The 64800-nt window shown below is 42.5% G+C and overlaps 1 protein-coding gene across 1 annotated transcript; it reads left to right on the forward strand.

Annotated features, from left to right (window-relative positions):
- Nucleotides 1-1466: 1466 nt before the first annotated feature.
- LOC121002579 (ATP-dependent translocase ABCB1-like) lies at nt 1467-43183 on the forward strand. The gene is made up of 9 exons (XM_040434023.1): nt 1467-1520; nt 5900-5959; nt 10059-10169; nt 10251-10385; nt 29543-29746; nt 39308-39478; nt 39568-39729; nt 40802-41050; nt 43022-43183. The coding sequence occupies exons 1-9, from the start codon at nt 1467-1469 to the stop codon at nt 43181-43183; spliced, it is 1308 nt and encodes a 435-aa protein (XP_040289957.1).
- The last annotated feature ends 21617 nt before the right edge of the window (nt 43184-64800 follow it).

Below are 64800 nucleotides of genomic sequence, written 5' to 3' on the forward strand. Positions count from 1 at the left end.
TTGTACTTAGGAAGAGGTTCTTTAGTAAGCGCAGTCCTCCGACTCCCCTTTTCCCAGCTTGCATTTGCCCTTGTTCGGCGTTCCACTTGGCGTCCCACATGGTCGCTGTGTGCTGATCTCCGATGCGCTGTGTTGTAGGCTTCGGGTACTTACAAGGATCGCGCTGATATAACTAGTAGCACATAACAATCGTGCAGGGGGTCACTTTGAATTATTACCATTAGTACCAATCACTTTTCTAAGTGTCGAGATCCTTCTTCAGTGGCCCCATCAATGGAAAACGGGAGTCGGAGGACTGCCCTTACTAAAGAACCTCTTCCTAAGTACAAGTCGCATTACAGAGAGATCTACAATATGGTGACAAGTTACTTTCTTTAACAAAGAATGTTACATAATATATAAGACATAGTGACAAACGGAGCATACTGTCACTGCCTATATTGAACTCTGCACATATAATTTAAATTAATGTGGATCAATTACATCAAGATCAAATTATTCTAATACTACATTAACTCATATATTTTTTTTATTTTTTAAAATAATTTTTTTAATATTTTTGAGGATCAAGGACATATATTTTCTATAGACTCTATTTGGCATCCAATAATCATGTGCATGGATATATGAATTATAGACACTATATTTCACAATTAAGACTATGGACTTGAAGGGAACATGAATTACTAACAATTACTGATCATTTACTAACTAAATTTCTTTTATGTGAATCCAGCAAGAAAGATAGTTCAGCTCAGCTCATGTGAAAAGTTTTACTACTTTATTCCAGCGGTAAAAAAAATTCCATATAACAAGATGTGTACAGTGACGCGTTTCAGACCTCTAAGACATATGGGTCCTTCTTCATAACAAACACAAAAATGTAATGGGAGCTCCCTCCGATAAATATCTGCCAGGCCACAGATTGATAAGCATCACCTGGGGATGGGAGGTGTCGGGGAGAGGTCCTGCAATATCCTCAATTAAAAATACCAACAAGCCAAAAGAGAGAAAAAAGAGAAAAAGGAAAGAAAAATGGATGGTACGGCTCTATTATTAAAATAACATATGGAGCAATGTGTTCACAGAATACAGAGCAGATTAATATAAAGACAGAGAGCAAACATGTAGACATATTCAGTACTGCAAAATGAGGTCATGTCGTTTATTTAAACCCTTGTAAGATGGAGAAACAGCCACTGATTCTTGAATGCTGTTTCTGAGACTGTCATTCCGTTTTTCTGCCACAAGAGGCTGCTGCTTCCCCACACAGCGAAGTTACTGCCGGATCTAGATATGCAAAACAGATGATGACTCATGCTGATGTCTCATGCTGCTGTGAGCGAGACTGAGCAGGAAATGGTGACATGAGGAGACATGCTTGTGCAAAGGTTGAATACAGGATCCAGTGCCATCCTCTGGTCTGTGGGATTTGGAGCGGTCAAAGTCACTGTCAGAAGTGACTGATGCCTGTCAGCAATGCAGATGTTGCCAAAGGAGAAAGGATCGGTTCCCGGAAGGTCAGTTGGACCGTGGAATGTGGTTACAGACCCTGTGAGGCCTCATGGTGGATGGAAGGACCTGCAAGTTGGTGTAAGTCTCCATCGCATAAGGACCAGGCCAGGGTCAGCGATCCAGAAAGCTTCCCAGAGAGAGAGAGAGGTCTGGGTCCTGGAAGAGCCGTGGAACTGTTGGAGCTACCAGAAGAGGTGGAGTTGCTCAGCTTGGAGAAGAATTAGTCCGACATTTTGTGAGCTGCATGAGAGAACCGTGTGGATCCGGATTCTGTTCGCAGGAATGAGTATCGGCGTCAGGAAGCTGATCGGAACAGAGGGTCAGAGTACAGGTTCTGCAGGGTCACATGTTGTGGCAGGGACTTGCTGTCTGTCTGGAGCAACCAGTAAACATAGGACATACCCAGGTAGAGTGACTTAGCGGCACGGTTATTGACTTGTAGGCTCTGCTGTGTACGCCGGTCAGGTCCGTTACCCTGCGGCACAGTATCGACTTGCGGGCTCTGCTGTGTACGCCGCTTTGGGTACGGTTTTTCCTTTGGGCTAGTACCGTGACTCTGAGCCTGGGGTATAGGGTATTCTGGACACTCCACTGTTGCTACACTACAAGGCCACTCCAGCGTCTAGGCTGAGAGTATTCAGGGCACGAGAACAGTGTCATTTGGGGGCAAGAGAAAGGAATGTGACATGTTGTTTTCATTGTATTTGATATATATGTGATATATATATATACAGTACAGACCAAAAGTTTGGACACACCTTCTCATTCAAAGAGTTTTCTTTATTTTCATGACTATGAAAATTGTAGATTCACACTGAAGGCATCAAAACTATGAATTAACACATGTGGAATTATATACATAACAAACAAGTGTGAAACAACTGAAAATATGTCATATTCTAGGGTCTTCAAAGTAGCCACCTTTTGCTTGGATTACTGCTTTGCACACTCTTGGCATTCTCTTGATGAGCTTCAAATGTAGTCCCCTGAAATGGTTTTCACTTCATAGGTGTGCCCTGTCAGGTTTAATAAGTGGGATTTCTTGCCTTATAAATGGGGTTGGGACCATCAGTGGCGTTGAGGAGAAGTCAGGTGGATACACAGCTGATAGTCCTACTGAATAGACTGTTAGAATTTGTATTATGGCAAGAAAAAAAGCAGCTAAGTAAAGAAAAACGAGTGGCCATCATTACTTTAAGAAATGAAGGTCAGTCAGTCAGCTGAAAAATTGGGAAAACTTTGAAAGTAAGGGCTATTTGACCATGAAGGAGAGTGATGGGGTGCTGAGCCAGATGACCTGGCCTCCACAGTCACCGGACCTGAACCCAATCGAGATGGTTTGGGGTGAGCTGGACCGCAGAGTGAAGGCAAAAGGGCCAACAAGTGCTAAGCATCTCTGGGAACTCCTTCAAGACTGTTGGAAGACCATTTCAGGGGACTACCTCTTGAAGCTCTTCAAGAGAATGCCAAGAGTGTGCAAAGCAGTAATCCAAGCAAAAGGTGGCTACTTTGAAGAACCTAGAATATGACATATTTTCAGTTGTTTCACACTTGTTTGTTATGTATATAATTCCACATGTGTTAATTCATAGTTTTGATGCCTTCATAGTCATGAAAATAAAGAAAACTCTTTGAATGAGAAGGTGTGTCCAAACTTTTGGTCTGTACTGTATATATACTCTCTGTAACTAGTGTTATTGTTATCTCTGTTAATACTACGTTTCATTAAAGTTACTGTTTTTGCATCAGGAGCTGGTGCCTGTGTCGCTTTCCTTATTCCATGACTTCGCTGTATCCTGGGGGTCCCTCCCCGGTTCACGCTCTTACACCCTCTGGCTGACGAGATCCAAGTTGAAAGATCCAGAAGGCTTCTCTATTTAGAAGCTTTCTTCTATGGTCTCCCCCTCTTGGTGGTAGAAAGACTCTCTCTATACCCTGTACTCCTAGCCTAGATAAACCCCCCGCATGTAGAACCGCAAAATGTAGGCTGGCTGCTGAGACATTGCGGTTCTTGTAATGCGGTATGTCTGATATGTGCTTTTGTATCCTATTTTTTAGCGGATTTATTGTGCAGCCTACATATTGAAAAGAACATATCTCACAGGTAATCAGGTACACCACATATTTAGTATTACAATTAATGTACGAATGCATGTTATATACTCTGTTATTTGTGGTGGACCTGAAGGTCCTGTCAATGATCATATGTTCACAGCAAATACACTTTTTATGTCCGCACTTGAAGTTACCATTAAGGTGAAGCCATGACGGTTGTACGGTTTTTTTCTTCTGAGAAAAAACTTGGATTAAATAAATTGCCCAGAGTAGGAGCTCTCTTAGCAACACATCTCATGCCATAAGATATGATTTTTGACCACTGCGCATCAAAATTCAAAACATGAAAATATTTCTTCATGATTTTGCAAATTGCAGGAAATTCCTGACTGTACTGCGTAACATAATAGGTGGCTCTTCTTTCCGAAATAGAAGGAATAGCACACACTAAAAGGTGTCTGTCCATCAAAAACAGTTTTCTTTGCCCGCTCTGTTATTGAATGTATATGCCCTGCATAGTAATCTGTTTTTTATATTGGAAGCTTCCCTATCATAGGTATCATTGTCAGAGCAGTTTCAGCGGGCCCGAATCAGTTCTCCCTTCGGAATATTCCGAATGGTATGAGGTGGATGGCATGAGTGTGCAAATAGTGTGGTATTGCCAGCCAGTTCTTTGCGATAGGTGGATGTATTAACCCTGTGGGTGGAAGTGTTCCCCTCCAGACACAAATCCTAAAATTGTATCTCTGTAGTATCAAAATGAAAAATAAATTTTATGGACTCTAAGCAAGAATTGAAAAAAGCAACCAGCTCTGGTATGGACGCCACACCACCAGACCAAACCATCAGCAAGTCATCGATGTAACGTCCATACCAGAACAAGCGATCGGAAAAAGGAGAGGTGTCGATGAGGAGAAAATATTCCTCCCAACATGCCATAAAAATATTAGCAATGGAGGGAGAGACTCTTGCCCCCATCGACACCCCTGATAACTGCAGAAAAAAAATAATCATCGAATAAAAAATAATTGTGTCTGAGGAGGAAATCCACCACCAGGGCAATATATTCCCTGAGTTCAAAGGTATAATTACTGTACTGGTTTAAAAACCAACGTAGGGATGTAAGAGCTAGATTGTGTGGAATATTAGTATATAAGGATTTAATATCTGCTGTGATCACTACAATATCCTCCTTCCATTCAAATCCCGAAAAAGCCTGGAGTTCAGATCGTGAGTCCTTTATGTATCCAGGGATCAGCGGAACCAGGGGTTGGAGGAGGGAATCCACCCATTCTGAAAAGCGTTCAGAATAGGAGCCAATTCCAGCCACAATGGGTCTGAGAGGGGGCGGGGAATATTCTTGTGGACCTTCGGCAGCGCATGAAAAATAGGGGCTACCGGATGTTCCACGAAAATATAATCTTTTTCCCTGTTGCTAAGACACCCAGATGACACCCCTAATTCCAAAATTGTTTTCATCTCAGACTGGAAAGACAGTAGGGGATCACCAGACAAACAAGTATAAACCTGGGTGTCATGCAACATGGTTGTAATTAGTTGTTTGTAAAGACCCCTATCCAAAATTACTACCGCCCCACCCTTGTCTGCCTCCCTTATTATAATATCCTTTCTATCCTTTAAATCCCGAAGTGCAGTTTTCTCAGCTAAAGTCATGTTGGAATGACTTTGTGATTTGGTAGCATCGAATAAGAGACATAAGTCTCTCTCCACTAATTCCTGGTATTTATCTAATGCTGCAGATCGGGATTGTATAGGATAGAAATCTCTATTTGAAGTTCTGAAATCTCTAGAGGAGTTTATATAACCAGATTCATTCTGCAAAATGGTTTGAAGGGAATTGCAGTGGACCATCTCAACAAAATTCATCCCACTTCTGTTGCTAACATGAGATGGTGCACCGCTACTCCCACATTCCAAACCATTATAGGCGTCACACACAGACATAGTTGAAAAAGACGTATTCATTAACCCTGCACATACATTATTTCCAGATATTGACAAGGGGGACAGAGTGGTGACAGGATCGGAGACATCCTCTGAGAGTTCATCTAGAAAATGTTTTTTCAAAGTAAGGTTGCGGGCAAATCAATTTACGTCCAGGATGGTGCGATTTAGATCAAAATGATGGGTGGGTGAAAACGATAAGCCTTTCTTTAAAACACCAACCTGATCCGATGTAAGAATGGACGCCGACATATTGAGAACCTGGATATCCAAACTCATCTCTTCTGTCGGGATGGATAGCGGCAACTTTTTCCTATGCCGCTTGCCTGCCCTTCGTTTTTTGACTGTCTCTTGTGTTGGGCAGTGGATTGTGGAGGGTGTTCCAAAACTCCCTCCATGTCAGCAGGGAGATTATCGGCTTCAGGTGAGGATTCCATTGAATCTCGTTCCGTTGAACTGAATGATACCTTGGATGCTCGTCTGTGTCTTGAGCGCGATCTCCGTAAAATAGAGCGTGGTGTATTTGCACGGGTCTCCGCCCATGTATAAACTGTGTTGTTACTATAGTCCAATAGATCCCTGTTGAACTTGCTCTGTTTGAACAGCATTAGACCCTCTTCCACTTTATTCAGATTGTCCTTCAGTTGGTTGTCCAATTCGACAAAAACCGGCATGTTAGAATGTGCTGAATCTTAAGCTTTTTTAATTTCTTCCCTGAGATTAGAAAGGGTATCTTGCTCGTGTTGTACTATCAGTTCCATGAGTCTCAAGGAACAATCTGACAGAATAGCTTGCCATTGCATAATAAAGGAATCTGAGTAGTTGGTGGTAGGTTTTTTCTTTATCCTAAGGCCACGAGGAATCATTTTCTTATACATATATTTTTGCAATGATGTGGCATCCCACCATCCCGCCTTTTTTCTCTGGTATGGACGTTACATCGATGACTTGCTGATGGTTTGGTCTGGTGGTGTGGCGTCCATACCAGAGCTGTCTGCTTTTTTCAATTCTTGCTTAGATTCCATACAATTTGTTTTTCATTTTGATACTACAGAGATACAATTTTTGGATTTGTGTCTGGAGGGGAGCACTTCCACCCACAGGGTTAATACATCCACCTATCGCAAAGAACTGGCTGGCAATACCACGCTATTTGCACACTCATGCCATCCACTTCATACCATTCGGAATGATCCGAAGGGAGAACGGATTCTGGCCCGCCGAAACTGCTCTGACAATTATACCTATGATAGGGAAGCTTCCAATATAAAAAACAGATTACTATGCAGGGCATATACATCCAATAACATAGAGTGGGCAAAGAAAACGGTTTTTGATATGGACAGACACCTTTTAGTGTTTCCAAAGTCCCCCTATGATAATGGATGTGCTATTCCTTTTATTTCGGAAAGACGAGCCACCTATTTTGTTACGCAGTACAGTCAGGAATTTCCTTCAACTTGCAAAATCATGAAGAAATATGTTTTGAATTTTGATGCGCAGTGGTCAAAAATCATATTTGATGGCATAAGATGTGTTGCTAAGAGAGCTCCTACTCTGGGCAATTTAATTAATCCAAGTTTTTTCTCAGAAGAAAAAACCGTACCACCGTCATGGCTTCACTTTAAGGGTAACGTCAAGTGCAGACATAAAAAGTATATTTGCTGTGAACATATGATCATTGACAGGACCTTCAGGTCCACCACAAATAACAGAGTATATAACATGCATTCGTACATTAATTGTAATACTAAATATGTGGTGTACCTGATTACCTGTGAGATATGTTCTTTGCAATATGTAGGCTGTACAATTAATCCGCTAAAAAATAGGATACGAAAGCACATATCAGACATACCGCATTACAAGGACCGCAATGTCTCAGCAGCCAGCCTAGATTTTGCGGTTCTACAGTCGTGGCCAAAAGTTTTGAGAATTACATAAATATTGGAAATTGGAAAAGTTGCTGCTTAAGTTTTTATAATAGCAATTTACATATACTACAGAATGTTATGAAGAGTGATCAGATGAATTGCATAGAAAAAATGTGGGGGATTGAGTCAGCACAACCTGTATGTAGGTGCACATCACTATGGCGAAATACATATACAAACGGAAAATACAAATGTGATAGCACACTGCATCCAGCATTCTGCCCTGCCTCCATGCTGGATGAGGCATTGGTGTACATTTTGGCCAAAGCGTAATAAGCCACTCACCACATCAAGGTCGCCTCTATTTGAGTGGTCCCTAACACTAGTTCCTACCTGTTTATGGGCCATGACAGCCACACAAAGTCCAGGGAATGCAGGTCAGCGTGCACGCCAAGCACACTCTGCTTTTAACCCCGTCCGGTGCCATTACAGCTTTCATCGGATCCAGGGATGCAAGTACCAACATGCACGCTGAGCCCACCATATACTTCTCCTGGAGCCAAATGGCTACTGGTAGGTTCTATATAAGCAGACTCAGTTTTATACTGACTTTAAAACCAGCCTCCAGGACAGATTGACCGGTCAGGTGTGCATGACTCCAAGGAGATCGCCACGCCTCCAATATATACTACAAAGAAAAAATGTGGGGGATTGAGTCAGCACAACCTGTATGTAGGTGCACATCACTATGGCGAAATACATATACAAACGGAAAATACAAATGTGATAGCACACTGCATCCAGCATTCTGCCCTGCCTCCATGCTGGATGAGGCATTGGTGTACATTTTGGCCAAAGCGTAATAAGCCACTCACCACGTCAAGGTCGCCTCTATTTGAGTGGTCCCTAACACTAGTTCCTACCTGTTTATGGGCCATGACAGCCACACAAAGTCCAGGGAATGCAGGTCAGTGTGCACGCCAAGCACACTCTGCTTTTAACCCCGTCTGGTGCCATTACAGCTTTCATCGGATCCAGGGATGCAAGTACCATCATGCACGCTGAGCCCACCATATACTTCTCCATGTATTTCGCCATAGTGATGTATCTAGCCTAAGAGAACAGGGTATAGAGAGAGTCTTTCTACCACCAAGAGGGGGAGACCATAGAAGAAAGCTTCTAAATAGAGAAGCCTTCTGGATCTTTCAACTTGGATCTCGTCAGCCAGAGGGTTTAAATAAACATGACCTCATTTTGCAGTACTGAATATGTCAACATGTTTGCTCTCTGTCTTTATATTAATCTGCTCTGTTATCTGTGAACACATTGCTCCATATGTTATTTTAATAATAGAGCCGTGCCATCCATTTTTCTTTCCTTTTTCTCTTTTTTATTCCTTTTGGCTTGTTGGTATTTTTAATTGAGGATATTGCAGGACCTCCCCCCGACACCTCCCATCCCCAGGTGATGCTCATCAATCTGTGGCCTGGCAGGTATTTATCGGAGGGAGCTCCCATTACATTTTTGTGTTTGTCATGAAGAAGGACCCATATGTCTTAGAGGTCTGAAACGCGTCACTGTACACATCTTGTTATATGGACATTTTATAACCGCTGGAATAAAGAAGTAAAACTTTTCACCTGAGCTGAGCTGGACTATCTTTCTTGCTGGATTCACATATCTCCACATCCAGGTGCGGCGTCCGTGCCCAGAGGGTGTTTTCCAACAGGTGAGAGCTGCCTTACACTCGCTTTATAAATTTCTTTTATATTTCTGTTGATTATGGTTACCATCGATACATGAATTGCGGATATCCTACAATCATGATTATTGATTAGAGATTCTGAGAGGAATATTATTGATTATCCATTATTTGGCAATATATTGTTTTTTTGTTTTTGTGTATGAAGTCCGATTACAACAAGTGATTACCACAGTCATTTGATGTTGTGGGTTCCTGCCCTCCCCAGCTAATATAACTATTGAGTTTACATCCTATACTCTGGGGTGTACAGGAAATCCAGCATCAATGCGCGTCTACAGTTTTATTTTTTATTTTGTGTGAAGAGGACCTTGTTTCACATTAGTTATAATAGGGATTGTGCGGCATCCAATTTATATGGAGGACTTTTTTCTTAATTTTGACCGTCACACTGATATTAACTGGGATTATTTATTATAATTTTTGTTTTTAATAAATGTTTATTTTTAATAAACATTTGTTCTTGATACAATCTTTGGTGATTGAGTGCCTGTTATATCAATTTATTTATCTAATTTATTAAATTATTGTGCGAAGCCTCGCGAGACTTCGCGATGCAATAGCTATTGCTCATCAGGGCCAATACATTCTAATACTGTACGGAGCTCCTTCTCCGTGCAGTCTTGGAACAAAGTTTTATGCAAATCAACTTCGTATCTGAAGTCGATTCGCTCATCCTTAGTGGCAACATTAAGACAAGAAATGGAAGTGGAAAAAATGACAAGTCATACAGCAGAGTTTACAATAGATTAGATACCTGTTTTCTAGCTAGACCACCAATGAGGGTACTGCTGTACTCTAGACAGGAGGTTATTATAGTCAGGAAGAATGTGTAGTAGCATTTTGTCTGCTGTTTAAGGATGATATATTCATATATATTTTTTTAGCCTCGCCACATTGATAGTGGATCTACCGAGGGATACAAGCCAGACAAGTTGGTGGGAAATATTGAATTTAAAAATATACATTTTGCTTATCCTAGCCGCCCAGATGTACAGGTATGTTTTCTATGGTTTTACATAAGTTATTATAAAGTCATTCAGATGTTATTACATATTGATGTACATTGATATTTTTAGGTTCTAAAGGGTCTAAACCTGAAAGTACCGGCTGGTAAGACGATAGCCCTGGTTGGGATGAGTGGCTGCGGGAAGAGCACAACCATACAGTTGCTACAGAGGTTTTATGATACCTATGATACCACAAAAGGGGAGGTAGGAATTTATTTTCTAATGTAACATAATTTTTTTTCTATCTCATAATGTCAAATATAAATGAATGCTAAACACATTCTCTCCAACAGAACCTTAAAGAGGTTTTTCCATCTTAACAGTTGTAGCATATCTCTAGAATATGCGACAAATGTCCAATAGGTGTGGGTTTCACCTCTGCGACCCTCTTCTATTTCCAGCCATGCATGTGCAGCCACCCTTCATTCAGAGTTATGAGAGTTCCCAAAATATCCCAACGTTGGTTCTGCTATTTCCAACAATCACATAACAGTGAATGGGGTGGTGGCTGCACTTAATCGGCTTGCTCTCCATTGACTGCTATGGGACTTGCCAAAATAGGTCAGCCCGCTCACTCAGCAATTTTTGGGAACTCTCAAAAAGTGAAACAAGTAGATTTTGTGTATGGACTGTGTGCTCTCCTCCACTTTGACGCACCATTCTGAAGAAATAAACGGTCCCAGAGGTAGGACACGTACCTATTTTGAGATGAGAGAACCTCTTTAAGTTTCAGAAGAGAACACAGTGACCCAGTGCCCAGCCAGCACAAGTTGCACTGTACATGTCCTTCCGGTGCATGCACACCGCAGGTGGTTTTTCCGCCAGAAAATTCAATTCAGTTTTATTTGTATTATACCAATAGAGAGATGTACAGTTTAACAAAACACTATCAGGCTACCTCTCCAGTACAGTAATAGAGAATAAAGAAATGCTAAACAAAAAGCACTAGCAGTTTATTTTCAATCCAAGTATAAGTGTACAGCATTATATAGATCTGTGCCAGTCTGTGTTGTGTATTGATGCTCCAGTTAGCATTGCTGTGTGACCAATTTAACACCTCAAAGAAAGAGAAAATATTTCTGACTTTGGTGGCTCTACTATTCCAGTACCGCTTTTCAGATGGAGGAGGATGAAACAAAAATTTACTGGGGTGTGTGCAGACACCAGAAATATTATGAGCTTTCCTCAAACATCTCTTATTATAAATGTCCGGTATTGATGGTAGGGTAACCTATAAAAGTTGCACAGGATCTGTCGTGTTAGATGCATCATCATTACATTCATTACACATTGCACACATACAAAAAGATTCAGTTGATTCCAACACCTTCTTGCTGTGTTACTTTTTTGTCAATGAGTATATGTACTTATATATGTGTATATATATATAAGTCTCAAAAATCCACGGCACTCCTTAAACGTAAAAAAATGTGCTATTTATTTACACATGTTATACTGCAATGTTTTGGTTCTCTCTCAGAACCTTTCTCAAGCCAAGTGAATTACAAAGTGCTACAGTGTTTGCATTTATACATCATAAAATCAATTAGTGCTAATTGATCATCCTATAAAAAACTGTGAACACCCCTTTAACAATGTTGCAATTCATTCAATCTAAAACACTCTTCAGTGTGAACCAAAGCATAAGTGCAATGTACAGTCGTGGCCAAAAGTTTTGAGAATTACATAAATATTGGAAATTGGAAAGTTTTTATAATAGCAATTTGCATATACTCCAGAATGTTATGAAGAGTGATCAGATGAATTGTATAGTCCTTCTTTGCCATGAAAATTAACTTAATCCCAAAAAAACCTTTCCACTGCATTTCATTGCTGTCATTAATAGGGATGAGCGAACCCGAACTGTATAGTTCGGGTTCGTACCGAATTTTGGGGTGTTCATGACACGGACCCGAACCCGAACATTTTCGTAAAAGTCCGGGTTCGGTGTTCGGCGCTTTCTTGGCGCTTTTTGAAAGGCTGCAAAGCAGCCAATCAACAAGTGTCATACTACTTGCCCCAAGAGGCCATCACAGCCATGCCTACTATTGTCATGGCTGTGATTGGCCAGTGCAGCATGTGACCCAGCCTCTATTTAAGCTGGAGTCACGTAGTGCCGCATGTCACTCTGCTCTGATCAGTGTAGGGATAGGATGCAGCTGCTGCTGTTAGGGCGAGATTAGGCAGTGATTTAGTCTTCAAAAACAATTACTGAAGTGATCGATGTACAACTGTGTATCATTCAACCTCTGCTATTTAATTGATCACTGTTTTAAGGCTGCCCAGAGCGTTTTTCTGTCACTTTTTTCTGGGGTGATCGGCGGCCATTTTGTGTCTTGTGGTGCTCCAGCACAAGCTGCCACCAAGTACATTTAACCATCAATAGTGTGTTGTTTTTTTTTGCTATATCCTACATCAGGGGCTTGGCTGTGCTTGCTATTTTATTGAGGGGTGAAATACAATTGCCAAAATAGCAGTACCCTAAATCTGGTGTTTCATCTGTGGCTAGGCAATTGTAATACTGTCTGCTGTCTGGCAAAGGATATATTTTTTTCTGGGTTGAAATACAATTCCCAATATAGCAATTCCCTAAATCAGTGGTTTCTGCTGTATCAGGCAAAGTTTAAATCTATCCATAAAAGGGTATATTAGATTGAAGGTGCGGATAGGGTCATTCTCAATAACTTCAAACGCTACCGTGCATCTCCAAGTCTAATTCTGTCCGTAAACGTATACCTGTCATCCACCGCCTAAATACTAGGCCTAGAATTTATTTTCAGCTAAATCTGTGGTAACTGCTGTGCCTGTATTAGTGTAATACGGTACCTAAGTAGATAGCCAGATAGTGTTAGGTGCCTGTAAAAAAAAAAAGGCCTGAATTTGAATTCAATACATTGGGCCAAATAATTTTTTTCTTATTGTGGTGAACAGTAACAATGAGGAAAACATCTAGTAAGGGACGCGGACGCGGACATGGTCGTGGTGGTGTTAGTGGACCCTCTGGTGCTGGGAGACGATGTGGCCGTTCTGCCACAGCCACACAGCCTAGTGTACCAACTACCTCAGGTCCCAGTAGCCGCCAGAATTTACAGCGATATTTGGTGGGGCCCAATGCCATTCTAAGGATGGTAAGGCCTGAGCAGGTACAGGCATTAGTCAATTGGGTGGCTGACAGTGGATCCAGCACGTTCACATTATCTCCCACCCAGTCTTCTGCAGAAAGCGCACAGATGGCGCCTGAAAACCAAGCCCATCAGTCTGTCACATCACCCCCATGCATATCAGGGAAACTGTCTGAGCCTCAAGTTATGCAGCAGTCTCTTATGCTGTTTGAAGACTCTGCTGGCAGGGTTTCCCAAGGGCATTCACCTAGCCCTTCCCCAGCGTTGGAAGACATAGAATGCACTGACGCACAACCACTTATGTTTCCTGATGATGAGGACATGGGAATACCACCTCAGCACGTCTCTGATGATGAAACAGAGGTGCCAACTGCTGCGTCTTTCTGCAGTGTGCAGACTGAACAGGAGGTCAGGGAGGAAGACTGGGTGGAAGATGATGCAGGGGACGATGAGGTCCTAGACCCCACATGGAATGAAGGTCGTGCCACTGACTTTCAGAGTTCGGAGAAAGAGGCAGTGGTGAGACCGAGCCAACAGCGTAGCAAAAGAGGGAGCACTGGGCAAAATCAGAACACCCGCCGCCAAGAGACTCCGCCTGCTACTGGCCACCGCCATCTGGGACCGAGCACCCCAAAGGCAGCTTCAAGGAGTTCCCTGGCGTGGCAGTTCTTCAAACAATGTGCTGACGACAAGACCCGAGTGGTTTGCATGCTGTGCCATCAGACCCTGAAGCGAGGCATTAACGTTCTGAACCTTAGCACAACCTGCATGACCAGGCACCTGCATGCAAAGCATGAACTGCAGTGGAGTAAACACCTTAAAAACAAGGAACTCACTCAGGCTCCCCCTGCTACCTCTTCTGCTGCTGCCTCGGCCTCTTCCTCCGCCTCTGGAGGAACGTTGGCACCTGCCGCCCAGCAAACAGAGGATGTACCACCAACACCACCACCTCCGTCACCAAGCATCTCAACCATGCCACACGGCAGCGTTCAGCTCTCCATCTCACAAACATTTGAGAGAAAGTGTAAATTCCCACCTAGCCATCCTCGATCCCTGGCCCTGGATGCCAACATTTCTAAACTACTGGCCTATGAAATGCTGTCATTCAGGCTGGTGGACACAGACAGCTTCAAACAGCTCATGTCGCTTGCTGTCCCACAGTATGTTGTTCCCAGCCGCCACTACTTCTCCAAGAGAGCCGTGCCTTCCCTGCACAACCAAGTATCCGATAAAATCAAGTGTGCACTGCGCAACGCCATCTGTGGCAAGGTCCACCTAACCAGATACGTGGACCAGTAAGCACGGCCAGGGACGCTATATCTCCCTAACTGCACACTGGGTAAATGTAGTGGCGGCTGGGCCCCAGGCGGAGAGCTCGTTGGCGCACATCCTTCCGCCACCAAGGATCGCAGGGCAACATTCTTTGCCTCCTGTAGCCTCCTCCTCCTACTCGGCTTCCTCCTCCTCTTCTTCCACCTGCTCATCCAGTCAGCCACACACCTTCACCACCAACTTCAGCACAGCCCGGGGTAAACGTCAGCAGGCCATTCTGAAACTCATATGTTTGGGGGACAGGCCCCACACCGCGCAGGAGTTGTGGCGGGGTATAGAACAACAGACCGACGAGTGGTTGCTGCCGGTAAGCCTCAAGCCCGGCCTGGTGGTGTGCGATATCTGACAGTGGCCTGTTCCAGTGGTGGGTGACATGAAGCCTGATTCTCTGCAATGGGACCATTCTCCTCTGTCTGGGTGCCGGGGCCTCAATATCTGACAGTGGCCTGTTCCAGTGGTGGGTGACATGAAGCCTGATTCTCTGCAATGGGACCTCTCTCCTCTGTCTGGGTGCCGGGGCCTAAATATCTGACAGTGGCCTGTTACAGTGGTGGGTGACATGAAGCCTGATTCTCTGCAATGGGACCTCTCTCCACTGTCTGGGTGCCGGGGCCTAAACATATCTTACAGTGGCCTGTTCCAGTGTTGGGTGACATGAAGCCTGATTCTCTGCTATGACATAAAGCCTGATTCTCTGCTATGGGACCTCTCTCCTCTGTCTGGGTGTCGGGGCCTAAAAATATCTGACAGTGGCCTGTTCCAGTGTTGGGTGACATGAAGCATAATTCTCTGCTATGACATGAAGCCTGATTCTCTGCTATGGGACCTCTCTCCTCTGTCTGGGTGCCGGGGCCTAAACATATCTGACAGTGGCCTGTTCCAGTGTTGGGTGACGTGAAGCCTGATTCTCTGCTATGACATGAAGTCTGAATCTTTGCTATGGGACCTCTCTCCTCTGTCTGGGTGCCGGGGCCTAAAAATATCTGACAATGGCCTGTTCCAGTTGTGGGTGACATGAAGCCTGATTCTCTGCTATGGGAACTCTCTCTAATTGATATTGGTTAATTTTTATTTATTTTATTTTTATTTTTATTCATTTCCCTATCCACATTTGTTTGCAGGGGATTTACCTACATTTTGCTGCCTTTTGCAGCCCTCTAGCCCTTTCCTGGGCTGTTTTACAGCCTTTTTAGTGCTGAAAAGTTCGGGTCCCCATTGACTTCAATGGGGTTCGGGTTCGGGGCGAAGTTCGGGTCGAGTTCGGATAACGAACCCGAACATTTCCAGGAAGTTCGGCCGAACTTCTCGAACCCCAACATCCAGGAGTTCGCTCAACTCTAGTCATCAAAGGACCTGCTGAGATCATTTCAGTAATCGTCTTGTTAACTCAGGTGAGAATGTTGACGAGCACAAGGCTGGCACAAGGCTGGAGATCATTATGTCAGGCTGATTGGGTTAAAATGGCAGACTTGACATGTTAAAAGGAGGGTGATGCTTGAAATCATTGTTCTTCCATTGTTAACCATGGTGACCTGCAAAGAAACGCGTGCAGCCATCATTGCATTGCATAAAAATGGCTTTACAGGCAAGGATATTGTGGCTACTAAGATTGCACCTCAATCAACAATTTATAGGATCATCAAGAACTTCAAGGAAAGAGGTTCAATTCTTGTTAAGAAGGCTTCAGGGCGTCCAAGAAAGTCCAGCAAGCGCCAGGATCGTCTCCTAAAGAGGATTCAGTGGCGTAGGGATCGCCATAGCAACCATAGCAGTGGCTATGGGGCCCTACGCCACTGGGGGCCCGTCCGGATCGCATTCATTTTTTTTAATTATTATTTTTTTTTATTAACACACACACAGGCACTGGCAGCCAGGCCCGACCGCCCGCCCAGTGTAGTGGGTGGGGCGTGGGCGGTCCGCGGCTCAGGCCTGGCTGGGGGGAAGCCGCGTCAAGTCAGGACTCAGGACTGGAGCAGGCGGGCCCGGGGCAGAAGATGAGGTAGGTGGTGGAGGGGGCCGGAACAGGGGCGTACCCATAGGCGTGCGCACGAGGTGTGCCTGGGCACAGCCTAATCACACCCCTGTGCTCCGCCTCCTGTACCGTCAGCCATGCACGTGCGGCGTGACGGAGTGAAGTGACGTCAGGTTACGCTGCCGCCGGCTGCCTATTTTGATTGTGAAGAGCGGGAGCCTGCCTGCCCGCCCCCCCGCGCCCAGTGTGCCTAATTGATCTTCAGGATGTGTCATCAATACAGAAGTGAATGGATTCTGATCTTTTGTGCACTGCCAGCAGTCTGCCACAGTAAAAATAAAAAGTCTGGCGTGGAGAGGAGTCCTGACTGTCCCCAGTAAGTTAGTGAAGTGTCAAGTGATAGATAAGGATTATTAGATAGTAGTATACATACTAGTACATACTTTGCACAAGTTTATTATTTACAACTTAAAGGGAACCTGTCACCAAAAAATACTATTAACAGCTTAATAAGCGATTTTTTTTGGTGACAGGTTCCCTTTAAGTTGTAAATAATAAACTTGTGCAAAGTATGTACTAGTATGTAGTACCTTATAGTGCTGCATAGTAGTTTCCTAATGCACTTTTTCTTCATTTAGCCGCATCTAGCCTCCTTGAGAAATCAATGTTTTATTCAGTCGCTGCCCCCTGCTTCAAGTCAGGTTTGAAGTCAAGGGGGCAGCGGCCTAGGCGTCTCCAATCCTGCTCTCCCCGCCGCCTTTATTGACACGCCGGATCTCAGTGCCGGGACCGCGCTCCCAGCCCGCATGCGCAGTAAAGGGCTGCTGTAGCCTGTAGCGCGATCCCGGCTCCGGCTCGTACACTCAGCCGGCTTCAGTTTCGCTACTGCGCATGCGCCCAGCATCTTCTGTAACTGCGCTAGCATGTAAGGTTGGCGGGCGCATGCGCAGTAGCGAAACTGAAGCCGGCTGAGTGTACGAGCCGGAGCCGGGATCGCGCTACAGGATACAGCAGCCCTTTACTGCGCATGCGGGCTGGGAGCGCGGTCCTGGCACTGAGATCCGGCGTGTCAATAAAGGCGGCGGGAGGCGGGGAGAGCAGGATTGGAGACGCCTAGGCCGCTGCCCCCTTGACTTCAAACCTGACTTGAAGCAGGGGGCAGCGACTGAATAAAACATTGATTTCTCAAAGAGGCTAAATGAAGAAAAAGTGCATTAGGAAACTACTATGCAGCACTATAAGGTACTATTAACAGCTTAATAAGTGATTTTTTGGTGACAGGTTCCCTTTAAGCTCACTTACATAAGGAACGCGGGGTCCGTCTTACAATAGTTGTCGGCCTCCACCCCCTGTTGGGGGTCAGTCACTGTCAGGGACACTGTTATTGGGGGGGGGGCATAAATTTTTTTTGCTATGGGGCCCATGCATTTCTAGCTACGCCCCTGAGAGGATTCATTTTTTTTTTTTAAACATTCTCTTTTTATTAAAGTTTACAACAATAAAGCATAATATCACATATACTTTTTGAATATTTAGGAAAAAGGCATGACCAGTGCAACTGGTCTAAATGGCAAATTAGTGCAAGTCACAAGTATAACCTCTATCCAAAGATAACAAGTGGTTCGCAGACCTAACTTATCATGCATTGTGAGATTGCAGGTTCCATACAATGTATTTCCCACTTTAATGGACATAAAATAATTAACATAACAAAAAATTGGACATTAAAACAAGATCTTAAGATAAAACCTAAGAGTCGAGATGGTTCACTCTCTAAACCTGATCAGCCACATTCTGAAGTCATTATACCAGAAAAAGTGTGTTATACACCTGTTATTCCTCCGCAAAGACTGTAACCATATCTTAAGACACATATTAAAATAGATCCTGTTCTTATATTCAGATTGGTTCCCCTCTGGGTTGACAGGAATTCTGCTCCCTCAACACTTTCCGGATGACGGTAACTTAGGATCTCTGTTCTTGTTGAGTAACCATGTGCGACAACCAAGGTTGCCAAGTTTTCAAAAACCCCTGTCTGTTGTGAGACTCCCAACTGGCCAATTCCTCCATTCTGCATAGGTGATTCATTTTCTCATACCACATGGTTATACTAGGCGGATCTCTATTTCTCCATAAAGCTGGAATCAATAACTTGGCGGCTGTTATCATATGTGTCTGTAGATTATTTTTATTAGGAGTAAAATTGCCCTCTGGCCTCCACAACAGGACTAGGGGGGCAGTAAGGGACAAGTTTCCTGAGCAGATCCTATTCATAATTTCCTCCACTGAATCCCAAAACTGTCTAATTTTATGACAATGCCACCATATATGGGAAATGCTACCCACATCCTCCATACATCTCCAGCATTCACTAGAACTGATTAAGTGGATTTTTCTGAGAAATTCAGGTGTACGGTACCATCTGGTTAAGGTTTTGAGTGAATTCTCCTGCACTCTGACACATCTGGAGAAACCATGTGAATGTGACAAAATAAAGGCTCTGTTAGGTTCATCAAGACTTATCCCCAGTTCCTTCTCCCATTCTTTAAGGTAAGTGGGCAGATTGTCTCCTCTTTTCTCTAGAATCTGTCTGTATATTAAGGATAAAGTTTTAGTTGGCAATTTTGGCAAGAGAACCATAGTCTCTAACCAAGATGGATCTATCTTCGAGTGGTTTTTAGATAGCTTAAACTTTTTACATGTTACTTCAAAATCCCATTTTTGAATATCTGATCCTACTCTAGGTGGCTCCCCTCTGAGAGATTCAAAGATATCAGTGGTGAGTGGCAGTTTCAAAAGGTCCCCTACTTTGAGCTCTGATACAGATTCCCACACCGGATTGGCCTCTATAATTCTATCTGAAAGGACATAGGGCAATATATTGAGAGGAGTAATAGGGGATAGGTCTCCTTTACTTAAGTTTAACGCTGATGACCTCTGACACTCATTAATAGTACTTTTAGTTATAACACTTATAAGTTCCTGAGGGTTTAAAGTTGGGGGTTTGTGCCATAGCAAGTGTGTATTATTTTTCCCCATTACCTCTCTTTCAAAGCATACATGTAGAGGGTTATCCCCAGTTCTCGTTAAAGTCAACCATCTCTCTAGATGGATAGCCTGAACATAGGTGGAGATATCTGGCAAAGAGATTCCCCCATGTCTCTTCTTCCTTATAAGTAGAGAGTGAGGTAGTCTAGCTTTTTTGTTACCCCATAGAAATTTCCCCATAATAGATCTTAATTTATTCAGGAATGATCTGGGTATTGTTATTGGGAGGGAGCGAAACATATAAAGTATTTCAGGGAGGATGTATGAGGTTAATACATTTTTCCGTCCTAACCATGAAATTCTGGGTAATAGGGATTTATTCAGGAACGTTTGCACTTTTGCTAATAACGGAGTATAATTAAGCTGGAACAGCTGAGAAGGATTGGCTGGGATCATGACTCCCAAGTATTTAATCGCAGTAGAGGGCCACTTAAAGGGGGTCATTCCTCTTATCTTTTTCATTTGGGAAGGGGGTAGTGAGACTCCAATGGCTTCTGACTTTTCCATGTTAATTTTAAAATTGGAAATCTCTCCAAAGGCTTTAAAGGTGTCTAATATTTGCTTCATTGCTTCGATAGGGTTGGTGACTAATAGCAGCAAATCGTCAGCAAATGCCGCCATTTTCTGCATATCACTCCTGACCTTGATTCCCCTGATACTGGGATCCTGCCTGAACTTCAGCAGAAGCGTTTCTAGGACTAATATAAATAGAGATGGGGAAAGGGGGCATCCCTGCCTAGTACCGTTCTTAATAATAAAAGGGTCAGACAATGTACCATTGACTAAAATACGGGCTGTGGGAGCTGAGTACAGGGAGAAAATTGCTCTGACAAATGTATCAGGGAAGCCAAACGCCAATAAGGTACTACGCATGAAAGGCCAACCAACCCTATCGAAAGCCTTTTCAGCATCTGTCCCTAGCAATATTAAAGGCATGTTTTTCTTTTTAGCATAACAAACTGCATTAACCACTCGGCTAACATTGTGCCTGCCTTCTCTGCCGGGTACAAACCCAACTTGCTCCTCCCCCACCAACCCAGGCAACAAACCTGCTATACGATGACTTAGCAATTTAGCCCACCATTTTAAATCTGTGTTAAGGAGTGAGATTGGGCGATAGCTACCACACGCTTCCGGATCTTTCCCTTCCTTGTGAATGATAGTGATAGTCGCCTCCTGGGCCTGCGAGGGGAGGGTCGAGCCACCAAGAAGGGAATTACACATCTTGGTGAAATGTGGGATCAGTATTTCCGCAAATTTCTTATAGTACACTATAGGAAAACCGTCTGGTCCTGGGCTTTTCCCAGATGGGATGCTATTGAGAACCTTGGCAACCTCCTCCTCAGTGAATGGCTTTAGTAGATCTGTTCTATCACCGGCAGACAAGGCAGGCACATCAATAGATTTCAGGAAAGCATCTATGTTATTTTGCAGCAACGTACTATCTCTAGTTTCGGGCCCTCTTTCCCCTTCCAGATTATATAGTGAAGTATAGAACCTGCAGAATTCTTTCGCTATGGCTGGTGTAGCCGTTAATCTATGGCCTTCTTTTGATTTAATTATTTGAATAAAGGACTTATTCCTCTGTGCTTTTAGTAGGTTCGACATCAATTTAGAGCTCTTATCCCCGTGTGAGTAGTATTTGAAACGCAAAGCCTGTAATATTTTAGCAGACTTAATGTTCAACTTATCTTTTAGCTGAGATCTTAGGGATTTTAGCTGATTTAAAACTTCAATTGTCTGCGCCTTTTTATGTAGCTTTTCCAGTGTGGAAATCTGCAAAAGCAGAGAGTTTATCAATTGTGTTCTTTGTCTTTTAACTTTGGAGCCTATACTGATAAACTCTCCCCTTACTACAGCTTTGTGGGCCTCCCACAGTATCGGGCATGACATCTGAGGGGTTTCATTTAAGCTAACATAATCTAGGATTACTTTCTTAACCCTATCTTTATGTTCATTCTCCTCCAAAAGGGTTGAATTGAGCCTCCATGACCAGGACCTTGCAGGCATGCCATTCAATGCTAACTTCAGGCTCACCGGGGCATGATCCGATATTGTGATCGACCCTATGGTGGCTTCTCTAACCATGGGGATAACCGTATTGGATAAAAATATATAATCAATGCGCTGGTAGGAACCGTGCACTTTAGAGAAAAAGGTGAAGTCCTTCTCCTCTGGGTGAGTCAATCTCCACACATCAGATAGGCCCATATCTGCCAGAGCTATCTGCAATCTACGCTTCTGTCTTCCCGATAACTGGGTCGTGGCAGATGTGGAGTCCATCCCATGATCTAGTGCAAGATTGAAATCCCCTCCTAGTACTAAAATCCCTTCAGAGAACATTTTCAGAGAGTCTAGAGCTTGTATCAGCCACTTAATTTGACCCTTGTTTGGTGCATATATAGCTGCAAGGGTAACCATTGAGTTTGAAACCTTTCCCTTAATAAATAGAAACCTGCCGTTGGGATCAATTAATTTCGCTGTTAACTGAAAAGGGATATTCTTACTAAAACCAATAGAGACACCTCTAGATGCCGAAGAGTGTGTGGCATGATGCCAATCTGGAAAATGTTTACTGGACATATTGGGAACATGGTCATGTCTGTAATGTGTTTCTTGTAGAAACACAATATCAGGGTTTTCTTTTCTAAGTGTGTGGTAAACTTGGCTACGTTTCTGCGGAATGTTCATTCCATTCACATTAAGTGAATAAAGTGTAATGTGCGTCATATCCGGAATACTTAGTATCTAGACCAGACTTCTCATCAGCATCAGTGAACCTATAGACTCGACTCAAGAAAGTAAAATAAAAGGACATAAAGACATAAAAAACACATATAAACAGAATGAAAGGACTTCCCAGTCCTATAGGCGCTATATAGCGCAATGGTGTAATTACATTTTGAGAATAAGAGATTGGGGGAGGGGACATAGGTAAAAACTTCTAGAAAAATCTAGATGAACCACTCACCCGACCTCTTATAAAATTTCAGTAAATACTGACCGATTAACTACAACACTTCAAGAGTACAGAACTCTTATTAAATGTATGGGCCAAGTGTATGCTGTTCCACATGCACTAAGGCCTATGGTAATATTACAAAGGCTAAGCTACTTTCTCAGTACCAAGGCATATCAAACTGAGCATCTGACTAGTTTGCTAGCAGTAGTTGAACCTGAACATTTTAACATTTTTAAACGGTGGCAACTTTAAATATCTCTTACTAAAGAGCACATACATAGTAAGTAGATAAACAAAGGCTCTCTCTGGAACAAGTGACTGCCATGAGAGAGGCAAAACTTCAACCTCCAACATTAGGAGACTTCAATTCAGTCCCCTGTCAGCGGTTTCTTCTTTGAATTCTTGTGCTTAGGCGTATCTTTCCATGGTAAAGGGCCTGAAAGCTTGGGCAGCTTCTCCATATTAGCTGAAGGAAGCCAGGAAGGGATATCCAGGGGAGAAATCTCCAGGGCCTCCCATACCTTGGTAAGCTCATCTGGATGGCGCACCACAATTTGCCGGCCATTAACAGTGGTACTCAAACCGAACGGAAAAAGCCACCTCATGGGCAGCCTACTCTCTCTCAATACTGCCGTGAGGGGTTTCAATGCCTTCCTTTTAGCTAGCGTGCTTGCTGCTAGGTCCTGAAAGAACAGGATTTTGTTCCCCTCAAAAGCAACCTCTTCTCTTTCCCTTGCCGCTTTGAGCACTGCAGATGTATCGAGGTAATTCAATAAGGCACAAATGATATCTCTAGGCGGCTCACTTGCAGCAGGCTTAGGCCTAAGCGCCCTGTGCGCCCTTTCAATGATGATATTTTCGGCCCGCTCTGCTCTCACAAGTATGCTGAATATCTGTTTTACACTGTCCAGCAATGCTTCTGCCGCCACCGATTCAGGGACACCTCTTATCCTTACATTTTTCCTTCTCCCCCTATTCTCTTGATCTTCTAGGTGAAGGTATATACTGTCCACCTGGGAGCCTAATGATTTCACATGGCTTTGTAAGCCCTTGCTGTGTTGTACCACAGCCGCTTGGAATTCCTCCAGTGCTTCCACTCTCTGCCCCACATGAGTTACCTCCGTTCTGATGACCGCCAGCTCCGTTAACACAGGGGATAGGGCTTGAGCTAAGGACTGCTGTAAAGACCTCTGCAGGAAAGCTCTGGTGATCGGAGCGGGATCCGGTTCGTCAGGCAGATCTGAGGGAGCGCAGGAGCTTGCGTCATCTGAATCTATGTCCAGAGCTGCATCGTTGTCCTCCGCCGCCGCCATCTTCCCTCTGGCTGCAGGAGACGCCGTCCTCTTGTAGCGGTATTTGTCAAGATCTCCATGCGATTTCCTCGACTTTGTCGCCTGCACGACCTCTCCACCTCTCTCCTTGTTAGATTTGCCCATTTTTATGTCGGTCAGGGCTATATAAAAGCTTTAGATCGGGTGGTATGGAGAGGAGCTCAGAGCTCACACGTCTTCCACCATGCTCAGTTGGCTCCGCCCCCCCTCCTAAAGAGGATTCAGCTGCGGCATCGGAGTACCACTAGTGCAGAGCTTGCTCAGGAATGGCAGCAGGCAGGTGTGAGCGCATCTGCACGCACAGTGAGGCGAAAAGTTTTGGAAGATGGCCTGGTGTCAAGAAGGGCAGCAAAGAAGCCACTTCTCTCCAAAAAAAAAACATCAGGGACAGATTGATTTTCTGCAGAAAGTATGTTGAATGGACTGCTGAGGACTGGGGCAAAGTCATATTCTCCGATGAAGCCTCTTTCCGATTGTTTGGGGCATCTGGAAGAAGACTTGTCCGGAGAAGAAAAGGTGAGCGCTACCATCAGTCCTGTGTCATGCCAACAGTAAAGCATCCTGAGACCATTCATGTGTGGGGTTGCTTCTCATCCAAGGGAGTGGGCTCACTTACAATTTTGCCCAAAAACACAGCCATTAATAAACAGTTTGGTGAAGAACAATGCATTTTCCAGCACGATGGAGCACCGTGCCATAACGCAAAAATGATAACTAAGTGGCTCGGGTACCAAAATGTTGACATTTTGGATCCATGGCCTGGAAACTCCCCAGATCTTAATCCCATTGAGAACTTGTGGTCAATACTCAAGAGGCGGGCGGACAAACAAAAACCCACTAATTCTGACAAACTCCAAGAAGTGATTATGAAAGAATGGGTTGCTATCAGTCAGGAATTGGCCCAGAAGTTGATTGAGAGCATGCCCAGTCGAATTGCAGAGGTCCTGAAAAAGAAGGGCCAACACTGCAAATACTGACTCTTTGCATAAATGTCATGTAATTGTCGATAAAAGCCTTTGAAACGTATGAAGTGCGTGTAATTATATTTCACTACATCACAGAAACAACTGAAACAAAGATCTAAAAGCAGTTTAGAAGCAAACTTTGTGAAAACGAATATTTGTGTCATTCTCAAAACTTTTGGCCACGACTGTACATAATCAATAGCCACCACATTGGTAACCATATCTGCAGAGTTAATTATATTGTCAATATATTATAATGGTGACATAGTTATATAAAGTGCATCGCGCTTAAAAACAACTCAGACATATACATTAAAAACTACCTTGCTGGGGCATTGTGGCTGAACTTCGCATGATCCATAAGAGTAATCAGATTTCAATGGTGAATAGTAGGACTCCATGCTGTAATCTGCGCGTCTCTTGATTCGCAACGCGCATGCGTCAATCTATCACCCTCCTCTCCTATCTAGTGTAATGAGTGGGCGCCGCTCAGGGAGGAGACGGAACAGGCGCGATGTTAAGCGCATGCGTGATGTCTATCTACACACTGCGCAGGCGCATGTACATAGACACAAAGACGCATAATGCACATGCGCATATTCAAGCCTCATCATCCCGAGCAGCGCACACCCCACTCACACCATCTTGTTTAACGGCAAATTTGTGGGCAAGTGCCTAACCGTCAATAACTTTTACTACATTAGAGATCTTCCCTATTCAATCATCATGTATTCAGCCAATATATGTCCCCGCATAACAGCTTCCATATTTCCAACCGCAGAACAATTCCATGTTTCCAACTGTAAAGTAATCATAGTATAGCGTCACTTTCATAGCAATAACCATATACAACATCTAATAAATTTACTTGGTACAATAGTTAGAATGCACAAGAATATAGACAATGGGATGTAAAGCATTAGCCTACCATGCTCCCAGTTACCCTGAACTTGTTTTTGGATGTGTAAATGCCGACCCCTTGTGCATGAGTCTGCAATTCACACATCCCAAGCACGGGAAACTCCAAGATTCGACATTGCCAGAACAATTATTATTAAACATAGCGGAGGAAAATGGAATCATTGATAGACAACTTAAGGAATTCTTGATAATAAAGTCTCCAACTACCCCAATGATGTATGTATTGCCCAAGATACATAAAAGGCTGGTGGACCCTCCTGGACGGCCCATAATATCCGTCCGAAAATCCATTTTTTCCAATATTAATATTTTTCTAGACAATGTATTGAGAGAATACGCTATGGGTGCAAAATCATACATCAGGGATACTGGAGACTTTATTAATAAATTGAGAGGGGTGCAAATCCCGAAAGGGGTAATATTAGCATTGTTTGATATTATATCATTATATACCTCAATTAACCACACCAAGGGTGTACTAGCAATGGAGGGCATGTTACAGAACTCTGAGTATTCTATCCCATCTCGGAGATTTATAGTGGAACTATTAGAGATGTCACTCAGGAACAATTACTTTACATTTCAAGGGAAGTTCTATTTGCAGTTGATGGGCGCAGCGATGGGTTCAAATGCCGTGCCCACCTATGCAAATATATTTGTACGTTCATTTGAGGAGCGCCAGGTGTTGACGTGGTGGAGATACATAGACGACATTTTCCTCATCTGGACTGGATCTATTGATGCATTGATGGAGTTCCATCTATTTTTGAACTCCATTGATGAAGAGATCCAATTTACATTAACGGCTTCTAAAGAGAGGGTACAGTTCTTGGATACTCAGGTATATATGGAGGAAGAGCAAATACATACGGATTTGAACATTAAACAAACTGATAAGAATACATTGCTACATTTTACCAGTGGACACCCTAGAAGGATGGTAAATTCTCTACCATACAGTCAAATGTTGAGAATAAGAAGGATAGTTGATAAGGAAGATCATGTGGATCAGGCTTTACAGAATATGGAAGAGTCCTTTAGAAATAGAGGTTACCCTAAGAATTTGGTACATAGACATGCGATTAGAGCTAAAAAAAATACAGAGGGAGGAGTTGTTAATAACAAAAAAAAAAAGTGACAGGTTACCTTTTGTATCATCCTATAATGAACTAAGTCCCAACATTGAACGGATAGTGAGAAAACATTGGAGGGTACTGAGGTGAGGCTATCCGACAATAGCGGCCTTCAGAGATCCTCCAATGATGGTATACAAAAGAGCACGGAACATTAGGGACAGGGTAGTGAGCCCAAGGGTACCAGAAAAAGGCCAATTAAGACAAACATTTTTGAAAACTAAACGTACAGGTAGTTTCCCGTGCTTGGGATGTGTGAATTGCAGACTCATGCACAAGGGGTCGGCATTTACACATCCAAAAACAAATGAGGTTTTTGACATTAAACACTATCTCACATGTGACTCATCTTGGGTCATATATGTATTGTGGTGTCCGTGTAAAATGTTGTACGTGGGGGAAACCACGTGCGACATGAAAACCAGGTTAAATAACCATAGGCAATCTATTAGAAGCAAAAGAAAAGACTTACCGGTATCAAAACATTTTGCTGAAAAAAAATCACAAGGAGAATGACTTAAGATTTATGATCTTGGATCATGTAAAACCGCTGGAAAGGGGCGGAGACAGGCTAGTGTTGTTGAAGAAAAATGAACTCGGGTGGATTTTTCGTCTGGATACGTTGAAGCCCAAAGGCTTAAATGTTGAGTTCAAGGTAACTGGGGGCATGGTAGGCTAATGCTTTACATCCCATTGTCTATATTCTTGTGCATTCTAACTATTGTACCAAGTGAATTTATTAGATGTTGTATATGGTTATTGCTCTGAAAGTGACGCTATACTATGATTACTTCACAGTTGGAATCATGGAATTGTTCTGCGGTTGGAAATATGGAAGCTGTTATGCGGGGACATATATTGGCTGAATACATGATGATTGAATAGGGAAGATCTCTAATGTAGTAAAAGTTATGACGGTTATGCACTTGCCAACAAATTTGCCCTTAAACAAGATGGTGTGAGTGTGGTGTGCGCTGCTCGGGATGATGAGGCTTGAATATGCGCATGCGCATTATGCGTCTTTGTGTCTACGTACATGCGCCTGCGCAGTGTGTAGATTGACATAGCGCATGCGCTTAACATTGTGCCTGTTCCGTCTCCGCCCTGAGTGGCGCCCACTCATTACACTAGATAGGGGAGGAGGGTGATAGATTGACGCATGCGCGTTGCGAATCAAGAGACGCGCAGATTACAGCGTGGAGTCCTACTATTCACCATTGAGATCTGATTACCCTTATGGATTATGCGAAGTACAGCCACAATGCCCCAGCAAGGTAGTTTTTAATGTATATGTCTGAGTTGTTTTTAAGCACGATGCACTTTATATAACTATGTCACCATTATAATATATTGACAATAAAATTAACACTGCAGATATGGTTACCAATGTGGTGGCTATTGATTATGTACATTGCACTTATGCTTTGGTTCACACAGAAGAGTTTTTTAGATTGAATGAATTGCAACATTGTTAAAGGGGTGTTCAGTTTTTTATAGAATGATCAATTAGCATTGATTGATTTTATGATGTATACAGTCAGGTCCATAAATATTGGGACATCGACACAATTCTAACATTTTTGGCTCTATACACCACCGCAATGGATTTGCAATGAAACAAAAAAGATGTGCTTTAACTGCAAACTGTCAGCTTTAATTTGAGGGTATTTACATCCAAATCAGGTGAACGGTGTAGGAATTACAACAGTTTGCATATGTGCCTCCCACTTGTTAAGGAACCAAAAGTAATGGGACAATTGAGTTCTCAGCTGTTCCATGGCCAGGTATGTGTTATTCCCTCATCATCTCAATTACAATGAGCAGATAAAAGGTCCAGAGTTCATTCAAGTGTGCTATTTGGATTTGGAATCTGTTGCTGTCAACTCTCAAGATGAGATCCAAAGAGCTGTCACTATCAGTGAAGCAAGCCATCATTAGGCTGAAAAAAACAAAACAAACCCATCAGAGAAATAGCAAAAACATTAGGCGTGGCCAAAACAACAGTTTGGAAAATTCTTAAAAAGAAGGAACACAGCAACACCAAAAGACCCGGAAGACCACGGAAAACAACAAGATGATTGTCTACGGTTATTCTAAGCTGAATGTAACTGCTCTCGTCAGATCACAGAAGATAAGCAGAATCAGGCAGGGGAAGTACCAGCTTGGGAGACTGTTTGGTAATCCCTGGTTCCGTTGACTCTATAGCTACTAGAGAGGGGTCATTGATCCAGGGAGTTATTCTGATTGGAGTCGGGAAGGAATTTTTTTCCCCTTAAGTGGGGAAAATTGGCTTGTACCTCACAGGTTTTTTTTGCCTTCCTCTGGATCAACTTGCAGGATAACAGGCTGAACTGGATGGACAAATGTCTTTTTTAGGCCTTATATACTATGTTACTATGTTACTATGTTACTATAAAATGATGGTAGTCTCATGTTAGAAGTTGTATTGGATGGTGAGATATGGAGCCTGAAAGTCAAAAGTTCTAAACATTGTTACCTGTTTGCTTGTCAGTTTATATATGTATATATTATATATGCTATTGGAGAAATATTAATTCTGATTCTCAATTTTTAGATTACGCTGGATGGACATGATATACGCTCCCTCAATGTCAAGTGGCTAAGAGATAATATTGGTCTGGTAGGTCAGGAACCTGTCCTGTTCGCAACAACCATAAAAGAAAACATTTGCTTCGGTAGAGATGGAGTAACTGATACAGAGATTGAGCAAGCAGCCAGAGAAGCCAATGCCTACGACTTCATATCTAAACTCCCAGAAGTAATTATGAGTGTTATTAATACCTTGTTTGTGCAGTTTTTGTTCACTATAGGTTCTGAATGTTGTTTTGTTTCCAGATTATTAAAAAGTCACTAAAATATTTTATAAATGAAATCTGCAGAGAATGCTTCACTGCTCTTCACTTTGATGAGAGCAGATCATAAGAACAACTGTTGAGACTGTCAGAATTTGAGTAATTTCTACGCCATTTAATTCCTATGCAGTGTGGCTTGGGCCTGCTCATTTTCCAGGTCAAAAATGGTGTCTTAGCCATTCTCTTTTTCTTACCAGTAGAGTTATCTAAGACCAGACCATCCGTTCATACTTTTATGACTTGCCTAATAGTAATATTATATGATGAATTAAGTAATTAAAAAGTAAAAAAAACCTAATGAAGTATTAAACACACCTTCATGAAATGTAAAGCTTCAGAAATAGATGAGTATTTTAAAAAAGCACTCCCTGATTTTTTTACTATGGCTATATAGGCTTATTACAGACTAAGGCTACTTTCACACTGGCGTTTCTGGGTCCGCATGTGAGGTCCGTTTCAGGGCTCTCACAAGTGGCCCAAAACAGATCAGTTTAGCCCCAATGCATTCTGAATGGATAAGGATCCGTTCAGAATGCATCAGTTTGCCTCCGCTCTGGAGGCGGACACCAATATGCTGCTTGCAGCGTTTTGATGTCCGCCTGATGATGCGGAGCCAAACAGATCCATCCAGACTTACAATGTAAGTCAATGGGGACGGATCCGTTTTCACTGACACAATACGGTGCAATTGAAAACGGATCCGCCTCCCATTGACTTTCAGTGTAAGTCAAAACAGATCCGTTTGCATTATCATGAAAAAAAAAAAAATTATATAATTGCAGCTACTCACTGTATACACTCACCTGCTGTATATCTACACTCACAGTCCTTTAGATAGAGGAGACATTATATATTTAGGAGAATACAAGGATATACAGAGGAATATGGAATATGGAGGATGGAGAGGGGAAGGGTCTGAGAGGCGACCGGAGTGATTTGATTGATGATGATGTCATCCTGTAGTTCATAGGAAGTCAGCCACAGGGGTGAGGCCAAGTTCCTGTTTACACATTAGAGCAAGCTCTGGGCTGGTGGTCAGACTTGAGGACACATGAACAGATTCCCATAATCAAAAGCTTCAAAATGTATGGATGTAACTGGGTTAGGGAATAACAAATGGCAGTGCAGTGTAAAATAAAAACTTCTTTAAGAGTTTTTTGTACTGATGCATTGAAGACATTAATAGGATCTATCATTAGAGTTAGCCTCCTCATATCCTGCAGAAATAATTGGATTGTTGGATCTTAGGTTAATTAATCTAGTAGTGGATGCAGTCAAATAAAAAATAAAAATGTCAGTGCAGAGAGATAGCAAAAACATTAGGCATGGCCAAAACAACAGTTTGGAACAGTCTTAAAAAGAAGGAACGCACCGGTGAGCTCAGTAACACCAAAAGACCCGGAAGACGACGGAAAACAACTGTGGTGGATGACCGAAGAATTCTTTCCCTGTTGAAGAAAACACCCTTCACAACAGTTGGCCAGATCAAGAATTCTCTCCAGGAGGTAGGTGTATCTGTGTCAAAGTCAACAATCAAGAGAAGACTTCACCAAAGTGAATACAGAGGGTTCACCACAAGATGTAAACCATTGGTGAGCCTCAAAAACAGAAAGGCCAGATTAGAGTTTGCCAAATGACATCTGATAAAGCCTTCATAGTTCTGGAACAACATTCTATGGACTGATGAGACTAAGATCAACTTGTACCAGAGTGATGGGAAGAGAAGAGTATGGAGAAGGAAAGGAACTGCTCATGATCCTAAGCATACCACCTCATCAGTGAAGCATGGTGGTGGTAGTGTCATGGCGTGGGCATGTATGGCTGCCAATGGAACTGGTTCTCTTGTAATAATTGATGATGTGACTGCTGATAAAAGCAGCAGGATGAATTCTGAAGTGTTTCGGGAAATATTATCTGCTCATATTCAGCCAAATGCTTCAGAACTCATTGGACGGTGCTTCACAGTGCAGATGGACAATGATCCAAAGCATACTGCAAAAGCAACCAACGAGTTTTTTAAGGGAAAGAAGTGGAATGTTATGCAATGGCCAAGTCAATTACCTGACCTGAATCCGAGTGAGCATGCATTTCACTTGCTGAAGACAAAACTGAACGGAAAATACCCCAAGAACAAGCAGGAACTGAAGACAGTTGCAGTAGAGGCCTGGCAGAGCATCACCAGGGATGAAACCCAGCGTCTGGTGATGTCTATGTGTTCCAGATTTCAGGCTGTAATTGACTCCAAAGGATTTGCAACCAAGTATTAAAAAGTGAAAGTTTAATTTATGATTATTATTATAAATCAACAAAGAGTACTGGTACTGCAAAAATACCCAAATATCAAAGTTTATTAAATGAAGCATAAAAGACATCTAAGACGTACAAACATGTGGAAACAAATAAAGTGCCTGTGCCGGCAGCTCATAAAATCCCATAGAATCACATATGGCATACAGATGGATAACCTATAACTCCACAACATGTATATGAGGGATACGAGTATCTATCATGAGATCCCCAAAACGTGAGGTGAGTCAGGCAGGCAATAATGACTTGCACTAAGCCCAACTAACATTCAAAGTGAAGATATCTTATCAGGAACATGCTAAACAAGTCTGGATCTTTCTTACCCGATATGCTGTGTGGATGAGCTGTCGCTACCTGGCGTGCCCCTCTACGCGCATTTCGCGTTTGCTTCTTCAGCACTCCTCCTGATCCAAGTGCCCAAAGCAAACCAGACATAGAAAGAGGGTAGAGCTGCTTTACTTGGCATTTATGGCAGCTAGAAATATGGGTCCAAGCATTCCAAGCTTTCAGACAACACCAGAATCACAGCATTACATCCATTACATCAAAAGATATAGCTGTTAGAAATCCAAATGGCAGAGAATGCAGTTTAATGTGAAAGTAAAAACATATTTCACTGATGTCACTCCTGACTCAGCCATATCTTCCAATGTAATGGATATAATGCTGGGTATTTTGTTATTGTCTGAATGGTTTCAAACCAGACCAGGCCCATATCTCTAGTTGCTACCAATGCTAAGATATGAGTATCTAAAGCAACCCATCCCCCTCTTCTTAAGACTGTTTGGCTTTGGGCACTTGGAACAGCAAACTCCGCACTGCTGGGCACTTGGGAGCTGTTTTCCATGAGAATAAAAAACCTTTTTCTGGACGTGGAATAAAGACACAAAGTACACCCAGGTATGTTTGAAATGTGTTTGTAATCTTCTGTTGTGCAATCTTGTTAGTTGCATGAAAATGATGCAACAGATTCCCTTTAACATTTTAAAACAGCTATTGAAGGAGTGAGTAAAAGTCTGAAATTCTTATTCATTTCTGATTATTTTAATTATATTACATTTGTGTTAAATTAACTAAAATTGGCTTCATATTTAATTTCTCTATCTACGATACTTGTATTTGGCTCATTACCTTCTGAAATATGAGAAGTGTGGTTGCCCACTTTGGACAATCCTTTTTTGTTTGGAGGGCATTATTACTATAAGCTTATTAAAGAGTCTCCTGCTTTTTTGTCCTCAAGTAATTACTTGTAATAATCTGCGGAAACATGGCCCCAAATATTCAGTTCCACTGCAGAGGAAATTAAAGACCTTTGGGGGCATTTTTCTATTATTGCATTGTACTTATATTAAGCTAAAAATCTGTTTTTCAACTGGTCTTTATTAACCATTTTGAGCCCTTTTCTCTGTACACCCTTGAGATTCTCTGTTTGGTCAGGCAGCCCAGCTGACGGCTACTTATCTCTGACCTCCTAAACACTTATTATACTGTAGTTCAATTCTTATCTTACTGATAAGAATGTGGCTTAAATGTTTATGACCTTTTAGCAATTTAGAGACAAGGGTTAATAGATGAAAGTGAAAGTAGGATTCACACAGCTAGACAGTTAATCCTTTGTGACAGAGTGGTTGATTATTTTTATTAAAGACCAATTTAAAGATTTTTATCTCAAAATGAGTCAAATGTAATCCTAAAAAAATTGCCTCTACATAGCCTTTAATAGGAACCTGTCATCAACGTAAGGGTCCATTCACACGTCCGTTTTTTCTTTCCTGATCTGTTCCGTTTTTTCTGGAACAGATCTGGACCAGATCTGGACCCATTCATTTTCAATGGGTCCTGGAAAAAAACGGACAGCACAATTTGTGCTGTCCGTTTCCGTTGTTCCGTTCCGCATGTCCGTTTAAATATAAAACATGTCCTATTCTTTTCCTGAAAAATCGGATCCTGGTACAATACAAAGTCAATGGATCCGCAAAAAACGGATGACATACGGATGTCATTCCGTATGTCATCCGTTTTATACGGAATCCGTTCCTGGAAATTACATTTTAATTTTTTTTATTTTTTTAAAGAAATCCAAACAACTTTATTTGCTTATTGAAATTTATACATGTTTCCGTTTTTTGCGGATCCGCAAAAACGGATGACATACGGATGACATACGGAAACATTTTCAGGCGACAACGGATCCGCAAAAAAGGACAGAAAATCGGATTATAGAAAAATACTGACGTGTGAATGTAGCCTTATGCTGACCTCACTGAGGGCAGCATAAAATAGTGACAAAAATGCTGATATCAGTGGTGTGTCACTAATGAGCTAAAAGTAAGTGGTTGCTGAGAACCAGCATCATGATCATTGCAGCACAGGCCTTGAAAAGAGTCAAATATACCTGAGAAGCGTCATGGTTATTCATAATCTCTTGCACTCCCCGCTCATTGGTAGTTCTCACCTAGAGAGAAAAGGGAGAAAACTAGGTAGAAGCCTTCCAATCATCAGCAGATGGGCAGGGAGAGCAGGAATTCATTAATAACTATGACTCTTCTCAGATGGCTGTGACTTTTTTTCAGGTCCAGTCTGCAACTTTTAAATGACAGACCGCTGAAATCAACTCACCTGTCTCTACTTTATGCTGCCCTTAGTATGGGCAGCATAAAGTTGATGACAGGTTCCATTTAGGCATTACACTATTGCCATTGAAATGGGTTTTCTGGGCAATACACTGACTTGCAGAGCAAACACTGTGTTAAAGCTGCACTTCTTTAACCGCCTCCGGACCGCCTAACGCAGGATCGCGTTCCGAAAGGGGCAGCCCTGCGCAGAGTCACGCATATATGCGTCATCTCGCGAGACGCGAGATTTCCTGTGAACGCGCGCACACAGGCGCGCGCGTTCACAGGATCGGAAGGTAAGCGAGTGGATCTCCAGCCTGCCAGCGGCGATCGTTCGCTGGCAGGCTGGAGATGCGATTTTTTTGACCCCTAACAGGTATATTAGACGCTGTTTTGATAACAGCGTCTAATATACCTGCTACCTGGTCCTCTGGTGCTCCCTTTCGTTTGGATCGACCACCAGAGGACACAGGCAGCTCAGTAATATGTAGCACCAAACACCACTACACTACACCCCCCCGTCACTTATTAACCCCTTATTAACCCCCTGATCATCCCTGATCACCCCATATAGACTCCCTGATCACCCCACTGTCATTGATCACCCACTTGTAAGGCTCCATTCAGACGTCCGTATGATTTTTACGGATCCACTGATACATGAATCGGATCCGCAAAACACATACGGACGTCTGAATGGAGCCTTACAGGGGGGTGATCACCCCATATAGACTCCCTGATCACCCCCCTGTCATTGATCACCCCCCTGTCATTGATCACTGCCCTGTAAGGCTCCATTCAGACGTCCGTATGTTTTTTACGGATCCACGGATACATGGATCGGATCCGCAAAACACATACAGACGTCTGAATGGAGCCTTACAGGGGGGTGATCACCCCATATAGACTCCCTGATCACCCCCTTGTCATTGATCACCCCCCTGTCATTGATCACTTCCCTGTCATTGATCACTGCCCTGTAAGGCTCCATTCAGATGTCTGTATGTTTTTTACGGATCCACGGAAACATGGATCGGATCCGCAAAACACATACGGACATTTGAATGGAGCCTTATAGGGGGGTGATCACCCCATATAGACTCCCTGATCACCCCCCTGTCATTGATCACCCCCCTGCCATTGATCACCCCCCTGTAAGGCTCCATTCAGACATTTTTTTGGCCCAAGTTAGCGGAAATTTTTATTTTTTTTCTTACAAAGTCTCATATTCCACTAACTTGTGTCAAAAAATAAAATCTCACATGAACTCACCATACCCCTCACGGAATCCAAATGCGTAAAATTTTTTGGACATTTATATTCCAGACTTCGTCTCACGCTTTAGGGCCCCTAGAATGCCAGGGCAGTATAAATACCCCACATGTGACCCCATTTCGGAAAGAAGACACCCCAAGGTATTCCGTGAGGGGAATATCGAGTCCATGAAAGATTGAAATTTTTGTCCCAAGTTAGCGGAAAGGGAGACTTTGTGAGAAAAAAATAAAATAAATCAATTTCCGCTAACTTGTGCCAAAAAAAAAAAAAATTCTATGAACTTGCCATGCCCCTCATTGAATACCTTGGGGTGTCTTCTTTCCAAAATGGGGTCACATGTGGGGTATTTATACTGCCCTGGCATTTTAGGGGCCCTAAAGCGTGAGAAGAAGTCTGGGATCCAAATGTCTAAAAATGCCCTCATAAAAGGAATGTGGGCCCCTTTGCGCATCTAGGCTGCAAAAAAGTGTCACACATCTGGTATTGCCGTACTCAGGAGAAGTTGGGCAATGTGTTTTGGGGTGTCATTTTACATATACCCATGCTGGGTGAGATAAATATTTTGGTCAAATGCCAACTTTGTATAAAAAATGGGAAAAGTTGTCTTTTGCCGAGATATTTCTCTCACCCAGCATGAGTATATGTAAAAAGACACCCTAAAACACATTGCCCAACTTCTCCTGAATACGGCGATACCACATGTGTGACACTTTTTTGCAGCCTAGGTGGGCAAAGGGGCCCACATTCCAAAGAGCACCTTTAGGATTTCACAGGTCATTTACCTACTTACCACACATTAGGGCCCCTAGAATGCCAGGGCAGTATAACTACCCCACAAGTGACTTTGGAAAGAAGACACCCCAAGGTATTCCGTGAGGGGCATGGCGAGTTCCTAGAATTTTTATTTTTTCTCACAAGTTAGTCGAAAATGATGATTTTTTTTCTTTTTTTTCTTACAAAGTCTTATATTCCAATAACTTGTGACAAAAAATAAAAACTTCCATGAACTCACTATGCCCATCACGAAATACCTTGGGGTGTCTTCTTTCCAAAATGGGGTCACTTGTGGGGTAGTTATACTGCCCTGGCATTTTAGGGGCCCGAATGCGTGAGAAGTGGTTTGAAATCAAAATCTGTAAAAAATGGCCGGTGAAATCCGAAAGGTGCTCTTTGGAATGTGTCGGCCCCTTTGCCCACCTAGGCTGCAATAAAGTGTCACACATCTGGTATCACCGTACTCAGGAGAAGTTGGGCAATGTGTTTTGGGGTGTCTTTTTACATATACCCATGCTGGGTGAGAGAAATATCTTGGCAAAAGACAACTTTTCAAATTTTTTTATACAAAGTTGGCATTTGACCGAGATATTTCTCACCCAGCATGGATATATGTAAAATGACACCCCAAAACACATTGCCCAACTTCTCCTGAGTACGACAATACCACATGTGTGACAATTTTTTGCAGCCTAGGTGGGCAAAGGGGCCGACACATTCCAAAGAGCACCTTTCGGATTTCATCGGCCATTTTTTACAGATTTTGATTTCAAACTACTTCTCACGCATTCGGCCCCTAAAATGCCAGGGCAGTATAACTACCCCACAAGTGACCCCATTTTGGAAAGAAGACACCCCCAGGTATTTCGTGATGGGCATAGTGAGTTTATGGAAGTTTTGATTTTTTGTCACAAGTTAGTGGAATATGAGACTTTGAAAGAAAAATTAATAAATAAAATAAATTATAATTTTCCACTAACTTGTGACAAAAAATAAAAAATTGTAGGAACTCGCCATGCCCCTCACGGAATACCTTGGGGTGTCTTCTTTCCAAAATGGGGTCACTTGTGGGGTAGTTATACTGCCTTGGCATTCTAGGGGCCCTAAAGTGTGGTAAGTAGTTTGAAATCAAAATGTGTAAAAAATGACCTGTGAAATCCCAAAGGTGTTCTTTGGAATGTGGGCCCCTTTGCCCACCTAGGCTGCAAAAAAGTGTCACACATGTGGTATTGCCGTATTCAGGAGAAGTTGGGCAATGTGTTTTGGGGTGTCATTTTACATATACCCATGCTGGGTGAGATAAATATCTTGGTCAAATGCCAACTTTGTATAAAAAAATGGGAAAAGTTGTCTTTTGCAAAGATATTTCTCTCACACAGCATGGGTATATGTAAAATGACACCCCAAAAAACATTGCCCAACTTCTCCTGAGTACGGCAATACCACATGTGTGACACTTTTTTGCAGCCTAGGTGGGCAAAGGGGCCCACATTCCAAAGAGCACCTTTCGGGATTTCACCAGCTATTTTTTACAGATTTTGATTTCAAACTACTTTGCACGCATTTGGGCCCCTAAAATGCCAGGGCAGTATAACTACCCCACAAGTGACCCCATTTTGGAAAGAAGACACCCCAAGGTATTTCGTGATGGGCATAGTGAGTTCATGGAAGTTTTTATTTTTTGTCACAAGTTAGTGGAATATGAGACTTTGTAAGAAAAAAAATAAAATAAAAAAAATCATAATTTTCCGCTAACTTGTGACAAAAAATAAAAAGTTCTATGAACTCACTATGCCCATCAGCGAATACCTTAGGGTGTCTACTTTCCTAAATGGGGTCATTTGTGGGGTTTTTCTACTGTCTGGGCATTGTAGAACCTCAGGAAACATGACAGGTGCTCAGAAAGTCAGAGCTGCTTCAAAAAGCGGAAATTCACGTTTGTAAACGCTATAACTTTTACCCAAACCATTTTATCAAAGACATGTAGAACAATAAATTTAGAGCAAAATTTATATATGGATGTAGTTTTTTTTGCAAAATTTTACAACTGAAAGTGAAAAATGTCATTTTTTTGCAAAAAAAATAGTTCAATTTTGATTAATAACAAAAAAAGTTAAAATGTCAGCAGCAATGAAATACCACCAAATGAAAGCTCTATTAGTGAGAAGAAAAGGAAGTAAAATTCATTTGGGTGGTAAGTTGCATGACCGAGCAATAAACGGTGAAAGTAGTGTAGTGCAGAAGTGTAAAAAGTGGCCTGGTCATTAAGGGTGTTTAAGCTAGGGGGGCTGAAGTGGTTAAAAGGGTATATGAAAATGGACTCTGTAGCCAGACGACCACTTTAGGATAAGCTTCAACTAATGCATGTTGGTGACACATACACATGCAGTTCTATTCTGATTTCATCTGCATCTGTTGCATCATTTCTGCCTTTTAGAAATGTTAACAAAATGGCAAACACAATGTAAACTTTTATGGTATTCCTGCTTTTTGCAGCAATTCAACACAATTGTAGGTGAGAGAGGAACTCAGCTGAGTGGAGGTCAGAAACAGAGAGTAGCAATTGCACGAGCTCTTGTACAAGATCCAAAAATATTGCTCCTAGATGAGGCCACATCAGCACTGGACACCCAGAGTGAATCTATAGTGCAAGCTGCCCTGGATAAGGTGACATATTTAACTCACTTTGAAATGTGTAATATTGTACATTATACAGTGTTTTTACTTAGATTTTGTAAATATTTTGTTACTTTAAGGCTAGAGCTGGTCGGACCACCATTGTGATAGCGCATCGATTGTCTACTATCAGGACAGCTGATACCATTGCTGTTTTTCATGGTGGGGTTGTAGTGGAACAAGGAACACACAGTGAGCTAATGGAAAAAGAAGGGGTCTACCATTCCCTTGTCATGCTTCAGGTAACATATTTTTCATTGTATTGCATCTACAAAAAATGTCACAAAAACAGGGCAACAAAAAAGTAAAAAATAGTTTTCAAAATAATAAAAATATAAAAATTCAAATCCCTCACTTATTATTTCTGGCTAGCCAAGTAGCACTCCTATAATATTTTTGTACCTTTAAACACAAAAGTATTTAACTTCAAAAAGTTTTTTCTGGCAGTGCCACACTACTTTTGCTATACTTCCCCCACTGCACAATGCTTAATAGCTGAATATGGATAGGATGGCAATGTCATTAACAGTTCTAGTCTAAATATCAAAGTATGAATTAGCATTTTAGGGTACTTTCACACTAGCGGCAGGGGACTCCGGCTGTGCTGTCACTGCAACTCAACCCCCATTATAGTCAATGGGGACGGAGCTGAAGTCCGGGGTCACACGTGAACTAGTGGCAGGACGGATCCGACAGCCTGCCGGAGTCCCCTGCCTCTAGTGTGAAACTAGCCTTAAAGGGACATTACCATCCCAAAATATAGGGCATATGCTACAGATATTAGCTAGGTGCGGGTCCCACCTCCATGACCCACTCCTATCTCCAGAGCAGGGCCCTTGAAGTGAAGGAAAGCACACTGCGCAAGCTGACGTTCTTTCCATTTACTGCTAGGGGAGTTCTGCAAATAGCCAAGTGAGAGCGCAAGTCCCATAGCAGTAAATGGAGAGCAATTTTTGTCACCTTTCCATTCCACCACTATGGGACCGCTGAAAATAGCTGACCCAGGGCTCGACTATTTTTTAAACTCCAATAGCAGTGAATAAAGAGTTACTTTCCCTGCACAACTGCTTTCCCTTCCCTTTGGGGCACTGTACTGGAGATAGGAGCAGGTCCCAGAGGTGGGGGTCGCACCTATCCTAAGGACATGTCATGAGATGGGGCAATCCTTCAAATAATTAATTACCAGAGGCCTTTCTATAGTAATAGTCACTGGCAGTGTGAATCACAGTTTTTTTTTATGTTGTAATTGCTTTCTATAAAATTGTATTACTAGCTTCCTAAAACCAATAACAAATGCATTGACACATTTTCTAGAACCAAGGCAAAGACAGTGATACAGAAAATCAAAGTACAGACAATTCATATAAATATGAAAATTCTGGACTGTATGACATGGGTGAAAATCAAGACAAAGAAGACAAATGGCCGACTTTACAAGATGTTGAGAACATGCTGGCGCCCATTAATAATGGACGATTACGAAAAGGTTCAACTAGAAAGGAAAATAAAGAGGAGCTTATTGAAATGAAACCCAGGAAGACAAATACTGGAATTCTAGATGAGGTAGGATTGAAGAAGACAATACTTAAAAGAAAGCTCTGAATATTATTAAAAGAGTGTATTACTTGGAAACAAATACATCACTAGTAAATAATGCCAAATATATCAAAATTACAGACTCTACATGATACATTTGACAAGACTCATGACATACTGTGTCATGTACACTACCATTTATTGGCGCCCACAATATGGTGCAATTAATAATAATAACTTTGGTGCAACCATCATGAGCTGTTTAGACGTGCCACATGGTTGCGTCTTTTTCTTTATCAGATCTGCTACTGTATAGGAAATATGTCCTCCTGTACAATTTTGTTTCTAAAGGGCTGTATACATGGCCCGATGTAGCAAGCAAAGCATTCCTTCCTGACAATTGCCTGCTCACCAGTGAAGGAGAAAGCTGAATTTACCTGCAGCAATCTCCTCCACATTATGGGGAGGGCGAATAGCTAATGTCAGCACTCATCCCCATACACAATCATTGTTTGCTGGCAGTGCTGTTTAGACTGCATGATCTGCTGCCAGCAAATGATGACTTAGGTGTCAGCACGAATGATCCTATTACCTGATGAACGAGTGTTTCGCTTGTTCATCTGGTAATAGGCGCCACCTATACACAGGTGCAATCTACAGGGTGCGTACCCCCTGGGGGCTTATCAAAGTAGAAAGTTTGTGTTGTGAAACCAGTTGCAGTGAAGCAAAAAGGGCACTGGGCCCCTTTTAGTGATATGGATGGTACCCAGGGTAGGAATGCCAGAGTTGTGTAGAGTGGCCTAATGTCCCTTAATGGTGTTGCACTTGTCACGGTGCTCCTACATGGATACGCCGGAACCCCAGGTGTGGCCCTCCGAAACTGTAGAAAAGGGATGGTTGGTGAAGAGGATGATTAAATAAATTGAGTCCAGACCTTGTGATGAAGTTGATAACAGCTGTTCTTTGCATAAACTCTTCTCCAAACAGTTTACAGGCTTTGTCTTGGCTTCCAGCAGGCTTTGGCATTAACTTTGGCAGGCAAACAAACTCTACTCTGCTACATCAATTGCTCTCTTTGGCTCTGCTGTGCTAACAGGCTGGCTGTGGAATTTAGCTTCTTTGGGTTCTGCAACTTCTGACTTGGTAGTCTGTCTCTAACTTTATACAGGGAACTCTCTCTTCCTGGCTTCTGAGGCTTCAGGCTTTGGCCTCTGTGTCCAGCAGGGCTGAAGGTGCTCTTGCTGGCTTAGGCAAGGCTCGTCCAGGAGGGATAAGCACCTGCTGAACACCCTCCCTTGGCAGGGGGCAATGTAGACTGACTCTCACTAACTAAACTCTTCCTTCTCTTGGAGAAAGCTAGAATGAAAAGAAGGGTTCCATCCTAGGTAGAATAGTTCTGCCAATTATGCCGCCATCTGCTGGTGAACCAGGCACATTACACTTGAACAGTTACAAAATCAGTAATATGAATACACATTTTGCAGGATCTGGAAATTACTACATAGGATGACACGTGGTATTAGCCAATAGGAGGCAGAAGCAAGGCGCAAAGGTGGTAATGCCACTCTGGGGTGTTACACAGGCACATTATCAAAGGCTCATTAGCCATAACTTGTTTGAATATCGGGCAGTGTAAAGGGCTCTTAAAACACAGACATACATTTTTGGGAGGCTTTCTGATGCCTTTCATTAGAGAAATGTGATCTCTTTAACGTTAGAACTTTTATATGTAAATTTTCAGAGTAAGTGCTGCATCTAGTGGTAATGAAGTATATTGCCTGCTATAGTGTCATTTTCCAGATCATAACCCATCTTATTAATGTAAAGAAAAATGATTATAGTTAGAATTAGAATACTAAATTATCATTACAGTTACCAGCAATAGTATTAGTAGAAGTAATAATAATAATATTATTATTATTATTATTATTATTATTATTAATATTCATGCTGTTTAGCACACCTTTCACTGCTGTCTTCATCTACTGTTTCCTGCAGGAGTGTCAGAGGCGTTCTGCTGCTCCTTTTCGAAGAATTCTACAGTTAAACAAACCAGAGTGGATATTCATTGTGACTGGAATGCTTGCTGCTGCAGTAACCGGGTGCATACTACCGTTATTTGCAGCTGATTTTTCAAACATTATTGCTGTAGGTATCTAATCTCCATGTTCCTTAAAACTGGTGGAACTTATTATACTTCCCTATTTGTTCTGTCATTTACTTAATGGTTAACACTGTGATATTAGATACAGACTGTATATGTATTTTAAAGTGTGCTGTACTTGTTGTTGTTTTGCCCTATACTCCTAGCTGCTTTTCTAACAATGTACAGACATTATTAACACCAAAGGTAGAGATGAGCGAAGTTCTTAAAAATTCAATTTGACTGCTTCTCCAAACTTTACCAAAAAATTTGCTTTGTGATGAATTACTTCTTCACAAAGTAGCTGGGGCAATGACAGGGAATTAGTGGTTGCTCATTAAAAAATAAAAACAAAAAAAATTGAATTGTACTTACTTCATCCATTTGAGCACGAAGAGGCTGCCGCGGCCATCTTGCTTGAAGTTCTAGAGCGAATGCTCACTCGCCCCATGATGACCTCACATGAGATTTCGTGTGGGATCTGCAAGCAAGATGGCAGCGGCGGCCTCTTGGCACTCAAATGGTTGAGGTAAGTATTTTTGTTTTTTTAACTCCATTTCAGGGAAAATTTATTCATTATCACGAAGCACAAGGAAATTCGGCTTCGCAGTAAATCAAAGTCCACTCTGTTAACTTTGATTCACTCAACACTAACCAAGGGGCTTATTTAGTAACTGATATATGTCGTATATAACATATCAGTTGGCATTTTAGGACAAAATCTTTGACTTTTCCCCATTAGCGACACTTTTCCGACAAGTTGAGAAAAGGGGTGAGAGGTGGGTTAGGAGGAGGGCACGCCAGCCGTCCCTCTCATTCATCCTTTTCTAAGCCAGTTTTTGGCAAAGAAAATGGTTTAAATGTATGCCAGTAAGGTATAGATTCAAGTTTGTTGTATGGCCTGCGGCTCCACATAACTTTCCAGTCTTAATAAATGAGCCTGAAAAAAGCATCCCGTTTCTTAGGTTCGATCTGCTGCAATTAGTTATTCCCACCATCAATTTTAGATTTCAACAACCTACTGCAGAAAATATCCAATATGGCAGATTCCATTTCCAGATATTACATGAACAATGAATTAGACTAACCAAAAAAATCTTTATTAGATATTAAATATACTAAAACCTTGGGGTATATGACCCACAATCAACTTCGAAAAACAGGCTACAAGAGGTTCTGATAATTTGGGTGATATATAGATGTAGTCCAACCTCACTATAGCGATAATGTAGCAGATTGGTTACAAGTGGTTGTGAACTAATGTGATACACTCAAAATCACATACAGTGATCCCTCAAGATACAATGGCCTCAGGATACAATATTTTAAAAATACAATGGTCTTTTCTGACCCATCATAAGTTGAAACTAGACTCCAAATACAATGCCTCAGACTCAGATCCAATCGATAAAGGCCAATTCTCTGGTAAAATATCTGTATTAAGCCTCATGCAGATGTTCATGGAACACGGTCCATTAGATACCATTCTGGCATCCAGCTTAGTGCAGGAGCGAACGGCGCCATTGGTTGCTATTACGCCGCGCGCTTTGTGCCGCTGCCGCATTACAGTAATACACTCGTATGATCTATACGAGTGTATTAATGTACAGCAGCAGCGGCACGAAGCGCACGGCGTCATAGGAACCAATGACACCGTGTGCTCCTGCACTAAGCAGGATGCCAGTCTGATATCTCACGGACCGTGTTCCATGGACGTCTGAATGAGGCTTCAGTTGCTAGCTAGCAGCTATTTCTGACTGTTACAGGGAGTGCAGAATTATTAGGCAAATGAGTATTTTGACCACATCATCCTCTTTATGCATGTTGTCTTACTCCAAGCTGTATAGGCTCGAAAGCCTACTACCAATTAAGCATATTAGGTGATGTGCATCTCTGTAATGAGAAGGGGTGTGGTCTAATGACATCAACACCCTATATTAGGTGTGCATAATTATTGGGCAACTTCCTTTCCTTTGGCAAAATGGGTCAAAAGAAGGACTTGACAGGCTCAGAAAAGTCAAAAATAGTGAGATATCTTGCAGAGGGATGCAGCACTCTTAAAATTGCAAAGCTTCCGAAGCGTGATCATCGAACAATCAAGCGTTTCATTCAAAATAGTCAACAGGGTCGCAAGAAGCGTGTGGAAAAACCAAGGCGCAAAATAACTGCCCATGAACTGAGAAAAGTCAAGCGTGCAGCTGCCAAGATGCCACTTGCCACCAGTTTAGCCATATTTCAGAGCTGCAACATCACTAGAGTGCCCAAAAGCACAAGGTGTGCAATACTCAGAGACATGGCCAAGGTAAGAAAGGCTGAAAGACGACCACCACTGAACAAGACACACAAGCTGAAACGTCAAGACTGGGCCAAGAAATATCTCAAGACTGATTTTTCTAAGGTTTTATGGACTGATGAAATGAGAGTGAGTCTTGATGGGTCAGATGGATGGGCCCGTGGCTGGATTGGTTGGGCAGAGAGCTCCAGTCCGACTCAGACGCCAGCAAGGTGGAGGTGGAGTACTGGTTTGGGCTGGTATCATCAAAGATGAGCTTGTGGGGCCTTTTCGGGTTGAGGATGGAGTCAAGCTCAACTCCCAGTCCTACTGCCAGTTTCTGTAAGACACCTTCTTCAAGCAGTGGTACAGGAAGAAGTCTGCATCCTTCAAGAAAAACATGATTTTCATGCAGGACAATGCTCCATCACACGCGTCCAAGTACTCCACAGCGTGGCTGGCAAGAAAGGGTATAAAAGAAGAAAATCTAATGACATGGCCTCCTTGTTCACCTGATCTGAACCCCATTGAGAACCTGTGGTCCATCATCAAATGTGAGATTTACAAGGAGGGAAAACAGTACACCTCTCTGAACAGTGTCTGGGAGGCTGTGGTTGCTGCTGCACGCAATGTTGATGGTGAACAGATCAAAACACTGACAGAATCCATGGATGGCAGGCTTTTGAGTGTCCTTGCAAAGAAAGGTGGCTATATTGGTCACTGATTTGTTTTTGTTTTGTTTTTGAATGTCAGAAATGTATATTTGTGAATGTTGAGATGTTATATTGGTTTCACTGGTAAAAATAAATAATTGAAATGGGTATATATTTGTTTTTTGTTAAGTTGCCTAATAATTATGCACAGTAATAGTCACCTGCACACACAGATATCCCCCTAAAATAGCTAAAACTAAAAACAAACTAAAAACTACTTCCAAAAATATTCAGCTTTGATATTAATGAGTTTTTTGGGTTCATTGAGAACATGGTTGATGTTCAATAATAAAATTAATCCTCAAAAATACAACTTGCCTAATAATTCTGCATTCCCTGTGTATGTAAGGACTTGTTTTATCTTAGTTATCTGCCTATTTTTTCCTAAATCTTCATTTTCTCTTATCTTGGATGACATTTTGGGGCTTTGGAGACAATTTCTCAACTTACAATTGTTTCAACATTCAATGGGCATCCTGGAACCAATTAATATTGTAACTTGAGGGACCACTCTATGGTTATATAAAACCTTTTTAATTATGACATCAGAGTGCAGGCATGAGCCAAACGTATGCACGCTATGTCAATAACGAGTCTCTAATTCACTGCATTAGAGTAGTCGACTATATGAATAGTGTAGCATTCATGCTCACCAACTATTAATGAGTGCGCCCCTCACCCTATATGAGCTGGAAATAAAGCTCACAGAGAGGTTGCCAAGTAGTCAACCACGTGTGTTGTATGGCATATGTAGAAGCCAGCCAACATTAAGTGCCCCATTTATATAGGTGCACTAAAAGAATCTCTCAGATAGACAGCTCAACGCATTTCACCACGGGTGGAACCCAGCAGATCATCAGGAGCAAGCACGAGCTATGCGATAATAGATACAACTAATGCCTCATGCAGACGTCTGTGGAGCACGGTCCGTGAGATACCGGACTGGCATCCTGCTTAGCGTAGGAGCACACGGCGTCATTGGTCTCTATGATGCAGTGCGTTTTGTACCGCTGCTGCTGTAGAGTAATACACTCGTATAGAACACAGTGGTGGGGACATTTCTATGTGGTTCCTGCATGTTCTGTAGGTACATTTTTAAAGGGAAATCCTTTAATGGCAACACCACCGATTTAGAATTAAGCAGACACCTGGATATTCGGGTTCAACGGGTTCGGCCGAACTTCACAAAAAAGTTAGAGTTTGGGACCCGAACTTAACCCGAACCTCATTGAAGTAAATTGGGACCCAAACTTTGGAGCACTAAAATGGCTCTAAAAAAGTCATGGAAAGGGCTAGAGGGCTGCAAATGGCAGCAAAATGTAGTTAAGAGCATGGCAAGTGCTCTGCAAGCAAATGTGGATAGGGAAATGACATAAAATAACATAAAATACGTAAAAATTTAAAATAATAATTTTGATCCAGGAGGAGGAGGTCCATTTGCAGTAGGAAGTTGAGGAGGCGGTGGATGTGGAGGTGGAAGCGGCGGTGGAGGAGGAGGAGGTAGCCAACACTAGTTTTTGGTTTACATTTTTATTTTATTTTTTTGTGTGTTTAAATTAGGGTACCCCCCAAAACATTGGGAAATATAACCTGTGATAACCCCCTCCATCCGTGCTAAACAAACGTTCAGACAATACACTGGCTGCAGGGCAGGCCAGCACCTCCAAGGCCTAAAGGGCAAGCTCAGGCCATGTGCCCAATTTGGAGACCCAGAAGTTGAAGGAGGGCAGACCCATCAGTCAATACGTGCAGGCGTGTGCACACATACTGCTCAACCAGTCCCCGTGACGTTTGCGATCCAATTGAATATCTTCTCGATCAACTTTAGATGTTCTTTTCTGCGCCTACCATGGTGATCATGTGTAGCGGGGAATCGGGGTTCCAGGCCGGAGAGGGAGCCTGAGAAAGGGATACCACATCCAAGGGAGGTCAATGGATGAAATTAAATGTGATCGAGCAGAAATGTGGGACAAATTATTGAAGCAGAAGCTTCCAAGTAAAGGAGGGGGCGCGCGGCAATTACCCACTCCCGACTCGGGGAGGTAGTGATGATAAATAACAATACAGGACTCTTAAGATGCCCTGTTATTGGAATGATTAATAAAATATTACAGTGAATGTCACTGGGGTATTTTGGATTTGGAAACGTTAGACAGGAGAGGCCCTGCTGCCGCTTTGTTGACTCTAGATAACTTCTGCCTTATTGCACGTCCCCGTGACGTCCACGATCCAATTGGATATCTTCTCTATCAACTTTTGATGTTCTTTTCTGCGCCTACCATGAATGAAAGGAGGGGGTGCGCATCAATTAAAGATGAATTTTAGAAATTTAAGTCCCTGTCACCTATGCAGAGCAGGGGTTTATTCACGGCAAAACTGTGTTTATGTCACCCACCAATTGAACAGAACGATTTTACAAAAATTAGGTCCCTGTCACCTATGCAGAGCAAGGGGTTGTATTATACTGCAAAATTGGTAAAATGCCACCTGACAATGTAACAGACGATTTTTTGAAATTTAGGTCCCTGTCACCTATGCAGAGCAGGGGTTTATTCACGCCAAAATTGTAAAATGTCAACCAAGAATGTAACAGACGCTTTTGCACCCTGCTCCCTCTTTTTCTGTGCTGGTGTCTCTGTGCGACCACCGCCTCTTCCTCCTAACTAGACAGGTCACTCGCATGACCTTGATTTCATGTGGGGTCTAGTACCTCATCATCCTCCACATCATCTTCCACTTACTCTTTACCCCTGCCCTCCTTGTCTGTCTGCAGACTGCAGAAAGCCGCAGCAGTTTGCACCTGTGTTTTGTCATCATCAGAGATGTGCTGCGGTGGTCCTCCCATGTCCTAATCCTGAAACATAAGTGGTCGATCTACTATCGCCTGTATTTGTTATGGCCTCACCATTCGTACAGCCACATTCGGGCTGAATGCGGCTGTACGAATGGTGAGGCCATAACAAGTACAGGTGATAGTAGATTGGGTGGCCGACAGTGCCTCCAATTCCTTCACATTGTCTCCCACTCAGTCTCCTGCTGAAAGATCAGAGTTGGCACCTGCAGCCTATGGCCATCAGTCTTTCACCTCACCCCCTGGCAAATCAGCCAAGCAGTCTGAGCCCCAAGTCATGGAGCATTCTTTCTGCTTTTTGATGACTCTGCTGGCAGGGTTTCCGTGGGCCATCCACATAGCCCTGCACCAGAAGTGGAAGAGATTAAGTGCACCAATGCCCAACCACTTATGTTTCAGGATTAAGACATGGGAGGACATAAATAACGCTGAAGGTTCTGTCGCCTACTCGCACCTGAGGAAAGTGTTTCTCTTGTGCGTGTAGCTGGCACAGATCTACCACGTCCTCTCCCTGCAACAGGAGCTCCACCAGCAGCACCACAACCGGGGCCACGTCCCTTATTTGACACTCTCCTCATTCTTTGCGTTCACCCACCAGACTAACAACAGATGGTTTATGTCAGGCGACAATGTAACCACCCATAGTCAACAATTAAGTTCACTGAGAGTAAGCCAGTGGCAGTGTCATAAAGAGGAAAAACTTCTTGAGGTCACACAACAGTGTGACAGGCGAATTTTAAACAATTACTTCACGGTCACAAAATTTTTTAATTTGTCAACCAATAATGTAATTGCAGTATTGACTGGTTGTATTTGACTGTGACAAATGGAGCAAAAGCCCCAAATGCAGTGTCTTTCACAAAATGGGTGTTTTTTTTTAAAACCAGAATATAAAAGCGGTATCTAACGCTTGTATCTGACTGTGACAAATGCAGCAAAGGCCCCAGATGTAGGGTCTTGCACAAAATGGGTGTTTTTTAAAACCAGAATATAACCTCAGTATCTAACGCTTGTATTGGACTGTCAGAAATGCAGCAAAGGCCGCAAATGTATTATCTTGCACAAAATGGGTGTTTTTTTAAACCCAGAATATAATTGCAGTATTTAAAGCTTGTATTTGACTGTCACGAATGCAGGAAAGGCCCCAAATGTAGTGTCTTGCACAAAATTGGTGTTTTTTTTAAAACCAGAATATAACAGCAGTATCTAACACTTTTATTGGACTGTCAGAAATGCAGCAAAAGCCTCAAATGTAGTGTCTTGCACAAAATGGGTGTTTATTTTAAACCAGAATATAACATCAGTATCTAACGCTTGTATTTGACTGTGACAAATGCAGTAAAGGCCCCAGATGTAGGGTTTTGCACAAAATGGGTGTTTTTTTAAACCCAGAATATAACTGCCGTATTTAAAGCTTGTATTTGACTGTCAGAAATGCAGCAAAGGCCGCAAATGTATTATCTTGCACAAAATGGGTGTTTTTTTAAACCCAGAATATAATTGCAGTATTTAAAGCTTGTATTTGACTGTCACGAATGCAGGAAAGGCCCCAAATGTAGTGTCTTGCACAAAATTGGTGTTTTTTTTAAAACCAGAATATAACAGCAGTATCTAACACTTTTATTGGACTGTCAGAAATGCAGCAAAAGCCTCAAATGTAGTGTCTTGCACAAAATGGGTGTTTTTTTTAAACCAGAATATAACAGCAGTATCTAACCCTTGTATTTGACTGTGACAAATGCAGTAAAGGCCCCAGATGTAGGGTTTTGCACAAAATGGGTGTTTTTTTAAACCCTGAACATAACTGCAGTATTTAAAGCTTGTATTTGACTGTAACAAATGCAGCAAAGGCCCCAAATGTAGGGTCTTGCAAAAAATGGTTGTTTTTTTTTAAACCCAGAATATAACTGGACTATTTACAGCTTGTATTTGACTGTCACAAATGCAACAAAGGCTGCAAATGTATTATCTTGCCCAAAATGGGTGTTTTTTTTAAACCAGAATATAACAGCAGTATCTAACCCTTGTATTTGACTGTGACAAATGCAGCAAAGGCCCCAGATGTAGGGTCTTGCAAAAAATTGGTGTTTTTTTAAACCCAGAATATAACTGCCGTATTTAAAGCTTGTATTTGACTGTCACAAATGCAACAAGGGCTGCAAATGTATTATCTTGCCCAAAATGGGTGTTTTTTTTTAAACCAGAATATAACAGCAGTATCTAACCCTTGTATTTGACTGTGACAAATGCAGCAAAGGCCCCAGATGTAGGGTCTTGCACAAAATTGGTGTTTTTTTAAACCCAGAATATAACTGCTGTAGTTATAGCTTGTATTTGACTGTCAGAAATGCAGCAAAGGGCCCAAAATGTATTATCTTGCAAAAAATGGGTGTTTTTTTTTAAACCCTGAACATAACTGCAGTATTTAAAGCTTGTATTTGACTGTAACAAATGCAGCAAAGGGCCCAAATGTAGGGTCTTGCAAAAAATGTTTTTGTTTTTTTTTAACCCAGAATATAACTGCACTATTTACAGCTTGTATTTGACTGTCACAAATTCAGCAAAGGACCCCAAATGTATTATCTTGCAAAAAATTGTTTTTGTTTTTTTTTAACCCTGAAGATAACTGCAATTTAAAGCTTGTATTTGACTGTCACAAATGCACATATGCTGTGCTGGTGCACTGAACTTGCACAAAATTTGCGCCGACGCCCACCTAACTAACAGACGGATAAAAGTTATTTTTCTGTGTCACTGGGCTCAGGGCAGGATAAAAAAATGGTGCACTGCACCCACAAAACAAAATTGTTGTAGATCACAGAGTTAACAAGCACTTCTGATAACAGATTCTTTCCTATTCTCTCCCATACAGCAGCAGCATCCTCTCCCTACACTAGTAAGAGCAGAGTGATGTGCAGAGCTACATGACTCCAGCTTATATAGAGGCTGGGTCACATGCTGAACTGGCCAATCACAGCCATGCCATTAATAGGTATGGCTGTGATGGCTTCTAAGGGCACAGAGTTAAACGCTTGTTAATTGGCTGCTCTGCAGCCTTTCAAAAAGTGCCATTAAATCGTCGAACACTGAACTCGAACCCGAACTTTTACTGAAAAGTTAGGGTTCGGGTCCGTGGTCCAAAAATCCTAAAGTTCGGTATGCTTAACCCTACCACCAATAAGTCCTACTATATAAGATCATTTATTAATTCTAAGATGGTAGGGGTGGTATATCTTTTGATGTGCAAATGTGGCAAAAAGTATGTTGGGAAAACCAAACGTGAATTTAGGAGAATTGGGGAACATATTTTGGATATCAGAAAGGCGAATGATACACCAATAGCTCGCCATGTGATGGACTGCCATGATGGAAGGACTGTTTCTGTTAGCTTCCAGTGGATTGAGCAAGTAAGAAGGTCCCTGAGGGGAGGTGACACGGATTTGATTTTATTACGCAAAGATGCACAGTGGATTTTCAGGTTGAACACTATTGTTGAGCGCAAATATTCGAAAAGCTAATTTTTTTTGCGATTATCAGCACTTCGAGAATTTGTGAATATTTCGAATATAGGGCTATATATTCGTAATGATGAATATATATATTTTTTTGTTTTCTTTTTTTTAACACATTTCAGGTAATCATCCCTCCCTTCTTCTAGCTTGTGGGACAATTAGAAGGCTTTGTCATAGCTTAGCAACATCCCTAGCAACCAATAGAAAAGTTGCTTACCCCACACTGATATTTTGCGTGCATTTCGCGAATAATACATTTCCGATTTTCGCGATCAAGAATATAATTTCGAATTCGCAAATTCACAAATATATAACGAATATTCTACAAAATATTCGTGAAATATTGCGAATTCGAATATTGCCCCTGACACTCATCACTACTGAACACAGTCAAACCTATGGGCCTCAATGATGTTATTTCTTATGCTCCCTTTATTTGAGGCTATTGTCACTCTTGTACTTCTGATGTGCTAATTAAGTTACAGAGACACAGTGACCCATTCCTGCTGAACCCTAGTCCAGTTAATTGTTTCAGGTAGTGTATATTTTTCCTCCCACATATGGACCGTTTTATATATTTCTGACATCCCTCCTCCCATGGTTACTGTTTGTATCCCTCGGTGTGCTACACAACTCAACTCACTACATGCGTATATATTTTACTTCCCGTACCTATGCATCAATATAGCTATCATTGTTGACATTGCATGTGTTCTGCATACAATGTATAACATGCTGGCTTACTATTTATTTTATTGTCTCATTATTGTTATCATTATAATAAACTTCCCTGGATCTTGTATCTATTTTCCTCTTTACATCTTCCGTCTTCTTATGTAGTCGCCAGAATTATTCCCTTTTTGATCCATGCGCTGTTTGCCCTTCCCCAGTGTGTACACTCGCTACTTCGTGACGTGTCAGCTCCTTGATGTGATTGGGAGCCGCGCCTCCCATCTGATTGGCTGCAGTCAGAGCAGCACACCTTCGGGGGGGGCATTGGCTTCTTAGTCCCAGCGTTCGCGCGACCATTCACAGCCATTACAGCGCCAGTCTTTGTACCGAATTGATGCTGCAGCACGGAGGCAGCTGTCTCTATTAGTTGTATCTATTACCGCATAGCTCTTGCTTGCTCCTGATGATATGCGGGGTTCCACCTGTGGTGAAATGCATTGAGCTGTCCATCTGAGAGATTCTTTTAGTGCACCTATACAAAAGGGGCACTTGATGTTGGCTGGCTTCTACATATGCCATACAACACACGTAGTTCACTACTTGGCTACCTCTCTGTGAGCTTTATTTCCAGCTCATATAGGGTGAGGGGGGGGGGCACACATTAATAGTTGGTGATCACGAATGCCACACTAATCACTATTCATATAGTCGACTACTCTAATGCAGTGAATTAGAGACTTATTATTGGCTACAGCTCTATGCCCAAACTATCTCTTGACCTGGGTTTATAATTCCATCTAGAGTGCGTACGTTTGGCTCATGCCTGCACTCTGATGTCATAATTGAAGAGGTTTTATATAACCATAGGGTCATATACGTGGTTTTGAGTGTATCTCATTAGTTCACAACCACTTGTACCGAATCTGCTACATTATCGCTATAGTGAGGTTGGACTACATCTATATACCTCCCACATTATCAGAACCTCTTGTAGCCTGTTTTTTGAAGTTCACTGTGGGTCATATACCCCAAGTACGGATGAGCGAATTGACAGGATATAACATCCGAAGTCGATTCGCATAAAACTTTGTTCTAATACTGTACGGAACAGGAGCTCCGTACAGTATTAAAATGTATTGGCTCCTATGAGCCAAAGTTATTACTTTGCGAAGTCTCGCGAGACTTCGCATAATAACTTCATAAATCTATTTCTCCTGTAGAAAAATACACTTGGAACCGAACCCAAGTTCGGGAAATGTTTTTTTACTGTAGAAATTGATTTATAAAGTTATTATGCAAGGTTTCGCAAGACTTCACAAAATAATACATTTGGCTCATAGGAGCCAATACATTCTAAGCAGGAGCTCCGTACAGTATTAGAAAGAGGTTTTATGCGAATTGACTTTGGATGTTTCATCCGAAGTCGATTCACTCATTCCTAACCCCAAGGTTTTAGTATATTTAATACCTTTAAACCCTTTTTTGATTTTTAATGAACAATGAATTACCCAAATATTTATCTGCCACCCTGCATCTAAATACCCTGACCCATGAAGAGTGGCTTACTGACCATCTGGCACTTATTCCTTTAAAGGTGTTATTCCACGATAAATGTAAAAAATGAAAATCAGACATCATATACAGTAGTACATGACAATCTCTTTTAACAAAGCTAGAACCATCCCCTTACTTCATGGATCCAGAGATCTCCTTATTCATTGCTCCAATTGCTCTGCTAAATCTAAATCTTTCTGCTGAAGCTTGAGGCATTTCATTTCAGCTGCAGCTCTCTCCCTATCACAGTTCAGGAAAGAGTTGAAGGATGGAACTTAGCATGGGTGTCCACCTCAGCAAGGTGGACAGAGAAATAAAAAAAAAAAGAACAAACAGCAGGTGGCGCTATGCAGATACATTGGAATAACTCAGTGGCTATACAAAACTTTGAATTATATACAATTACAAAAGAATTCAGATCCAGCTGCTAATTTGAAACCTGCATAATATTTTTCATGGGACAACCCCTTTAAAGATTTGTATTCTGAGCCCTCTATGGACTCCTTATGTACGGAGGCACCATCAAGTTGGTGACTGGGAAATTTTGTCTGGCAGTAAAATGTTGTAGTGCTCTCCATTAGTGAACATCGGCCAGGACGATTCACGAACGCGATCGCGAAAACGCAATCAAATGTTCACGAACCGCAAGTTCGCGGCAGGCCCCAATTACTTTAATAGCAGGCGAACCTGAAAAACCTTCAGGTCATATTTGCAGCCACCAAATACTTACTAGAAGAGCACAAATAGTCCCACAACATGGACAGTGACATACTAGAGGGGGATCAATGACACAAATTCCCACGAAAAATATGTATTTTAATCAGGGGCCATTTTTATGCGTCTTAAAGGGAAATCCTCAAAAATGTGCCCTGCTGTAGCCTAGAAATTTTTTATTTTAGGCCATGGGAGTACGGGCCATAAAAATTTGTCATTCACCTGACATAAAAGAAATTGTGATTATGTGGCTCGAGGTACATTATGCGGTCAATGAATAACATTTTTACTGTAGGCCACTGGAATACAGGCCCCAAACAGTAGGCATTTACCGTACAGAAAAGAACAAGTGAATATATGGCTGGCGGTACATTAGGCGGTCACCATATAACAATTTTACTATTGGCCAGTTAGATTACTGGCCTCAAAAATTATGCATTCACTGTACAGAAAAGATCAAGTGATTATGTGGCTGGAGGTATATTAGACTGTCATTGGATATAAATTTTACTGCTGGCCAGTGGAGTACAGGTCCCAAACATTATGCATTCACTGTATAGAAAAGATCAAGTGATTATGTGGCTGGAGGTATATTAGACGGTCATTGGATATCAATTTTACTGCAGGCCAGTGAAGTACAGGCCCCAAACATTAGACATTCACCGGACAGAAAAGGCCTTTTATGCTGCTGTATTTACATAAGACTGGGACCATTATTTGTTCTAGGTGGTGGCAGATATGTGTGGACTGTGGACTGGCATGAGGAAATTCTATTAAACGTGGTCGTCACAGGTGTTGAATTCCTCCAAGCTCCATGCCTCTTACAATTTTAGAAATGTGAGGTAGTCCACACTGTCGTGAGCTAGGCTGAACATAATTTTGGACAGGACACTCGATGAGGGCAAGCCAAGAGTTCCATGGCAAATTGTGCCAGCTCTGGCCACAGGTCAAACCTGCACACCCAGTAGTCCAGGGGTTCCTCACTTCTCAGAGCGTCCACATCGGCCGTTAACCCGATGTAGTAGGACAACTGTCGATCTAGGCGTTCCCTGAGGCTGGATCCGGAGGGTGGCTGTCGATGGGTTTGCTGAAAGAATTATCTCATATCCGAAGTGACCAACACATCTTCAAACCGCCCATTTCTTGCATGCACGGTAGGATTGGTGGATTGGTACCCGCACCTGTTTCTCTGTGGGTGGAAATTCCTCTGCCAGCGCCCGCAACAGCAGAATGCAGCATCTATCGCAGCAAGGTCTGGAAATGCTGCATTCTGACAGCCCTCTGTGATGCTGGTAACATGTCCGCCATTTTGTGTTTGTACCAGGGGTCTAAGTAAGTTGCCACCCAGTACAGGTCCTTGCCCATTATGCTTTTTATATTGGGGTCCCTCTTCAAACACTTGAGCATGAAGTTCTGGCTCCTGCTCATCGCCCCGTGCTGGCTCCTGCTCAAGCGCCCTGGCTCCTGCTCATCGCCCAGGAGAATGTTGTCCTTGGTCTCCTCCCCCCAGCCACGGACAACCCCCTGGGATCTCCGAAAAGTTTAAAGTCCTCCTGAAAGCCTTCTCTTTTTGCTCCTCCTCCTCCTCCACCCTCCAGCCACCATCCTCCTCTGACTCCTCTACAGACTCCTGCTGACTTGTCTCAGATGGAGTAGCTCCCTCTGGAAATTCATTAAGCATTGCGACTTCCTCATCTTCCAGCTCCTGCTCCTCGGCGGCTTGATCAATGACATGACGTAATGCACTCTCCAGAAAGAAGGCATAAGGTACGATGTCACTGATAGTGCCCTGGCTGCGACTGACCAGTTTGGTGACCTCATCAAATGGCCTCAGAAGTCTGTATGCGTCGCGCTTGATCAGCCACTGGCGTGGTGAAAATAAACCAAGCTCCCAGAACCTGTTCTGCTGCAGAGTTCGTAAAGGTAGTCATTAACGGCACGTTGCTGCTGGAGCAGCTAATCAAGCATATAGAAGGTGGAGTTCCAGCGCTTCGGCCTGTCACAAATCAGACGTCTGACGGGCAAGTGGTGTTGCCGCTGGAAGTCAGCAAGTCAAGCCATGGCCGTGTAAGATCTTCTAAAATGGCCAGAGATTTTCCTGGACCTCGAGGTATTTGGCAACGAATCGCTGCACGACTAAGTTCAGTACGTGTGCCATGCACGGCACGTGTTTCATTTTGCCCTTTTTTAGCACACTCAGCAGATTGGCACCGTTGTCGCACACCACTTTACCAACTGTCAAATTGAGCGGGGTTAGCCACTGATCGGCCTGTGACCGCAGAGCTGAAAGCAGTGCAGGACCGGTGTGGCTCTTGGCTTCCAGGCACAACAACCACAGCACAGCATGGCAACGTCTCACCTGAGACGTCGAATAGGTTCTGGGGAGCTTGGGGGGCGCAGTGGCAGAGGCGGTAGCAATGAAAAAGGAGGAGTCAGCCGAGGAGGAGACAGAAGAAGAAGCAGGCCTGGATGCAATCTGTGGCGTTAACACCAAATCCACACGGGTGCCACGAGTTACATCCTTGACAGCCGTCAGAAGGTTCACCAAGTGGTCAGCAAAAGTTATGTACCTTCCGTGCCCATGTCTGTGGTCAGATGTATCTTGGCACCGACACGGTGTCCAGAAATACATTCACTTGCCGCTGAACATGGCCATATAGCTCTGAGATGCCCATCTGGGAGAAATATTTCCTTCCGGGGACTAGTGTTTAGCGCAAATATTCGAATAGCTAATTTTTCTTGCGAATATCGGCACTTCGATAATTTGCAAATATTTATCTACCCTTTGCTCTGTCTCTCCCTCTGAACTCCCCTCCTCTTCCTCTTTTGTGGGCACCCATGTGACATTCATCGACACTTCATCATCGTCACCTTCACCACCACTGACATTAGAGATCTCTGAGTAGGCAGCAACAGCGGGGACCACCATCCTAGGGCTGATCTGGGTACTGTCATCAGACCGCTGGGTGGCGGCCGTTGCTACCTCCTCTTCCTCATCCGATGCCAAGAATGGCTGTGCATTGGTAAGGTCTGGGAATGGATGAGAAAATAATTCCTGTGACTCGAGTGGAGGGGCAATGGTGGTGGTGGTGTCTTTGGGGGTGCACACAGCAGAGAGTGAGGAGGGTGCAGATACAGAGGATGAGGAGGGTGCAGAAACGGAAGGCTGAATAAGCCACTTAACCAACTCTGGGCAGTCCTTTGATGTAATTGCATGCACCTTCTCCAACTTCGCACTTAGGCTCCGGCCTGGTGCACCTGCCCGTCCCCTACCACCCCTGTGGAATGGCCTGCCTCTTCCTCTGCCTGTCATTTTCAAAAGGACCCAGTGACAGTATTTGTGGAAGCAGGTATATTGCAGGCCTCAAAAAATATTTGGTGGAAGCTGGTATGTCAAACCCCTTAATCAATATTTGGTGGAAGTTGGTGTATCGCAGGCCTCAATAAATATTTGGTGGAGGCAAGTATATCAATCCCCTCTATCAGTATTTTGTGGAAACAGGTATATAGAACCCCTTAATGAGTATTTGCTGGAAGCTGGAATATCAAACCCCTTAATCAATATTTGGTGGAAGCCGGTGTATCGCAGGCCTCAATCAATATTTGGTGGAAGCTGGTCCATCAATCCCCTCTATCAGTATTTTGTGGAAACATGTATATAGAACCCCTTAATGAGTATTAGCTAGAAGCTGGTATATCAAACCCCTTAATCAATATTTTGTGGAAGCCGGTGTATCACACCCCTCAATCAGTATTTTGTGGAAGCAGGTATATCAAACCCCTTAATCAGTATTTTGTGGAAGCAGGTATATCGCACCCCTTAATATTTTTTTGGGGGGGCAACAGGTGTATCACACAAGTTGCAATTAGTTATCCCAATAGCATTTGTCCCTCTATATAGCTGCAGTATCTCAGCAGAACCGCACACAACTGCTGCACAATACAAATGCACTATAATATACATTCTATGTTAGAAGGTATATTATAGGTTTATCACACCCCTTAATCATTTTTTTTTTTGGGTGGCAACAGGTATATCATGCTAGTTGCAATTAGTTATTCCAATAGCGTTTGTCCCTCTATCTAGCTGCAGTATCACAGCAGAACTGCACACAACTGGTGCACAATACAAATGCACTATAATATACTTTCTATAAGTATATTATAGGTATATCACACCCCTCAGTATGTCACACCTATCGATAGCACACCTATACCAGTCCCTAAAAGGACTTTTGTGGCCCTATTAGCTAGCGTTTGGTGTCTCTAACAGGCTGTCCCTGCTCCACACAGCAACCTCTCCCTACACTGGCAAAACACAGAATGTAAAATGGCTGAAAAATTGGGTTTATTAACTGCTTCCCGACCGCCTAACACAGGGATGCATGATGGCGGCGGTCGATTCATTTCTCCTAGATGCATATACGTGTCATCTCGCGAGACGCGAGATTTCCTGTGAACGCGCGCACACCAGAGGACACAGGCAGCTCTGTAATAAGCAGCACCAAGCACCACACTACACTACACACCCCTGTCACTTATTAACCCCTTATTAACCCCTGATCACCCCATATGTGTTTTACGGATCCACGGATCCATGGATCGGATCCGCAAAACACATATGGACGTCTGAATGGAGCCTTACAGGGGGGTGATCAATGACAGGGGGGTGATCACCCCATATAGACTCCCAGATCACCCCCCTGTCATTGATCACCCCCCTGTCATTGATCACCCCCCTGTAAGACTCCATTCAGACGTCCGTATGTGTTTTACGGATCCACGGATCGGATCCGCAAAACACATACGGAGGTCTGAATGGAGCCTTACAGGGGGGTGATCAATGACAGGGGGGTAATCACCCCATATAGACTCCCTGATCACCCCCCTGTCATTGATCACCCCCCTGTCATTGATCACTCGCCTGTAAGGCTCCATTCAGACGTCCGTATGTGTTTTACGGATCCATGGACCGGATCCGCAAAACAAATACGTACGTCTGAATGGAGCCTTACAGGGGGGTGATCAATGACAGGGGGGTGATCACCCCATATAGACTCCCTGATCACCCCCCTGTCATTGATCATCCCCCTGTCATTGATCACCCCCCTGTAAGGCTCCATTCAGACGTCCGTATGTGTTTTGCGGATCCAATCCATGGATCCGTGGATCCGCAAAACACATACGGACCTCTGAATGGAGCCTTACAGGGGGGTGATCAATGACAGGGGGGTGATCAGGGAGTCTATATGGGGTGATAACCCCCCCATCATTGATCACCCCCCTGTAAGGCTCCATTCAGACGTCCTTATGTGTTTTGCGGATCCGCGGATCCGTGGATACGCAAAACACATACGGACGTCTGAATGGAGCCTTACAGGGGGGTGATCAATGACAGGGGGTGATCACCCCATATAGACTCCCTGATCACCCCCCTGTCATTGATCACCCCCCTGTAAGGCTCCATTCAGACATTTTTTTGGCACAAGTTAGCGGAAATTGATTTTTTATATAAATATATTTTTTTTTTTTACAAAGTCTCATATTCCACTAACTTGTGACAAAAAAGAAAATCTCACATGAACTCACCATACCCCTCACGGAATCCAAATGCGTAAATTTTTTTAGACATTTATATTCCAGACTTCTTCTCATATTAAGTCCATGAAAGATGGTACTTTTTGTCCCAAGTTAGCGGAAAGGGAGACTTTGTGAGAAAAAAAATAAAAAAAAATAAATTTCCGCTAACTTGTGCCAAAAAAAAAAAATCTTCTATGAACTCGCCATGCCCCTCATTGAATACCTTGGGGTGTCTTTTTTCCAAAATGGGGTCACATGTGGGGTATTTATACTGCCCTGGCATTTTAGGGGCCCTAAAGTGTGAGAAGAAGTCTGGGATCCAAATGTCTAAAAATGCCCTCCTAAAAGGAATTTGGGCCCCTTTGCGCACCTAGGCTGCAAAAAAGTGTCACACATGTGGAATCGCCGTACTCAGGAGAAGTTGGGCAATGTGTTTTGGGGTGTCTTTTTACACATGCCCATGCTGGGTGAGATAAATATCTCTGTCAAATGACAACTTTGTATAAAAAAAATGGGAAAAGTTGTCTTTTAGAGAGATATTTCTCTCACCCAGCATGGGTATATGTAAAAAGACACCACAAAAGACATTGCCCAACTTCTCCTGAGTACGGCGATACCACATGTGTGACACTTTTTTGCAGCCTAGGTGGGCAAAGGGGCCCACATTCCAAAGAACACCTTTAGTATTTCACAGGGCATTTTTTACACATTTTGATTTCAAACTACTTCTCACGCATTAGGGCCCCTAAAATGTCAGGGCAGTATAAATACCCCACAAGTGACCCCATTTTGGAAAGAAGACACCCCAAGGTATTCCGTGTGGGGCATGGCGAGTTCCTCGAATTTTTTATTTTTTGTCACAAGTTAGCGGAAAATGATGATTTTTTATTTATTTATTTTTTCTTACAAAGTCTCATATTTCACTAACTTGTTACAAAAAATAAAAACTTCCATGAACTCACAATGCCCATCACGAAATACCTTGGAGTGTCTTCTTTCCAAAATGGGGTCACTTGTGGGGTAGTTATACTGCCCTGGCATTTTAGGGGCCCTAATGCGTGAGAAGTAGTTTGAAATCAAAATGTGTAAAAAATGCCCTGTGAAATCCTAAAGGTGCTCTTTGGAATGTGGGCCCCTTTGCCCACCTAGGCTGCAAAAAAGTGTCACACATGTGGTGTCGCCGTACTCAGGAGAAGTTGGGCAATGTGTTTTGGGGTGTCTTTTTACATATACCAATGCTGGGTGAGAGAAATATCTCAGCAAAAGACAACTTTTCCCATTTTTTTATACAAAGTTGTCATTTGACAGAGATATTTATCTCACCCAGCATGGGCATGTGTAAAAAGACACCCCAAAACACATTGCCCAACTTCTCCAGAGTACGGCGATACCACATGTGTGACACTTTTTTGCAGCCTAGGTGGGCAAAGGGGCCCAAATTCCAAAGAACACCTTTAGGATTTCACAGGGCATTTTTTACACATTTTGATTTCAAACTACTTCTCACGCACTAGGGCCCCTAAAATGCCAGGTGACCCCATTTTGGAAAGAAGACACCCCAAGGTATTTCGTGATGGGCATAGTGAGTTCATGGAAGTTTTTATTTTTTGTCACAAGTTAGTGGAATATGAGACTTTGTAAGGAAAAAAAAAATCATCATTTTCCGCTAACTTGTGACAAAAAATAAAAAGTTCTATGAACTGACTATGCCCATCAGTGAATACCTTAGGGTGTCTACTTTCCGAAATGGGGTCATTTGTGGGGTTTTTCTACTGTCTGGGCATTGTAGAACCTCAGGAAACATGACAGGTGCTCAGAAAGTCAGAGCTGCTTCAAAAAGCGGAAATTCACGTTTGTAAACGCTATAACTTTTACCCAAACCATTTTTTTTTTTACCCAAACATTTTTTTTATCAAAGACATGTAGAACAATAAATTTAGAGAAAAATTTAAATAGAAATGTACAAACTGGATTCCAAAAAAGTTGGGACACTAAACAAATTGTGAATAAAAACTGAATGCAATGATGTGGAGATGGCAAATGTCAATATTTTATTTGTAATAGAACGTAGATGACAGATCAAACGTTTAATCCGAGTAAATGTATCATTTTAAAGGAAAAATACGTTGATTCCAATTTTCACAGTGTCAACAAATCCCCAAAAAGTTGGGACAAGTAGCAATAAGAGGCTGGAAAAAGTAAATTTGAGCATAACGAAGAGCTGGAAGACCAATTAACACTAATTAGGTCAATTGGCAACATGATTGGGTATAAAAAGAGCTTCTCAGAGTGGCAGTGTCTCTCAGAAGCCAAGATGGGTAGAGGATCACCATTTCCCACAATGTTGCGCAGAAAGATAGTGGAGCAATATCAGAAAGGTGTTACCCAGCAAAAAATTGCAAAGACTTTGCATCTATCATCATTAACTGTGCATAACATCATCCGAAGATTCAGAGAATCTGGAACAATCTCTGTGCGTAAGGGTCAAGGCCATAAAACCATACTGGATGCCCGTGATCTCCGGGCCCTTAAACGACACTGCACCACAAACAGGAATGCTACTGTAAAGGAAATCACAGAATGGGCTCAGGAATACTTCCAGAAACCATTGTCAGTGAACACAATCCACCATGCCATCCGCCGTTGCCAGCTGAAACTCTACAGTGCAAAGAAGAAGCCATTTCTAAGCAAGATCCACAAGCTCAGGCATTTTCACTGGGCCAGGGATCATTTAAAATGGAGTGTGGCAAAATGGAAGACTGTTCTGTGGTCAGACGAGTCACGATTCGAAGTTCTTTTTGGAAATCTGGGATGCCATGTCATCCGGACCAAAGAGGACAAGGACAACCCAAGTTGTTATCAATGCTCAGTTCAGAAGCCTGCATCTCTGATGGTATGGGGTTGCATGTGTGCGTGTGGCATGGGCAGCTTGCATGTCTGGAAAGGCACCATCAATGCAGAAAAATATATTCAGGTTCTAGAACAGCATATGCTCCCATTCAGACGTCATCTCTTTCAGGGAAGACCCTGCATTTTTCAACAAGATAATGCCAGACCACATTCTGCATCATTCACAACATCATGGCTGCGTAGGAGAAGGATCCGGGTACTGAAATGGCCAGTCTGCAGTCCAGATCTTTCACCTATAGAGAACATTTGGCGCATCATAAAGAGGAAGGTGCAACAAAGAAGGCCCAAGACGATTGAACAGTTAGAGGCCTGTATTAGACTAGAATGGGAGAGCATTCCTACTTCTAAACTTGAGAAACTGGTCTCCTCGGTCCCCAGACGTCTGTTGAGTGTTGTAAGAAGAAGGGGAGATGCCACACAGTGGTGAAAATGCCCTTGTCCCAACTTTTTGGGGATTTGTTGACACCATGAATTTCTGATTCAACATATTTTTCCCTTAAAATGGTACATTTTCTCAGTTTAAACTTTTGTTCCGTGATTTATGTTCTATTCTGAATAAAATATTAGAAGTTGGCACCTCCACATCATTGCATTCAGTTTTTATTCACGATTTGTATGGTGTCCCAACTTTTTTGGAATCCGGTTTGTAGTTTTATTTGAAAAATTTTACAACTGAAAGTGAAAAATTTCATTTTTTTGCAAAAAAATCTGTAAATTTCGATTAATAACAAAAAATGTATAAATGTCAGCAGAAATGAAATACCACCAAATGAAAGCTCTATTAGTGAGAAGAAAAGGAGGTAAAATTCATTTGGGTGGTAAGTTGCATGACCGAGCAATAAACCGTGAAAGTAGT

This window comes from Bufo bufo, chromosome 5 (assembly GCF_905171765.1).
Source record: "Bufo bufo chromosome 5, aBufBuf1.1, whole genome shotgun sequence".
NCBI classification, from domain to species: Eukaryota; Metazoa; Chordata; class Amphibia; order Anura; family Bufonidae; genus Bufo; species Bufo bufo.

Coding starts and splice junctions, on each gene's coding strand:
- LOC121002579 (XM_040434023.1), top strand. CDS start 1,467: ATGCCTGTCAGCAATGCAGATGTTGCCAAAGGAGAAAGGATCGGTTCC. Junction 1,521..5,899: donor AAAGGATCGGTTCCCGGAAG/GTCAGTTGGACC, acceptor TGTGTTGGGCAG/TGGATTGTGGAGGGTGTTCC. Junction 29,747..39,307: donor TCATATCTAAACTCCCAGAA/GTAATTATGAGT, acceptor TGCTTTTTGCAG/CAATTCAACACAATTGTAGG.